Below are 72,089 nucleotides of genomic sequence, written 5' to 3'. Positions count from 1 at the left end.
TAATTATTAATTAACATGAAGCTGCATTCACACATAAATTCCGAGTTAGCTTAAAATCCTTTTTTTCTTTTTGGCAGAAAGATTATAATCCTTTAGTAGCCCTTTTTATTGGCATGAAGTTGCATTCATATATAAACAGATTTCACTTTTTATTAGTATATAAAATCCAAGTCAGAATTTAAAAAAATGCATGAGCTTTGATGCTAAAGGTAACAGCTAAGTGAATTAACAAGCATCAGTTAGGGACTACTAAGCTGGGTATATGAAATCATGAATGAACACTAAAATATCAGTGGGAGTTCAACAACTCACAAGAAACCATCAAAATCATCAATAGAGAGGAAATTCTAAAGGTGGGAAACAAAAGCAGGATGAAGTTTTACCAACAGAGCAAAGGAGGTTCATAGTAATTAATAGGCTAAGAATTAAATTAACATCATAGTAGTGCGGAATGATCAGTCAATCCGGACAAAAAAATTGGCAAAGAGCTTCAATTGCTAGAGATACCTCTGCAAAAACATGTTCCAAGAGAAGAGAACATGGTTGTTAATGAACTATCAAAAGTCAAGAACAGATGGACATGCTACATGAGTACTTAAAATATACTTCCTTTATATTTTTATCTGCACCCTTTCTATTTTCCCAATATGAAAAATGACAAAAACCCATTCAACAATAGAAGTAAGGAATTGAAAGAACAAAGGAATTAGTTCAGAAATAGAAGTTTAGACATAAACATGATAAGCAGCCATAAAAATAACCCAAAAATCTTCAGAGTAAACACATGCCATGAGTTAAAATTTATATCAGGTAGCATATTACTTCCGATCACCATCAGCAACACTCAAATACATCTTAAATTGAAATTGAAAGCAAGATAAGCTTTTCCGATACCTTAAACTGGTAGATATGATGTTACTAATACTGCTAGGCTTCACAGCTTCTTGAGTTCTTAGCACTATAATATGAGCAAACGATTGCACTTGAAGGTCATGTACCTGATATCAAATTGTAGTAAGTCATGAAAGATGTGTAATATGTTGTGAAAGATCTGAAAGTTAAATTGTAGTATGTCGTGAAAGTTATGTAAGTATGTGCAGCTAGTTGCTTGATCAAGTTCTCTGTTCCACCACTATCATTTGACAAATTTAGGAAAAGAAAACAAAGGCGACATTGATATAATGTTCCTACACTTTTCTAGAACTCTATACTAATCATCTGTTTGAGAATACAAATTAAAAAATTGCAAAGAGGCAATACAATGTACTGTACTAACTGTCTGGTCTATAGATTTTACGTGCTCTTAGAATTCCTAAGAAAAATATCTCTTAACCAAGACAATGTCCAAGCCTCAAGAGCAAGCATGTATACTGAAATTTTAAAATCAGCCTAGTTTAGACATCAAGCCACTGCATGGAATACCTGAAAACAACAAATCAGCCAAAAAATATGTCGTTACAGAAAACACCTTCATATAGCTAAACTTACTGATCCAATGCATACAAAATTTTCCATTCACTATTTGTATACCACCATTGGGATCACTTATGAGCTGTTGTTCTATTACATCAAGTCTTTTATAGAGATGAAACTAATGCGTGGAGGAAGGCCATTGTCACCAAAGGATTCAAATTTGGGACAAGAGCGGATATGGAGTATGAACAGCCTGGGAAGAGTGGAACAACATATTGTTTTCAAATTTTGGAAACCCTCTATCTCTAAAAGCTCTAAAGAAGAGGGAAGGTCAGAACGGGTAATGCACTCTACTGTATCAACAGAGCTGCCAACATTTACAAGTATAAGAGATTCAAGGGAAGATAGAATGTGCAATCCCCAGTCTTTTATTGGTTTGTCTATTTTGGTTCCCCAAATTAAAATACTTCTCAGGTTTTTAGGCAAACCTCCTTGTGGGAAGTTGTGGAATTTTGGGCAATCTTTAATTGATGAATTTATAAGCAAGGTTAAATTGCTAAGCAAGGATATGTTTTTCAAATTTTGGAATCCCTTGATATTTAATTCAGACAAGAAAGAGGGAAGAGAAAGATGTGGGCACGGTATACACTCTACTGAGTCTAGCGAGCTGCCTACATTTTTAAGTGTAAGAACCTCAAGTGATTGAAGTAGGTGCAATCCCCACTCTCGTACCGCCTGCTTTACATTTACTTCTTCAATGTAAAGATATTTCAGGCTTTTGGGTAAACCACCTTCTGCTAAGCAATGGATTTTAGGGCATTCTTTAATATAAAATCGTTGGAGGGAGTTAAAATTGTGCAATTGAGCGGGAAGCCTTTCCATATTTCTGCAATCCCACAAGTGAAGATTTTGTGAAGCTGGGAGAAGCAGGTTTTCTTGTAATGATCTTAGACTTGGGCATCTTTCTATTCTCAATTCAGTGAGAAGAGGAAGCTCTAAAGAAACCTTTGTAGGTTGTTCACTCTTTAGGGCTTCCTCTTCGTCATTTCCAGCAGACAGATTTGTAGCTTGTTCATCATAATCTACACATCCTAATTTCTCACAATCATCAATCTCCAACGGTTGTAGAGTCAAGGTAATATGATCAATAAAGACGATAGACTCACATCCTTTAACATAGAGTACTTCAAGATGACATGTTGAGGAAGAAAAATTCTTCAATTCCAAGGATTGTAGTTGCCTGCATTCAATGATTCCCAATTTTCTAAGAGAAGGCAAATGAGGAGGTAGATCGCCTTGCAATGATGGACAATGCTTAATAGAAAGCTTTTCAAGGATGGGGAATGCCCTGTTGTTGTCAACTGGTGGGTGCACCCACTTCTCCCAGGACTTCACACCATAAAAATATAGAGTCTTCAAAGATGGAAAAGGATTCGTGCAATGCCCATAAAATTCAAGACCCACCTCCTTAATACCATTCATTTTTTCAATCCAAAGACTCTTTAATGTGGGTAGCTGCCCCAGTGGAGGCAAGCATTCACATTTTTGACACTTATTCAACTTAATGTCCACCATGTTACAGAAAGAGAGATCTCCCAACCAACTTGGGAATGTCGAGCCCATGTACCCATCTAACTCGCATTTTTTGATGGAAATGTGAGGCTGCAACTTCTCAGCCACATCTCTATTAGTCTTGTCATCAACCCCATCTACATAAGTTCCCCATTTCAGATACAACCCATCAAGACTCTTTTTTTTTATGCAATTGGGCTTCAAGTGCATCCGCAACCTCTGTCACATTTTCCAAACCAGAAACCATTAATCTTTCTCGGAGTCGATTCAACCTCTCCAACTCCCTTACCCTAGACCCACTTCCCGTTGCCAACACAAATTTTTCCAAAGTCTGCATGTTTGTCAATTTCTCAATTCCAAGCAGCATCTCCTTCAAAGAAAATTCACTAATGTACATGTAGCGAAGTTTACTCAGTGATCCAATATATGGAACCCTCTCAAGTTTGTGACAGCCTTTCAAGCATAGTGTTTGGAGATTCCAAAGATTGTTGATTGATTGTGGCAACATTTTCATTCTTTTGAATTCTATACCAAGGTAGCGCTAGTGTTTTAAATCACCAACACAGTCTGGCAGAACTTCAATTTCATCTGAAAATAGACGTAAGGCGCGTATGCAACGCATTCTTTGGATGAACTTCAAATTATCAACTATCAAATAGTAATTGCACAGAAAAGTCCGCAACTGTGGAGCCATTATTAGGTCTGTCAATGTTTTGAACATGCTCAGTGATATATAAATGACGGGTTCTTTTCGGAATATCTTTCTTGCCATCCATTAAATAACAGACGTCACCTGCACTCAACTGAGCCACATCATGGATGAGGTCATGCATGATGTACTTTCCTTCATCAGACGGAATTTTTTCATATAACGACCTTGATACCAAATCATTGAAGAACTTGTGGCCCATATCTTCCATTCTTTCATTTTGGGTTTCTGGTAGAAAGCCCTGAGCCATCCATAGTAAGATAACTTCCATCTCCATGAACTTGTAATCTTTTGGAAGTACCGAACAATAAGAAAAAACACGCTTCAAATAGGATGGCATATGATGGTAACTCAGCCTTAGAACTGGTAAAACACTGCTCTTCTCACCCCAAACACTGCTCTCTAATATCTTTCGGCGTTGGCTCTTGTCTGGGATACTTTTAAGGAGACCTCCTAGAGCTTTTGCGGCCAAAGACAATCCATTGACCTGGTGCTGGAGGGTCTGGTGCTGCATCATGTGTGCTGCTGTCAGGCTCAAATTATGCGTCTGGTCCTGAATGTCTAGCAAGCGCTCAGTAATGTCATCAACCTTGTCTCGAATGTCTTGCTCAACAGGTTTGAGTAAGGTGGAGAGACTATGTGCAGCTTTTGAACTACTTGCATAAATGGTTTGCACCTAATCAATGAATTTAAGAATTTGCATACCATTAGTTATTGAAACCTTATTTTTCCCTCTTTTAACTATAAGCATCATAAACTAAATTTTTTTTTTTAATTGGATTGTTTTATTCTAGTCATTTTCGGATATATCTCATTTATGTTAATTTTGGGTCTGCAAGTTTGCTTATTTATGATAAAACTAGTCTTTTAGCTCGTGCATTTGTACAGGTTTTATTAAGTAAAATCGATTTAAAAATACAATATTATTTTTCAATAATTATATGCGTAGTTTTCATATGAGAAAATGTAGAGTGTTTGGGAGAGAAAAGTTGAACATCATATCACCCCCATTCACAATCACAACAATGAGATTTATCAATATTATTGAAGCAATAAAACTATATTTTAAAAAATGAATAAAGAGGGGATGACATTTTTTTTTTTTTTTTACAATACAAGGGATGACACTTGACCCTTGTGGTTTGAGTTTTTATAGAATAGGTAAATATATACTTCCTCCGTTTCTTTAGTTGCAACACGATTCTAAAGTGAAAATGTCACAATAGTTGCAACACATTATAAAAGGAAGGTTTTTACGATGAAAATTGTACTATGACCTTTATTTTTAGCTTATGGCCTACTTGATTATACACCTAACAACCTCTTAACCTCATTTAAGTGTATTATATCAGGTGAACTCAACTTTTCTTAAACGCCGTGATAAAGTGTACGTTGCAACTATGCAGAAACCGAAGAAGTATGATATAAAACCGTCATTATTTGAAACATTAATTACCAAATTGGAGTGGCTCGGGTCGGACCAAAATCAGGCTAAACAGTTTCAGATAAATTACAGGGTTTGGGTCGAGTAATCGGATATGGGTTAGCTTTACTATGACTACTAATTGTATGTACGTAGCTAGCATTATTATGACAAAGTAACAAAAGTAGGAAGAAGTCCAAAGTTCCAAACCATGTTGTTTAGAATCCCATGGTGTGAGTAATCAATTACTGCATTAACTTCATCTTCTTCGGCTTTGTTCAACTGGTAACCTAGAGCTTCGGTAGCAAAATGATCCAGATATCTTCAATGTCGTAAGCTAAATCTTGGAGGTCATTCAGCCATAACTTAACAGGTTTGCTATGAAATTGCTGCAGTTCAGCATCATCCAAAAGAGCTTCCAAAAGAGTAAGTTGTATCTTCCATTTCTTGATTGTTTTCGGCAAATCAACTCCACCAACCATCTTCAAGAACTGGATCCCTCCGGTTGTCAACAGCTGCTCAAACAACACCTGCAGAAATGCAGATAGAAATGTCTCACCTATGGCCATCCTTGACCGGCTACTATTTTCCAATTTTGAATTTTTTTTTTTTTTAAAGAAATTTATGATTTTTGCAAAAATAAGTGATTTTGATTGAAATTGACTGGTTTATTTTAGTTTGGGGTATAAGGGTAGGAATTGAAGAAGGAAAAAATGATTTATGAATTACTGGTCTGAATTAATGAATGGATAAGTGCACTCACGAAGTCACAACGTTCAATTATGATTTATACTATTTGTATTAGACTGCAATTCTGATCCAATTTGAATGACCGACCTGTGACCCAAAAAGTGATCGATCTGAAATTGTCTCGAAATCTAAAGTGATCCAATTCAAATTTAATTCGGATTGATTGATCCAATGCCCGAACCAACCTGATCTGAAGTAACTCGACATGATTACTTTTCACAGTTAAAATCACATTTCATGAATTGCCATTACTTTAAAATTAATCCTTGCATATGATAATTTCATTGGTAAGAAGCGTTGTCCCAAGTAGGGTGCTAATCGAGCGAGTCGATCACGAGCTAGGGGGTGCTCGATCTCGTGATCGTTACTCGTTAAGCTTGTTAAGTTAGTGCTCGACTCGTGATCGTTTATTTTTTTGGCAGCTCGACTCGAGCTCGAAAATGCTCGTTACTCGTTAAGCTGCAATGGCTCGAATCAGCTCATTAACTCAAAACTCGATTGATCGGCTCGTAACTCGCTAAGCTCGATAGCTCGGCTCGTCAGCAGCTCGTCTAATTTCATTTTTCTCTTTTTTTTTTTTTTTTAATTGTAACTTAACTATTTAATATTTTCAACTAATATAAACTACTTATTTTTACATACATAATTTTTTTTTTTAAAAAAAAAAATACCAAATAAAATCTAACAGAAAAGATGTTTTACAAATTCAAATTCTTACACAACAAACATGTAGAACAACAAACTAAGTACTACGATCATTAACAAATTTATCACATAACCAAACAAAATGAATACAGAGAATCATTTTTTTCTTCAATTTGTCTTTGGTTGCAAATTCTTCCTTCAATCTTCTCCAATATCCTATAAAAAATAATATATTTCAAATCCAAATTAATAAATAATAAACTTATATATAAGATGTAAAACTTATAAATTAAGTCCAGTACCTTAGTATTAGGAAATTGGAAGAATGATTTCTTCTGGTTCTTCTTCTCCAAAGTTATTCTACAATCAAAATAATAGTATTAAGTTAAAATAGTACTTGTAGTAGATACAAATTATAAATTATATATATATAAAAAAGTTACATTCTACAAAAAAAAAAAAAAAAATACATATATATATAAAACTTACTTTGTTTTTTCTTTTCACTCCATGAAGGGCTCGACACCAATCCCCAAAACAAAGCAACATTTGCACAGTTTCCGGAGTTAGTGAAGCTCTATAAGGATCAATAACACGACTCCCTGCACTAAATGTAGCTTCCGATGCTACACTTGTTATGGGAACCGCTAAGATATCAGCGGCTAATCTAGAAAGCACACGATACTTCATTGATTTTTCTTTCCACCATTCCACAGGATCAAAATTTTCATTTCCTTCAATTAATAAATATCTCTCCTCAAGATATTCATCAACTTCAGATTTTTTGAATGAAGTAGCAGCTTGTGTGCTTCTCACAGCTTGCAAAAGTTGATCCAAAGCTGATTCACCATCTAAATTTGTACTATTTCCAGCAATAGATTCCCCACTTTGTTCCATATTAGGAGGGAAATACAAAGTAGCATACTCATTGTAAAGTTCATGCAAAACATCCCTAACCTTAACCAAATTATCTCGAACTTCTTGTGGAGGAAACAGCTTGGGAAATGTAATTTCTACAGCTTGCATTTTTCAAAAGAGGATCCAACACTGATCCTATTGCCATTAGCAAATTACATTCACCCCAATACTTATCAAACCTTTCTTTCATATTTGTTACCATGTCTCTAATAAAATCATCATGTGAATCTGAAGACTCATCTATTAACACTTTAACCCTATAAACCTCACCAAGAAACAAATTGGATGTTGGATATTCTGACCCAGATATATTATTAGTAACATCATTAAACACTTTTAAAACTTCAAGCAATTTCTCAATTTTAACCCAATCATCAACACTAGGACAATAAACATATTCTCTATCCTCTAAAGCAAGTCTAGGAAATACCTCTTTGAACTTGATCGCACAAGCAAGCATTTCATAAGTTGAGTTCCATTTAGTTTTACATTCGAGAACCAATCTTCTATGTGGGAGATTGAATTGTTGAACAAGCTCGGTAAACTTTTGTAACCGTTGGTCATTATCACGGAGATAGTCAACCGTATCATGAATATTCTTGACGATTATTTTCACTTTCTTTAATCCATGTTGAACCATAATGTTCAAAATGTGAGCACAACAACGCACATGAAACAACTTGCCTCCACAAATCAACCTTTTACTCGATGAAAACGTATCCTTCAATATCTCTATGCAAGAATCATTAGCCGTTGCATTGTCCACGGAAATTGTGAAAATCTAAGAAAGGATACAAATATAACAATTAGAATCATGTATAAAAAAAAGCTAACATAAATTAATTACATAAATTAAAGAGAAACACTTACTTTATTTTCAATTTCCCACTCCTTTAAACACTTGAAGATACAATTTGCTATATCTCTACCTTTTCGAGGAGGAGGTATATGAACAAAGCTTATTATTCGCTTTTGAAATTTCCAATGTCGATCAACAAAGTGAGCAATAATAACCATGTACTCAATTTTTTGGGGCCTTGAACGCCACAAATCAGTAGTCAAAGAAATCCTATCAATACTCTTTAACAACTCTTTTAGCTTCTTGTTTTCCACCTCATAAGTTTTGAAAGCATCATTTCTAATAGTATGACGAGAGACACTTTTCCATTGTGGAATTCCTCTCTTCAACATCAAATTAAAACCTTCCTCTTCAACAACTGTAAAAGATTTTTCATGCATGACAATCCCATATGCAATACCCTCCCTCATCTTAAGCATGTCAAATTTACCATCATGAAAAGCACTAACAAAAGTAGAATTTGGTGTTCCGGCACTAGAATCAGATGGTAAAAAATTCAGTTTTGATTGTTTCCGCAAATTACTCTGCCTTGTTGCACATTTTTTTTAAGTGACGACTATAGTGAGTAGTACTACCAGACTTAAGAACTTTAAGTTTTTCAAGACAATGCTTACATTTTACAAACCATTGTTGATTAATTAATAGAGGGTTAGTAAGTTCTTTCCAAACCTCAGATTGTCTTGCTCTCTTAAAAGGGCCGGTAGGAGGAACTGGATCCCGAATATTTTCATTAGTGTTTGATGGTGCAGGATTTCCTCAACATCATTTTCCTCATCTTCTTCAGCATCCTCCTCCATTTCATCATTGATATTGACATAAAATTCCTCAACGATAAGCCTACTAACAGGGTCCATAGAAGATGTAGGAGTAGAGTCTTTGTCGGCGTTACTAGACAAATCTGCATACATTTAAAATAGAATGGACAGAATATCAATATGGTTCATATATATTTCATTATCACTAATTTAGTAGTGTAAAATATACAAGTATTAATTGAGAAATTTAGGACAGAACATTAAAAAAAAAAAAAGAACATATACACATTTTTAGACTAAAAACTAAGTTCTGTTTCAATTGAAATTAAGGAACTGATCTATTAAGAACATATTATTAATACATTAGTAATTGTTTTGTAACTTTGTTTCAATTGAAATTAAGGCTAGTAATAGTCAGCAAAGTAACAAAATCTTAAGCTAACCAAAAGAAGGAATGATTTTATGGCTAGCAAAGTTCTGTTTCAATCATAAAACATAATATACAAACACTAAATCAAACGAACGCCCAATAAATTGTATATTATGGGTAAACGAATTCAATTTCCACACGATATGAAACGCCCAATTAATTGTATATTTTGGCTAAAAGTCGCCCAAATTAATCATCTAATTCTCAAGAACATACAAAATTGTCCAGCTATTTGAATAAATTTATCAATAGTCTAATAAAACTACATGAACAAGAGAGCAACTACAGATCTACAAGAAAAGAGTGCAATAAAACACACCTGTCATTATAAAAGCTTGTTCTTTGTCAAAATTGCCTTTAAGTTGATGTTGCTCTCTTCTTCCTTCCTCGATAATTCATATCCTCTATGAGCTTTACTTAAGATTTGAGAAAAAAAATTGAGAAAAAATTGGAGGAATGAGTGCAGTACAGTATGTAGCAGCTAGAAGAAGAACTGAGGAAGTGGTCTAGGGTTTTTGTTTTCTCTGGAATGAGTAGTAAATGGCTAGTGGAATTGTGGAAACTAGAAAGTAGATTTCTAGAAACTACGGAGGTGAATTACTTTTTATTATTATTATTTTATTTTTATTTTTTTTAATGGAAAGGTGAATATTATTATTTTTTCATTATATATATATATATATATATATATATATATATGACTTTTTTTTAATAATTTTTTTTTATAATTTTTTTAATACTGTGATAAAATTTTATCAAGCTGCTCGCGAGCTTATCGAGTCGAGCAAGACCTTGCTCGACTCATGCTCGTTAAGGTTTCGAGTCGAGTCAACTCGAGTTGAGTTTTGACTGAGCGTTGACCGAGTCGATCTCGAGTTGCTCGCGAGCTGCTCAACTCGATTAGCACCCCTAGTCCCAAGTATGTAGGCAATTATTATTATTATTATTATTATTATTATTATTATTATTATTATTATTATTATTGTTATTGTTATTTTTTTTACACAACCAATACATAGCCCTTATTATACTAGTTTTATGACACTGCGATGCCCGCGTTATTTATTGAATTTTAAGATAAATTTTCAATCGTACTATTTTAAAATGTATCATTGATACAAAATTAGTTAGAAATTAATGTGATTTTGTAACAATTTAAACTATGTAGTAAGCATGTAATGACTAATAATAATACTGGTTAAAATGTTCGATTGAATACATTTAAAAAAATAAATAACAAATTAAGCATGAAATGTTCGAAATTTCTAAAAATTAGCAAAAAAAAATAAATTAAATAATTTTTTAAAGCCTATTGGGTTGACCCGAACCCACAACCTTGGGCTAATGTTAAACATCTCTTGACTCGTAACCTTATCCGAAATGACCCATCACCTAACCCGATTGACAGTTCTACACACAATATTAAAATTATATTAGATACTGAAGTATATATTATTTAATTGATTAGAATACATTTATAAGGAGGGTGTGCTTATCGTAGGTGATCCTTCTCCTTATATGTTCTTTTTGATGAATGAGATGATGTGCTTGTCCTTAATGTCTTTGTAAGCTTCAGCTTCTATCCATTTGGAGAAGTAGTCTGTGATTGCCAAGAAGTAGACCCTTTTCCCTAATGAGGGGGGGGCAACTTTACTATATCCATTCCCCACTTCATAAATGGCCACAACGTCAATGTTGGATGTAACTCTTCTGATGGTTGATGAGTCAAGGGTGCATGTTTCTGGCATGCTAGGCATTTCTTTGAAAATTCCGCAGCATCTTTCCTCATACTGGGCCAGTAGTATCCCATTCTAAGGGCTCTATTAGTTAGGTTCCTTCCTCCTGAATGATTTCCGCATTCTTCGTTGTGTAGTGATTATAAGACTTGTTGTGCTTCCTGCTTCTCTAAGCATCGCAGGAATGGCCCTGCTGCTAACTTCTTGAAGAGTACGTTGCTGATCAGACAATACTTAGATGCTTTTAAGGTAAGTGCGTGAGTGGCTGTCTACCCTATTGGTATTACCTTGTCTGTAAGGAAACTTTGAGAGGTCTTGTCCAACTGTCTTCGATCCTCTTCAGCAGGATCTGCTTGTATTTCATAGACGTTCATGGTTGATTCTTTCTCAATAGCTGGTGATAAAACGTGCACTAGTGGTATAGCTCCGAACTCATCAGGTTTGATATTTAATCCAAGATTTGCTAGAGCGTCAGCCTCGTTGTTCGGTTCCTGGGTACTTGTGCGATCTTGAATTCCTTGAATTCTTTGATGAGTTCCTTGGTTACCTCTAGGTAAGCTACCACCTTTGTATCCTTCGCTGCATACTCCCCGCTGATTTGGTTCATAATGAGTAAGGAATCGGAGATCACTTCTAGGTGTTGTATTTTCATGTCCTTGGCGATAGTCAACCCTGTTATCAGTGCTTCATACTCAGCTTCATTGTTGGTTGCTTTGAAGTTACACCTTACTGCCTGTGTAATTTTGTCTCCCTGAGGGGATGTAAGTACTACCCCCAAGCCTACGCCTTGTATGTTCGCTACTCCGTTTGTATGGAGTATCCATTTCTGTGCGGCTTTAGGTCACTAGTAGAAAAACATTTATTTGCAGCAGTTAAAAATGATTAATTTGCTGCGTTTTTGGAGCTTGATTTGTTGCAATTGGTTATCCGCAGCAAAGCAATTGATTGATTTGCAGCGGTTTTCTCCATTAACCCCTGCTAATAAATAATTTTTTTACAATTAATTAAATTTGTATTCACTGTGTTTTTATTTGTCGAACCTGCTGCCAATCTATTGTTCAACCAAAAAAAAAAGAACTTTTATTTGCACTAGCATAAAAGTGAAAATTGCACCTTAAATAATCACACAAAGCAAAGATTTATATATATCGTAAACTTTGAATGTTTCCATTAATAAAAGAATGTATTTATAAACTTTCGTAAAAAAAAATACAATTGGACATGTCGGGTCTTTCAGCAGCTTAACACAATATAACTATAGCACAACTGCACCATGGTAAGCAACAACAGACAGCAGCAACAGACTTTGAGATATGATGATCAAAGAAGTAATAGAAGGCAGCGGCAACAACATCAACAGTGGCGTCAAGTGATCAGGAAAGCAATGGCGTCAAGTTGGCAGCAATAACAACACTGTCCAGCATGCAGCAGCACGAGCATCATCTGTTAGCCAGCATCACCAGCAGCACGAGCATCGTCTAGAATGTAGCAGCAATCCAAGTAACAATATATTAGAGAAGTACAATAGCTGGCTCTAGTTTTATAGTTCTATCAAATATTAACAAGGTATAGTAATCTTTTCCACCTCCATAAATAGCCAAATAACTAAATTAAAACTTCATCTACTCTACTCTATGATAGAAGTCAGGTGACATTGTAAAGTCACGAGAGAGTATGATATTGTTCTGGCAGCAAGACATTTACACACACAATCATTATTTGGCAAGTGGAGGAGTTGGTAGTGAACCTTAACGATGAGCTGATGATCATCAGTTGATTTCCCATCATAAAAATGATCCTCTACTAACAAAACGTTATTGGACACTAAATATCTATATCCTGCAAACATGGCATGAGCATGACCGTCAAATGTGGCCAATCTAAAGCATAAACAAACCTAACTAGCTACAGCTTCCAAATTGTGTCCAAGCTTTTTCAAAGCATTTGTATAGGCATCGAAAAGTTCCAAATTCCCAATAGCGTTCAACAATGCTCTGCCCTACAAACAAGAGAACAATTACTTAATTTTTATATTTCCATAGACAACATGAGATTTTTTATTTCAATATTTCACGATCAACCAGAAAAGACCAGTAAGAGAACTTGGAGAAATTCCATGAACAAATAATAAGCTTGCTTCATGTTCATCTTCTGGTAATGGTCATAAGTAGCGCTCCACTTGATTATAAGTGAATCTCTTACACTCTGTGCAGCAGCAAAGAAAGCCTTGGGAAAGGAAAACTCATTAGGAGCAAAAAAAGGAGTAAACTCCGCATGGTATTTAATACTTGAGGAAATTGAAGCAGAATCTAGGCTCAAGTTTCTTAATGGGTTCAAATTGCTTGAAGTCCCTGAAACATGAGTATGAAACAAATAAGTAAAACCCGAGAAAGAACTAATCCCTCCTATGCATGCTTCATGTAAGTTGCTACTATCATCATTACTGCCACTAGTACGATAATATTGGAAGCTCATACACTAGTTCATAACAGCATAAATGTTCAGGTCGCATTGCTTGATAATCCAATCAGGTTGGTACACCAGGACATATTAAAATCGGCCAAAAGGGGATAGTAGCAGTCCTCCTTACATTATCCACATTATGATAGCTTTGGACACTCATAACCATTTTCTAAAGTCTTCAAAAAAATTCATTTAGTGTGATCGGTCCTAATACGAGTCCAACTCTCTAAGCAAACTAAAATAAGCTCCTACAGGATGATCCTGGTGATTGTTCACATCATTTTTTGTGACTGAAGCTATTGTAAATGCAAAAGTAACTGAAGCTAATGTAAATGCAAAAGTGACTGAAGCTAAATTTACCCCTACATGGCCAATCATCTACTATCAGACCTGAACACCAACACCAACAGTGGGATTCTTGAACTAAGCATCAAAATAAAGAGTATCACGTTAAAGCACAACACAATCAAACCAAAAATAAATTCAATTAGACAATGAATAATTGTTACCTTGAGTAAGATATCTCTTGCAATATCCTCAGAATTGGCAAAGGTAATTCCTAATTTTATTGAGAAAAATCGTGTCTTTTCTTCCACCACAGTATGAAATTTGATCAATTAAATTCCAATTAAGAGCCAACAGAAATCAATTTTAAATTGGACGAAATTTATCGGCAAAAACCCTAATTTACTTTCTCCCTTATCGTGTAAAGGGTGATGGCGTGATATGCAGCCGTGGAGTCCATGTCCATCCATCTATCTTTCAAATTTTATTAATTAAATTATCTTTTTATGAATCAATATTAGAAGCAATTAACTATAAACAGCCCAATTTTATCCACCAAATCAATTAACCCTAGAACTTCAAACATGTTCAAAAATAGCAAATTGAATCTTTATATAGAAAAATGAGAGATTACTTGGAACGGATCCATGGAGAAAAGTTGGACAAAGTGAAGGTTTGGAGGAGAACGCAATCGCAAAGATCGACAATAATGATGGAGAGAAGGTGAAGCTCCAACGGTGAAGGATTATAGTGAGTGAGAACGAACCTACCTCGCAGCAACGCCGGTGAGGACGACGGTGACTGAGATGTCGAAGTCGCGCTGGTGAGAATGACAAATTTGAGGAAAAAGGGAGATGAAGGTTGAGAGAATGTATGACGGTGGAATGAGTGATGAGTTGAATGAGGGTTTTGGGGATTAAAGGCGAGATGATTGATTTGCAACAGTTTGAAGGTTTTAACCCCTGTTAATTAATTATTTCTATTATAAGAAGTGAAAACACACTTTAATTTGCAGCGAATTGTAAGAAACACAGCAAATAGATATTTTTCTTGTAGTGGGTTCTTGCAGAGCTAACACTTCTTTTTGTGCTTCTTGTTCAAGAGATGGACTGAAATCGGCTACGAAATCTGCCAAGGCTTATGACTTAATTGCGATTTTGGGGTCGTATTGAATGTCGTACCTACTGAGATGTAGTGCCCATTTTTCCATCCTTCCTAACATTTTTGGCTTCCTCATGATAGCTTTAATGGGATAATTTGTGCGTACACGTATCGAATGGCTTTCGAAGTATGAGCGCAGTTTATTGAAGCAGCAACTAAGACTAAGATGATTTTCTCTAAAGAAGCGTACCTGGTTTCCGCACTGAGTAAGGTTTTATTTACGTAGTAAATAGGAAACTGCTCATTTTCTTCTTCTCTGGTGAGGACGGCGTTGATTGTACCTTCTGATACTCCGAGATATAACTGGAGTGGTTTTCCCTCCTTTGGTTTGGAAAGTATTACAGGATTGGCTAAGTGTTCCTTTAGCTTCTGGAATGCCTCCTCATTTTCTTGCTCCCAATTGAATTCTTTGTTTTTCTTCAGTACGTCGTAGAAGACTTTGTTTTTTGTCAGAAGACTTGGAAATGAACCTATTCAGTGCTGCTATTCTTCATGTGAGGCTTTGTATGTCCTTCTTCGACTTTGGCCGTTCCAAGTCTAGGATGGCTTTGACTTGATCTGGGCTAGACTCTATTCCTCGCTATGTTACCATGTATCCTAGAAATTTTCCTGATTGTACTCCAAACGTGCATTTCGTAGGATTTAGCTTCATGTTGTACTGCTTTAGAATGGCGAAAGCTTCTTTGAGATCTTTGACATGATCGGCTGCCTTCTTGGACTTTACTACCATATCATCTATGTATACTTCCATCGTGCTTCCAATTTGTTCTGCGAACATCTTGTCTACTAGCCTTTGATATGTCGCTACTGCATTTTTCAGTCCGAAAGGCATTACCTTATAGCAATAGATTCCTTGATTGGTGATGAAGGCGGTTTTCTCTTGGTCATCCTTGTGCATGAGGATCTGATTGTACCCATTGTACGCGTCCATGAAAAAGAGTAGCTCGTGTCCTGCTGTGGCGTCTACCATGGCATCAATGTGGGGTAGTGGAAACGGGTCTTTTGGGCAAGCCTTATTGATGTCTGTAAAGTCGATGCATATTCTCCATTTCCCATTTTTCTTCTTGACCACTACAACGTTGGCAAGCCATTCAGGATACTTTACTTCTCTGATTTTTCCTATTTTGAGAAGATTATGAACTTCTTCACAAATGACTTTATTCCTTTTTGGTGCGAACTTTCGTCTCTTCTGCTTTACTGGTACACGCTTTGGATCTACATTTAGCTTGTGTGTGATTACTTTTGGAGAGATTCCCTTCATGTCTTCATGTGTCCATGCAAACACATCTTTCTCTGTTTCCAAGAAATCTGAAATTTGTTGTCGGAGATCTATACTTAGTTCTGATCCTATTCAAACTTTCTAATATGGGTGTTTTGGGTTCAGTTGGACCTCTGTTGCTTCTTATTCTTCTGTTATACTGAGTTTTTCCTGGCCCAACTGATCCTCTGGTTACTATACTGATCCTTTCTCTATAGATGTTACTTTTAAGGCTATCTTGTAACATTCTTTGGCTTCTTTTGGATCTCCCTTGATCTCCTGGATTCCCCACTTTATAGGAAACTTGATGACTTGATGATATGTGGAAGGAATGGCTTTCATTTCATGTATCCATGGTCTGCCCAGAATCATGTTGTAGGACGACAGAGTATCGATCACTAGGAACTTGACTTGTATATTAATCCCTTTTGCATAGGTAGCCAAAGTGATTTCTCTTATGGTTTTCTTGGTCTCTTCGCTGAACCCTACCAGCATTGTTGACTTGTTGATGATGCTTTTCTCGTTAATGTTCATATGTTTCACATTATCGAGCATGATGATATTTGCTGAACTTCCGTTGTCAACAAGGATTCTCTTGATCAGGCAATTTCCTAGTGGGAGTGTTATCACTAGACCGTCATGATGACCTTCCACTACATCGCTTTCTTCAATATAATAGGGATGTCTACCTTTACTTGTGCTTTCCTATCAAGTTGATCCATGTTACTCTCCTTCGCATGACGATTTGCTGCTGAATTTGTCAGACCGCACACTTCTGACCCTCCTGATATGAAACAAATGGTCTTGACTATTGGAGGAGGAGGTGGGGGCCACCCTACTTAGATTCCTTTTCTCTTCCTGAGGCTTTGGACCTGTCCGTCAAGTGTTCTTTGAGGTAGCCTTTCTTCAGCAAGTAGGCAACTTCCTTTCTGAGCGTGACACATTCATCGGTTGTGTGGCCAATATCTGAATGGAAATCGCACCACCTTGAAGGATCTTTCTTCTCTCTTGGCCTATCACTCTTTCTGGGCCACTGCACAGTATCTTCCATCTTATTCAAGGTCCTAATCACACCTGCAGGGTTAACATTGAAACAGTATTCATGCAATTTAGGTGGGAGTTCAGGATCTTCCCTCCAATCTGAAAATTCTCCTTCGACAGCATTGACTGATCCTTCATCATAACGGGACCATTGATAGGGTTTGAATTGATGATCCCTTCTGGGAAAGTTGTTGCTCCTTCTTGACAAGCGATTTGGCTCAGGGGTCTTTCGTGCATACACGTCCTCTTCAAATCTGACTTGCGCCATTGCCTTGGCTTAAACATCTTCAAAGGTTGCGCAAGGATAGTTTGTTAACTCCTTGTAGAGCTCACTAAGATCCAGCAAACCCCTTCTGAATGCCTCTATAGTTGTAGGAGCATCGCACTTATGTATCCCGATCTTCTCCCTGTTGAACTTGTTAAGGTAATCCCTCAAGGATTCTCCATGCCTCTGCACAACTCGGTACTGGTCTGAAGATTGCTTCTCGATCTTTCTACTATTGGCGAATTGGATCTTGAATAGGTTTACCATTCCTGCAAAAGATCGAATAGTCCCATTATCTAAATTAATGAACCAAGTTAGGGCTAGACCTGACAGTGTGGCTCCAAAGCCTTTGCACATAATAGCCTCTCTGATATCTCTAGGGATTGAACTGGTCATCATCTTCTGCTTGTAGAGGGACACGTGCTCATCTGGATCTGTTGTTCGCCATACTGGGCGTGCTGAACCCCTTTGGTACTTTTACCATGGAAATCTCTTCTGAGAAGGGCGACTCTATGTAACCATTTACAGCCTTTTCCTCCATGGGTTTCGGCACTCCTGGGATTTTTGCAATCTTGGCCTCGAATGCCTTGAGGTATCCTTTGACTACCTTCTTTATCTTTCCCTCCTCAATTCCCACCTGCTTGCCTTTGTAAAAAGTTCCTGCACCAATAAAACCTTCGTCTAGTGATTCATCCCTATTGTTAGAACCTTTATCCCCATTAACAGGGGTATGAAAAGCTCCAGACATATCAAGTTGCATGGCTATGCTTTCGGTGTTCTTTCTGGTATTAACGGTTTTGGACGCAACCGGCTGTATTTGGCTGTGGAGGGCTTCATTTTTCTTGGTTAGGCTGGTGAATTTGGCCTCAGTTTGGACTTATTGGGCTAGTAGTGTTTCAATCTGGCTTTTCTGTTGTTCTAGGGTTTGATAGAATGCGCTTATTCCCTCATTGATTTTTGGCTATAGTGAAGGGTACTGGCTGTCCTGTCATGGTGGTTGTCTTTTTTGAGGAATGTGGCAGGTTAATTGATTATCATCCTCACGGTGGGCGCCAAATTGTTTAGGCAAATCTTAGTTGGGACGATCTAGGAATTTGCTTAGGGATTAAGGGGTAATAACAATCAAACCTTAAACATCAAACACAATAACCAAGAAAAATAATAAAGCAGTAAACAAATGATTTTAATATAAAAGAGAGAGTTTAGAGATACAATACTGAATAAGAACAGGCTCCTTGATCAGCAAGGACACAATTCCGAGAGAATTAATGAAATATATTGCTTGTATTAATGTATTATTGAGCATCTATCTTTATTACAATGTATAATTCTGCTATTTATACCTGGGAACAACTAGGGTTACAAAGATATCAGAATATATTCAAATGGGGAAGATCTTCTTGATTTCATTCTTCTTTTCTTGTTCAGTAGGTGTATTTTAGGCATGTAATCGCATAATTGATCTCTTGATTCCCTTGCTATACTTGTATCAATCAAGCCATTTGCTTGATTCTTGATGTTCTTTGAATGCTTGGTTGAGCCCTACGGTTAGTGGGCTGCTTAGTAAAATGGGTCCAACACCAACGTCACGACACTAGGCGAAAAGTTGGAACACCAAGTGTCGTTGTCTCTTGACCTATCTAATAGTTTAGCTTTATATATTAGTTATATGATTGTTGTTGTTATTATTATTGTTATTATTATTTTTTTTAAAATTATTATTATTATTATTATTATTATTATTATTATTATTATTATATATCTCAAAAACAAACAAAGTCTGCCCCAATGTAATGAGTCGTCGAGAACTTCTAAACCCGCACAACAACCGCCTTCTTTAATTCCCCAAGTGAAGAAAAGGAAAAAGGAAGAAAACTATATTCAATTGCCTGACAACTAGATTCATACTTGATCCGCTTTCGATGAGCCACGTCAGTCACAACCCGTCCAGGAACAATGTCAGACAAGTCAGATTGTGTCAAAGGAGAAGACCTTGTAAAATCAACACAAACATCGCGAACACGATCCCAATCCATTTACATTAATTTTTTAACTTCTCTCTCACTAAAAATTAAATATATGAATATCTCCACTCATTGGCTGATCCAGGATTTGGGGAATGGGGGTACGAAATTAAATTTAGTAAAAAAAAATTACAAAATACAAAGTAATATGTGGAGCGTAATAATTTTTTTTAACTAAATTTTGAGTTAATAAACCATTTAACTATTGTATTAGTATTTGTGTGTACTATACACCCTACCTTCCGACAACAAGGCTTATAATAGAGAAACGAAATATCTTTTAAAAAAGAGATAGTCTAAAAAACTTGTTATGGTAACAATAGATCTCTTTTATCAAAAGTACAAATCTACCGTGGAAAAATAAACAATATCACCTAAGATACCTGTTATTGTAACAACAGGTCTCTTTGTTCAGAAGTGAAAGGAATGGTGTCCTTCGAACAAGTGTATTATTCTGATAGCGGGTTCAAAATTATTAGAAAGCTAATATATTCAGTAAGGTCAAGTGATCGGAATGCCTCCGTCGAAACCGATCCTCGGAAGTCGAGTCTAAAATGATAAAAGACGAGACACGCAAAATAATAATAAATCGACCATATTCCCGAAAATACCCCTAGCATCGATGTGCCCCGAGCATCCGAATGCTAGGGGCAAGACGAGCTAGCACACCGTGCTAGCAGCCCCGGCCAGCCGCGGCTAGGCACAGCAGCAGCCGCGCCGTGCCACGGCAGCAGCCGCAGCCGCACCAAACCGCAACAGCAGCCGCAGCCGCAGCCGCACCAAACCGCAGCAGCAGCAGCTGGTGCGGGCTGGGCTCGGGTCAGGTGCGGGCTGGGCTCGGGCAAGGTGCGGGCTGGTGCGGGCCGGGCTCGGGCTTGGCTCGTGGCTTGGCTCGGGCCATAGGGCCATGAATAAGGGGAAGCTTGGAATATGGGAGTAAGTGGGAGAGGACATGTGGCACAAGGAGAGTATTGAGTGGGGAGCAAGTATGGTCCCCTACTCTCCATGTGGTCCTCACCAACCCATCTCACATGATAATGCCACTTGTAGATTTATTATTAGTTTGCAATTTTAATTTAATTTAGCTTTAAATTAATTTGTGGAATTTCATGATCCCACATTGATGGGATAGAAATTCCCATTCATACTTTCCTCTATAAATACCAAGCTTGGGATTTGGAGTAAAGTGCTTGAGTGGGAGTTAAAAAGAGCATTCCATAATTTTTGGGAAAACTCTTAAACTCACATAACACTCGGGTTTAGGTCGGACCTTGCTAACCCCAAGGTAGTAGACCTTAAAGTTGTGTTCGCCCATTTGTGGGTGGATACCGTCGGAGGCGCGGCGCTTGACGTGCTAGTAGCTTTCAAGTAAGAGCCCCGGGTTTTGGGCGAAGCTCGCTTCGAGGGTAAGATTCGTTATCTTTTCTTTGTGAATATTTATTTATGCTTTGTGATTTTAATTATTGCGAGTGGTTCCTCGGGAGGGGTTGTTTCCGCGGTGAGTCGGACTCACCAAACCCCAACAGCGGTATCGGAGCCCTGCTCGTTTATTTTTATAATCATGTTTTTCAAGGTTTATTTTTGGCTTATTTTCTGGTTTATGTTGCTAATTAGATTAGTAGCTCGGTTTTATTTATTTAATCCCGTTTTTAATGTCGAATTTGGGCCAGAACCCAGATTTTCGCCCAAGAGTAGTGAATTTTGGGTGGAAAACGTGTTCTGGAATCCCTTTGGGACTGTGATTTTAGCCAAATTCTGACCAGAAATGCCTTTTTCGAGGGGTTTTTCGTTTTTGACGAAAAATTTTAAGTCTTTTCTAACCTTGAAATTAATGGCATAAATTGTTGATTATATGGTTGATTATTTGCATAATTTTCTGCACTTTTATGTCCCCTTAAAGCACACTTACTTGGTAGTATTTGATGCTTAAAGGTTGATTTATTTTCACATAATTGCAAACTAATTGCTTTTTAGTGTGAAAATTTTATTTTTGAGGCTTCCTTAGTGTTAAAGATTCAATCTTTATTTGTGATAAGTGATTGAAACTTTGAAAACCACTAAATTCCATGTTATTTTGAATTGAACCTTGTTGTTTTAATCATTTTGAGTTGATTAGAAACATAAAGTTTCGATTTTTGTGATAGAAATTTGGTTATCTTCATGTTGGAAGATATAATTTTCAAGGATTCACAAATTTTAGATGTTGGAATTTTCATTTGAACATTAAAGTTCATATTTTTCCAACTTCTCTTTACTTTGTCAAATTTTCAAGTTTAATTTAAATTGATTAAATTGAAAGTGAGAAATTGCCTCAATTTTATTTTGCACCAAGCTAAACCAATTTAATTAAAGATGGCTCTTGGAATTATTTTGGTTATTGCACTTTGAAATTTTATTAAGTTATACTTGTTTAAAATTTTATTTTGCTCACTAAATTAGTTCTAAAATTAATTTAGAATTAATTATTTTTGTCTCGCGGAAAAGGGATCAAATCCCAAGGTAGTGGCACGCAAAACGAGGCAATGCACCACCATGGCGAGCCGGGCTGCACAGCAGCCCGCATGTGGGTGCCACGGTGGTTGCGCCGCCTCGATTGTGGGCCACACGTGCGGCAGCAGCCACGCACAGCAGCAGCTCACGTGCGGTAGCAGCAGCCACGCGCGGCTGTGCTGTGGCAGCGGCTCGCGGCCGTGTGCCGTGGGTCATGTGTTCGTGGTCTTGGCATATGCGTATGCTTAGTGCGGTGAGGTGACTAGCCGTAATAGGCTTGATGTTAATTATTTTGCCGTTTATTTATTTTTAATTAATTTTGTTAATTTTAATTAAAATTTTAGGAGGCTAGGCCTCGGTTTATTGAGCGGCATTGGCAAAATTTCATTTTGACAAGTTTGGGTGCTACCGACTTAATTAATTGGATTAATTAAGGAAATGCGAAATTTAGTGGGAACTTCAATTATTAATGACGTAATTTATATAATCGGTTAAACAACTTTGACTAGTTTTAATTAGGCGTGTTAATCGGATTAACCACCTAGATTAGTTACTAGTGCGCGCGTTGTTTGAATGCATTTTACTTGTTGTAAATTTTGTAAATTGCATGGGCCATTCACAAATAGTGAATGGATGAATGGAATATATATATTCTCTCTCTCTCACAAGTTTTATGAAATGGCAACTAGTGGGACCCGACTAGGATAGAAAATACGGACTACGTGCCGTTATGTATTTTTGTAAATCTAAATACGGTCTACGCATCGTTAAGTATTTTTGTACTTTGATATTTAGATTATTCCTAGTTATAGACACTAGTTTTTTTGCATAGTTTGGTTAAGTCTTGAAGACGGCGTATCTTGGAAGACAAAGCCTTGAAATGCAAATGAAGACCTTTTGAAGATATGAAGATTTCAAGGGGTCATGCTAGTTGCCAATATGCATCTATTATTTCGCTTTATATTTTATGGTTATATATATGTGTGTGAAATATTCGTTAGATGCATGTTTAGGTTTTCTTGATGTTGCGATGATTAGTTAAGTTCACTTAAATCAACCAACATAGAAATCCTAGGTCCCTAATAATATTGAGTAAAACTTGCCTTTCCAAAACAACACTTACTAACCGGACGATGGTGATGGTAGGCTACGTCAAAGCGAGGTGCCATCACTCCTCTAAGGGGCATAAGGCACACCGGGTGTGCACGTTGGTTTTGGTTTAACTCATCGGTATGAGTGAGGAGTCCTCACATACCGTGGCAAAAGAGACACATCGTCAAAGATGCATTAGATGCGACGATTGTCTAACCAAGAGTGGCTTAGAGCCATTAGCAAGGCAATGCTTACCGAGAAGATTGAGTGTTTAAGACAAGCCAAAGCATGCTTAACCACTCTTTGTTTCTTCGGATCTTGGAATCGCCTTATTTTTGCCAAATAGGGACAATTTTTAATGCGTAAATAAGACGTTTAATAAGATTGAAGTTTGCATGAATGCTATTAAATTTCAAACTTATTATGTTCTTGATAAATGGTCATACTTTGCACTTATATTTATAGTACTCTAAATCAAATAATATTGTTTCCATGAAAGGTAAAGGAAATCCTTGAGAATAGTTCTCAAAGAAAGGAAAAGCATTTCTAAAATACAATTCTCATAAATGACTTTTATAACTAAGTCCGAAAGGACGGTTGGACATCATGTATTCAAAATACTAGGTAGTTTTGATAGAACATGAGGTATTGAGTTGCAAACTCAAGATTGTCAATGTTTGACAACAAACGTATCTTTTCGCATCATACATAATTGAGTAGGACTCATTGATGTAGTAATTCGAGTAAGAATTAATGGAAAAAATGGAACTTTGTTTTACGGCGCACTAGGTGCTTGATTATGCCTAACAAAGTATAAGAGTCAAGGTACTTAAAGAAATAATTCTTAAAGTAAGATTATGAGATATTGTATGATAAGAAATATAGGAAAGAAGGAACGAAGAAAAGGAATTAGATTTCATTTCAACTCATGAGTTCATGTTATTGTAGTTTACTTAGCAATTCGTTATCTTCACAAGTATCGGATACTGCTTGAGTGTTCCACTATGATAGTGACCTCAAACTATTGAAGTTAAGCTAAGTTATCGACTTACAAGCTTAGAATGAAGCAAGAAGAGCTACATCAGTTGTAAGGTCGTATGTTTTGTTTAAAGACCTTTTTAAGCCAAAGGCTGGAACAAGTAATGGTTATTATGTTCCATAATCAGCAATTGATCCGTTTACACACGGAAAGACTCACATTCAAAGTAATGAGCAATAGTTGCGAGATTTATTTGAATGGGATGGTTATCCAAGCGTTGAGTTAAGAATGCTTGATTATAAACAAACATTTCTCTAACATGATAAACTCACTAAGTTCAAGTCATGGGCTTGATTTGCGTTCCAAACATCTTTAGCAATGTCACATCGACAAGAACGTACTCAAGGCTCTATTAGATAGGCTCTTGATAGTTGCTCGAATTGGAATCGTTCTAAGACAAGAAAGTCTTACTTGTTGAAACCGACAAAGCAGAGAGCTATTGTTCTTGGTATAGACAATTGACTCCGAAGGCTAAAGAGGATTCAATTACTTCAACGTTTCACAAAGAATTTGAAAGGATATGGCTATATTCATCAAATGTGAACAAACTTGACTTGAGTAGCTCAAGAGTTCAGTGAAGTACAGAATCGACTTGGCAAGACATCAAAACGTCTAGATTAGATCGAGCGATGTTTGCTTGAGCCAAGCGTGACTATCTCAAAGTTATGAATGGAAATTTTCATAAATAACTCCACAAAGAACATGGTGTGTCTTCACGGAGACCTCGGTGTCATTTGAAAATGACTCGAACGATGATGGTTCACAACCCTTCCTATAAAGTTCTTAAAGATTTGCACAAATGACTAATGTTACACTAAACAAAATGTCGAAGCTAAGAAATGACGTCATATTTAGTTATGGATAGAATTAACTTCTAAAAGTCTTTTCAAGTATATTTCTAAGGCTCTTAGTCCCAGTGGGAGCTCACTAGCTCAGTGGGAGCAAAGTGGCTCAAGGGGAGCTAGGTGGCTCAGTGGGAGCTGAATGGCTCAATAAAGACTAAGATAGCTCAAGTAGGAGCTAACTGTTTGTTTCACAACGAACTTTTACCCAAAGACAATATACATGTCTCTTTGTAAGCATTCAAGTGAGACTACGGGCATTACCTCCACATCTTAATTGAGAACATTATGGTTGTCACTACAAGAAAAATGTCTTTTCGTAGCGATTGTATATTCGCTACAATATGCAAGCATGTTTGTGAAATAATTAAGGAACTCGTATCATTTTACAATCGCCATGGTTTTCCCATATAAAATTGATACGGAAAACATAATAATACATATCCACACTATTTTTACACATTTATATAATTTTGAGAAATCATATCATTTACAATCGCCACTAAATCCCAAAAATCGATACGAAAAGCCTTTTCAACACTAGATATATAAATATTGTTTGAAATAGAATAGATAAAATATGTCATAGCTTATTGGTGAAACATTTACTATAAGAGTTTGAGGTTGCATGTTCGAATCTTATAAAGATCATATGCATGCTTTATTTTATTTTATTTTTTTAAGAAAATGAGTTCAACATTTATAGCGATTGTAATCGCTACAATAATCACCACGATTGGACGTAGTTTTTCGTATCGATTATTGAGGCCAACCCCAGCGATATTGAAAACCACTACTAAAGGCTAAGGCAACGGGGGATATTGTATCGAATGACCATTCGTTGGGAAAGCTTTTTGTTGCAATTACAATCGATACTAAAGGTTAAAATAATCGCTATGAAAAGGTTATTTTCTTGTAGCGTGTTGCTCTAAATGGTGTCTTTCTGGAAAGTAACACGTTTCCAAAATGACAAGTGGGAGGAAAATGAACTCGATGACCATCGAGCTTAGCAACAAACTAGAACTGAGAATTTCGTAAGACCTTAAAGGACTTCATGAGAATGCTTGATCAAGAATACTCAAAAGGACTTTACAAGTGCCTTAAAAGAGAATTCATTACTCACAAAACATTAAAGATGTTGGAGTAAGATCAACATAACAAAAGGGCTTTGAAAGCGCCTTAAAACTCAGTGTTTGATGCAATTGCCCCGTATAGGTATAGAATTCACCAAAGGCTTGGATTGAATCCTATAAATTTTCTATTAAGTTAGAAATAAACCTAAGACTTACAAGCAAAGGAATAATGTCTTGTAAGATAGCTACGACAAATCCAAATTCCGAATAATGGTTAAAAGCCATGAAAATCCGAAATAGACTCCATGTTTGAAAATCATGTTTTAAACTTGATTAATTTGCATGAAAGGTGAAAGACCCATCGATTGCAAATAAGTTTTCAAGGAGAAAACTAACAAATGTGGAAGTGTATATGCATACATAGCTAGATTGGTTTTAAAGGATATAATTAATTTCAAGGATTTAATTTTAATAAAATCCCATTCACCAATTGGAATGCTCAAGTCTTTTCGTGATTGATTTAGCAAAATTGCGCATATGAAATATGGCAAAATAGATACCAAACCGCCTTCCCAAAATGGAATTTTGGAAGTGACTATGGAATAGTCTAAGGGTTTTGAAAATCTAAATAATGCTAGATTTGAAAGCAAGCACATGGAATCCGTCATGGGATTAAAGAAAGCATTGCATGAAGAAATTGGAACGTGTTTTCTCATAAAGTTAATAAGAGGATTGACTTATGGAGAAACATAGAAATTATGATGAACAAGAAGTTTAGTGGGAGCAAAAGTAATGGTCCAACAAGATGTTTACGAACTCTATTGTGAAACAACTATCAAATGCTAAATGCTTAGATTTGAAAGTATTTTCGACAATGGACCGAGCTAAAGACGATACTTAGTACATGTTGGGAATTAAGTTATATGGTATAGACTTAATTAAAATGTTTAAATGAGTAAAGGAAATTACCATGTTAAACATGAAGGACTTTGAAAGGCTTTCGACCCATATGTATAAAGCTAAGTAAATGTTTGAACTAAGTATAAGCTAGGCTAAGTACTAAATCAAACAAGAAAGACTCTAGTAAGAGACTTTCAATCATATCATATAGCGAACAATTTGGCAAGACTCAGTGTAACTGTATGAGCTAAATGTCACATGGATGGAATAAAATTGAGAATAATTCTAGAATTAAATCCATCATGTAAAGCTATAATATGGAATCGTCAAATGACTTACATGCTTAGAGCATGTGAAGTACGTATATAATATCAATCGACATTAATCTAAGTATTAGATCATTAGATTATAGTCAAGAACATCCAAAGAACGCAGATAAGTAGTTGGATGAGTTCTTGACGCATGGAAACAAATATAATTTGAGTTTTAATGTTGCAAGCACAAACCTTAACAAGGATTAGTTCCTTAGCAAGGAAGCCATTTATAAGCACGAGGCAAGAAGTGTCGTGGCTTGAGAATGGTAACATGGATGTGCATCCATGTATAATGTGCGGGAATTTAAGGAAAATTTCCATGATCACAAGTGATTAGGGTATCCCAAATCGTTGTGAGTCGCTTGGAGTGAAACCCAAGCAAGGCATCATCGGGGAGTCTATTAAAATATATGTTGAGAATATTGTTGCCTTAAAGGCAATTATAAGATAGATGTTAAATGGAAAGGTTCGTTGTTGAACATTAATGATTGTAGGTTGTCAAGTAGAAGGTCTCAAATCATGAAAATGAGTGGGAGCCATTGCTTGGACAATAAATCCTGAATCACATGTAATCCATTAACACTCTCAAAATTTTATCATCTTATTATGGAAATGGTGGATAATGAAGATGCTAAGGTTTGCAAAGTAATTATAACTAAACCTATGCAATAAGTGAACGACAACATTCATAATTGCATGAAAGAAATCAAGCATATCAAATATGAGTGTGATTTCTATGAATGTTTTATGAAGAGTACTACTCTTAAAACATTTGGGAAAAACCATTTATCATAAGATAAAACATTGTGAAGTTTCATAGTGGAATAAAATATTTCTAAATATTCCACAAAACTATTTAATTGTGGTTTAGAATTAAATAATGAGTCCATTCGATTTTAATAAATATTTAAAATAGGGTATCAAGTCAATGGCTTGGATAAAGAAACACCTATTAAGTGAACATTGAATATTTTAATCGAAAATTATCCCTAATCAAGGTCATATTTTGTGGACGAATAATGACCATCAGAGATTAGTGTGTAGTATGATTTGTAGCACCGTTTCTTGTGCTATGAGGATACAAATCATTTGCACAGGTATTGGTTTAGAACCATACTGGATAGACCTATGAGGATACTTTAAGAGATTTAAAAATCGTCATAAGTATTTTCTCATTATTACTATCGGAACTCTTTTCCTTTGACCATGAGTAGTGGGAGATCTCTTGTTTGAGTACTGGTCCGTTTTGGTATCCGCCAAACGTCTGCCGTAATTGGGGATTATAAAGACGGATATCGGGCGGGTGAGTCCTCTTAGTAAGAGAAGCTACATTACAAGACTGGAAATGTCCCCCTACTAACAATAGGGAACATGTCTTGTTGTTTACAAGGCCTCTCGAAGAGCGAGACTGTGAAAAATGCATGGCCGTGCTCAGATGGATTTTAGAAATCATCTGCTTATTGACAGTCAAACTCGGATTTCGAGAAACACTTCTGGACGTAACAGAGATGACTAGTAATCTTACTCTGTAGTTCATGAAGAGACATGAAGAGACATAGGATAAGGGCTATACACTAAATGCACACTTGTCCGGAAGGACAAGTGGGAGATTGAAAGGAATGGTGTCCTTCGAACAAGTGTATTATTCTGATAGCGGGTTCAGAATTATTAGAAAGCTAATATATTCAGTAAGGTCAAGTGATCGGAATGCCTGGGTGGAGGCCGCTTCCGATCAGTAATATTAATATAATTAATATTACAGCGTAATCTTGACTGAACCCTTCGGGTCACACCCAAGCAAATATATGCGAACCAACTCGACGAATTAATTCGGAAGAAATTAATTCGTCGCCTGAGTGTTAAATATTTAGACGTCGGTAATTCGAGCTTAGAGCGTCGAAACCAATCGTCGGAAGTCGAGTCTAAAATGATAAAAGACGAGACACGCAAAATAATAATAAATCAACCATATTCCCGAAAATACCCCTAGCATCGGTGTGCCCCGAGCATCCGAATGCTAGGGGCAAGACGAGCTAGCACACCGTGCTAGCAGCCCCGGCCAGCCGCGGCTAGGCACAGCAGCAGCCGCGCCGTGCCACGGCAGCAGCCGCAGCCGCACCAAACCGCAACAACAGCCGCACCAAACCGCAGCAGCAGCTGGTGCGGGCTGGGGTCGGGTCAGGTGCGGGCTGGGCTCGGGCCAGGTGCGGGCTAGTGCGGGCCGGGCTCGGGCCGAGCTCGGGCTTGGCTCGTGGCTTGGCTCGGGCCATAGGGCCATGAATAAGGGGAAGCTTGGAATATGGGAGTAAGTGGGAGAGGACATGTGGCACAAGGAGAGTATTGAGTGGGGAGCAAGTATGGTCCCCTACTCTCCATGTGGTCCTCACCAACCCATCTCACATGGTAATGCCACTTGTAGATTTATTATTAGTTTACAATTTTAATTTAATTTAGCTTTAAATTAATTTGTGGAATTTCATGATCCCACATTGATGGGATAGAAATTCCCACTCATACTTTCCTCTATAAATACCAAGCTTGGGATTTGGAGTAAAGTGCTTGAGTGGGAGTTAAAAAGAGCATTCCATAATTTTTGGGAAAACTCTTAAACTCACATAACACTCGGGTTTAGGTCGGACCTTGCTAACCCCAAGGTAGTAGACCTTAAAGTTGTGTTCGCCCATTTGTGGGTGGATACCGTCGGAGGCGCGGCGCTTGACGTGCTAGTAGATTTCAAGTAAGAGCCCCGGGTTTTGGGCGAAGCTCGCTTCGAGGGTAAGATTCGTTATCTTTTCTTTGTAAATATTTATTTATGCTTTGTGATTTTAATTATTACGAGTGGTTCCTCGGGATGGGTTGTTTCTGCGGTGAGTCGGACTCACCAAACCCCAACAAGAAGCACTACTGTGGAATATATATAACTCTAGCGGTCTCTTAGAATTTAATACAAAAAAGGTGCGTTGATTAGGTTGTTGTGGCAGACTATTGATAACAGTACCTAAGAGACCGCCTATTAGATACAGAAGGTCTCTTTTTGTATCACTTTTTTTTTCGCGGAATTGGGGTACAGCTGTACCTCTGTGTACCCCCTAGATCCGCCACTGTCCCCACTAACTATATTTTATAGGAAAAATACACTTTAATAATCTCTACTATTGTCAATTTACTTCTAATAATCCCAACTAAGGTTTATTTTTTAATAATTCTAACTATGCCTTGAGTTTGCTTTCAATAGACCCAAAAAACCGATTACCTGCTAAAAGGATAAACTTTTTTTTTTAATGCCACATATCAGCACATGATTGACCTAATATTTAAAAAAAGGAAAGAAAAAAAAAACAAAACAAAAACCAACCCAGCCACTTCACCCACCGTGAAACCCTAATCCAACCCCCAAAACCACCAGCAGTCAACTGGCCACCTCCCTAACCCCCCAAAAATGGCCGGTCGGCCCTTCCAACACCCCAAAAAATAAACAGTCGATCCACCTCAACCCCTTAAACCACTCTCCTCCCTTCGCTCCCCCTTAGCCAGAAAACAAAACAAAAAAAATAATCAGTGCCGGTCCTTCTCCCTTCCTACACCCTTGAAACCGTCCAAGGGGCCGAATTCGGGGGTTGGGGAAGGGAGGAGGTTTGTTATCGATGGCGGGAAGGTTGTTTTCGACGGTCGAATTCGGTGTTTAGGAGTGGGAGTTTTCGATGGTCGAATTCGGTGGTTTAGGAGTGAGAGTTTTCGATGGACGAATTCGATGGTTTGGGGGTGGGAATGGGTCAACTAAGGTGGTTTTTGTGGTTGGGAAGGGCCGGTCGGCCATTTTCAAGGGTTAGGGGAGATGACCGGCCATTTCTTAACGGGCTAAGGGTTGGCCCTAGTATTTTGCGGTGGCGTAAGGAGAGGGGGTGATGGTTGTGAGGGTTTTTTGTTTTTTTTTTTTACTTTTTAATATGGACCAATCACGTGCTAACACGTGTATTGGTTACATGTTCCAGCAAGTCATTGACTTGGTGTTGACAAGATGGGTCTATTAGAGGCAAATTCAAGGCATAATTAGGATTATTAAAAAAAAAAAACCTTAGTTGGGATTATTAGAAATAAATCGGCAATATTTGAGATTATTAAAGTGCATTTTTCCTATTTTATATTAAAGTATTCTTCTTTTAATCCTCACCCTATAATTTTCCTATAACTTTATAGTAACCCTATTATTACGATTATTACGAAACGGGGGAATATTTCCTTAGTATTATTTCCAACAAACATAACCATGTTTTAATGACATAAAAAATGAACAACTCATCACTTTAATGATCATTTTGCCACCTCTACATTCTACAGGACTACAAGGACTACAGCAAGGCATTCCTTTAATCCTTTTGTGGTAATTTTTATTTTATTTTTATTTATTTATTGTTTTTTTTTAGGTGCGGTGGCACTAATTAGAGACGCTAGTTTCCTAAAAAAAAATAGAGGAAATTTTTTAAATTACCAGCTAAAAATGTACCCATTTTCAAAATAATCACCTGTTTAATTATTTTATTTTATTTTAGCACCCCTTAAATTAAAAAAACTACTCAGAATACCACCCATTTCAAAATTCCAGTGAATTTCTGTTATGTGGACCCACCCAACGGCTAGTAACGACTATGTCTAAGCATTACAATCAACCCTTTGTTCACTCCAACTCCTCTTTAAACCAATTTATTGAGTACAAGACAACCTAAAACCAAAAGAAAACAACTAAACAAAATCAAGAGATTGTTGTCTAAATTGCCACTACTACTGATCATTTTCTTCCTTTCACCACTAAGAGTCGTTGGGTGGGGCCCACATAAGAGAAATCCACCGGAATTTTAAAATGGGTGGTAATTTGAATAGTTTTTTAATTTAATGGGTGGTAACATAAAAATAAAAATATTAACGGAAGGTTTTTGAAGTACATTTTTGGGTGGTAATTTAAAAATTCTACTCCCTCCGTTTTTTTTTTTAAATGCATCACTTTGATTTTTGCACTATTCACATACCATGGTTGACTTGATTTTTTCACCTCTATAAAATAAATAAATGTTATTATATAATATATCATTAAATTCATCATAATGTCTAGTTTCATAATATAATTTTATTATAATCTATTAATCTATTAATTATTACTAAAACAGAAAATTGCTGACATCATCCTCTCCCCAAACTGTATATGTGTCACGCTCTCATAAAAAATTTTCCCGCCAAATGCACTTATGATGTCATATATATTTTTGGTGTTTTTTTTTAATAGGAATTTGTTATTTTTTTTTAATTCTTTTTTCATTTCAACCTTTTGACTGTGTCAATCTATATCTTCTATATTATATACTAAAGTAATCCCCCATAATTATTCCCAAAGTACATGTGTCATTACCTCATAAAAAAATTTCCCGCTAATTTTTTTTAGTTTGTTAAGTTTTAGCCTTATATTTAGGGAAGGGAATAATACACCACCATAATAATTTAAATAAAATTAAAAAGTGTAGTAGTAAAGAATACAAAATATTACGTAACACTATATAATACTACTTAATTGAGATAAATTTTTTATGATTTTTTTTTAACTATTTTAATAAACGAATAATGAAAGTATTATCATACTGTAAAATCGTGTATAGCACGGGTTCTAACCTAGTTTTTACTAATTAACAATTAAAGATATCGATGGTGAAAGTTGCGTCTCGACAAAAGAAAACTGAGGGAGTACTAAATTAGAGACGCTAGTTTAAAATTAGACCAGGTGATGAACCCTAACATAAGAGAGTCCCACTAGTCGCATAGTCCCTATATGCAAAAATGCATATAGGAGGGCAAAAGTGGAAAAGCGCTGAGGTTTGACATCCAGAATGGTACTTTTTATGGTTACAGTGGTACATTTTTTGTACTATTATGCATGTATATTGTACCATTAGATCTTAGTACTACTATTATATCTCACAATGGTATAATATTTTGATGTACCATTTACATACTTATTTGTACTATTAGCATAATATTTATACCACTACAACTTTTAATGGTACTATTTACCTATCAAATGGTACTTTATACTCCAACTACAACTTCAACTTTATTACTACATTGCCATCCTATATGCAATGTTTGCATATAGGAGCTATGCGCCAGACCTTCTCCAACATAAGAAGGTTCACATAGTCGGAGCTTACAGAAAAATGGCAACTGAAGGCAAACCAAACGCAAGCAATGGAATTGGTAATGGAAATGGCGGAGGATTCAAAGCTAAACTAAACCACTTCCTTCACAGTGGAGAGAAGAAGCACGTCTTTGTAGGATTGACCATTATTACTGCTGTTTTCGCCGTTCCTTGGTACTACATGACCCGAGGTCAATTCTTTCTCTCTTCTCTTTCATCTTCTGTTTATGCTCTTTCATCTTCTGTTTATGATTCATTTGTGCAATTCTTTGTATTGGGTTTTTATCATTTGGGTTTTTCTTGCATTTATTTTGTTGGGGTTGAATTTGTTAATGGAGAATTATGAATTAGGCTTTTAGATTGATAGTTTTATAGATGTTTGTTTTTAATTGTTTTTCTGCAGGATTATTATGATTATTATTATGATTATTTGAGCTGTTAATGGTTCCAAAGAGATGTGTTGTGTTTCCTTTTGATTCAGTAATGTAGAGGTAGAGGACTTGTAAGGTTGTCAAATGTTAAGAGTAATTGAAAATGAATGATTTTGAGATTGGCGAGCTCTAGTAAGTTGGTCAAGGAATGAGCCTTTTTTAACAAGATTTACGGGTATATCACAGTAATTGAATTGGAATAGCCTCTTTCATGGGCTATGTACGTGCAATCCCTGTTATACTATTCCGTCCTTAGTTTGATCATCTTTAGAGGTGTTTGATAGACGTTGCTGATTGATTTTAATGGAATTGTTTGGATGCAGATGTAATTAAACATCTTTAGAGTATGAGCTAGTTTAGTATTCCTGGTTTCGTGAACTTTTAACCCGAGTTTTCAGTTTGATTCAATTGGCTTTATCACTTAGGCTCACATTTTGGTTTGGACCATCAATTCTAGCACTAGGCCACTGATAATATTAATTACAGTTCTTCACATAATAACAAGCAACTGGTGCATTAACCCAAAGACTAATTATGCATTGATCCCTCTGTCCTTTGCTTAAGAAATTCACAGTTGATCAAATGGGTTTGGGAAGAAGAAGAAGAAGAATGAAAGTGATTGTTCTGTTTTGCTGTATCATTAAATCAAATCCTACATAAATGATTGAGAAATTGTAATTGCTACAAAGGTCTGTACCCTTTATTAGAAGTGATTTTTAGATGGCTTCAAGTGTACCATCTCAGCAAAAGAATCACACTGATGAAGGGTGTCATTTGACGAGAATCTGTAACAAGTACATGATTGCTGGGTTATATCAATAAGAAATCGTACTATTGACAGAAGGAGAAGGGTGTCATTTGATGAGAATATTTTATGTGTAGTAGTCTTTTGTATTATTCTGATTATAGGCTTCAATTTTATCAGTCGTTCTTTTCTGATAACTGCATCAACCATATAGAAAGAATTGATGTATGCATAAGGCCCAACTGATTGTATTCTTGCAATGATGCATATTTATGCTCTAATGGTTTCTGCGCATGTTACAATCTTCTGCTTCAGGTACAATTAGAGTTTCCTTAGGGTCCATATTTTGACTTGTCAACCTCCAGACTTAAACACCATGGACTTGATAAATGAGTTACAAATTATAGGCTGCGTTTGTTGTGGGTTTCAATAACGGGATAAGGAAACTTCTCTCTTACTTCTCTATTGTTTGTTTTTTTTTTTCCTTTTCTCTATAACCAGTGGTCCTGAATCTCCCTGTGATGGCCATAGGGAATGGTTCCGACTTCTCTTCTCACCTTGATTTTTCAAATCATACATCCTCCTCTATTCCATCGTCCTCGCACATCATCTTAAACCATCCATCTCTTCTCCCGCCACTGCATAGCCTCACTGCCACTTAACACCACCTCAACAATCAATATCTCTTCACCATTGTTAGATAGAGTTTAATGTGTTGGGGAGGGTAAAGAGAGGATGACTGAGGGGGTTGCAGAGGTGTTATTTTAGGAAATTGAAGAATTAATATAAGTTCAAAGTAGACTATAGGATGATAAGAGGGTTTTGATTACTTTCCTTTCCTCTCGCTTGAATTAAACAGCCCCGTTATTTACTCGCATTGCTTAGAATGTCAGGCTATCATCCCACTTTTCAGTCGACTTGGGCGTCCTATATATTGTTTGAATTTTCTATTATTCATTCCTATTGACCATCAGAGTGATAATTATTGTTACTTCTTTTTCAACTTGTTGGCTGTCAACATATGCGTTTTTAAACTCTGGTCATATGTTGTTTGATGACCTGATATTCAACGTGTCACTTATATTATATATGCCCGACATCTATATTAATCCATTTGGAATATTAAATTGGTAGAAATTGCATTACCCGGATATTCAACCTTTAGCAACTCTTCTGCAGTATATCAATCAATCAAAACCTTAATCCCATAAAATATTTTTGCAACTTCTCAACCACCATTTTCATGAATGTTTTGGTAGATTTTCTTTTGGATGTGCAATCAAGTTAGCAGACCAACAGTTTTCTCAGTTAGAGTAGATGTATCTTGGGCAATACGTTATGTTGCACTAGTTATGATAAACAAATTAGCATTCTCTTTCCTTCAAAAAAAAAAAAAAAAAAAAAAAAAAAAAAAAAAAAAAAAAAAAAAAATTAGCATTCTCTTGTGTGCTATGGTATCTCAACCTCCATTCTGTGTATCAGAAATTGGCATTATAATGTTGGAGGTAGCTAGCCTTCAAAGTGATGGTATAGACTATAAAGCTAGTGCTTTGCTAATTGTTTATTAGTATGCACCACAATTCCTTGGTTTTGACAGCTTCTCTGCTTCAAATATCTGAATTTGTGTGAGTGCTTCAATGAGTCAGTGACTCATCTTTGTTGCGCTTGGTGGCATTGTTTAAAAACATGTTTTTGAATTTTCATTTTGAATACTTTTTACCGCCAATAATTTTTTTTTTTTTTTTAATAGAAAATGCTTTCCAAATGATCTTGCCAGAAGTGCTAGTTATGATATAATGACTCTGTTATAGCTGGCCTTCCCAGTGTTGCCATGAAAAGATTGATACTATGTTGCTATTTGTACTTAACTGTATTTTCTTTGTTGCTATGTCTGAAACTGTCTCTACCTTTTGTAAAGGATCTAAGCAACAATCTCATCAAGACTACCTGGAAAAGGCGGAAAAGGCTGACAAAGCGAGGAGTGCACGACTCTCTTCATCTGCAGCTAAATGATAGCAATCATTTGTCATAATACCTGATACGCTGATGAATCGCTCTACAGTTTTCTTCATCAGCTGAACTTTAGTGTACCAGCTTTTAAAGGATTGGTTGATTGTTTGCTCCATGAGTGCAGTCTGTTCATTTTCTTTCTTTGTTAACACAAAATTTAATTTACAGGAATAGTAAAGAGGAGGATATATTTTTTGTGCTTGATGAGAGGAAGCCATTCAGTTTCTACTTTTTGTTATGCTCTAATGCTCTTATATGCTTAATGATTCTATTGAAATCAAAATAATTAAGAGCTATAATTTAATAAATATTTTGCAAATTGCTTAATACAAAGTACATTTTATGGCAACCTCAAGTAACTTTTGCTCTTGAACTCCGAAATTTGCGAATTGCTTAATACTCTTTCAAGTCTTTATTGCAACTTTACGCAACTCTGTTATTGCTTATTATAATCATGCTCCTTTTTTATATCTGGGGCCATCAGACTGTTAATGAACTATTAAGCATTGTAGGTCGAGTAAATTGTTGTTTGCTCACTTGCAGTTACTCTATTTTACGTTCCCAGCAATTGTGACGGTTAGTGGTACACAATGTCACTTGATGAGTTAATGGTGAACCAGAAGCATAATACTCGTATGATATAGGAGCTCAGTAAATTAACTTTGAATCGATCTAGTTAGAACCTATTATCGTTAACAAAGCATATTAATGTCAAAGATATGTCAATTACCCTTTTCTTAGAGAACTCGGTACATATTAAAAACATCCTACGGATACCCAATCTTTTCTTTTTGATCATCAGCAATTCAATTTTCTCAAGGACATAGTATCCGTCGTTCATATATACAATGTTAGTTGTGTATTAAGTAGTTTGGGATGAATATTTCCAAATAATTGGCAATGAGCGTCGATGAACACTAATGGTTCACCGTCATGCTTCAATATAATTTCAATTTTCCATTGCTGGAGCTCCCCTTGCCATGATTTATCAGACAGGACTCTCTTTCTGTTCCCAGTAAACCAGAACATAAGTCATCTGATCCCAGTGTGACAGCAAAGTAAAAGTATATTGTGCACAGTAAAACAATAGCTGTTTTTTTTTTTTTTTTTTTTTTTTTTTGAAGCAACAGTGAAACAATAGCTGTTAGAATTATACTTCGTATGCATTACAATATAATACAAGTACAAACTATATTCTCTCCAAATTTCTTTTCCTTGTAAACTTTATAAGCTATCTAGCAAATCCATAACTTTAATATAAAGATATTAAACAGTTACCCAATGTTTTTAATGTGCAAGAGTTATAATATTGCGCTTTCATTGTAATGAAAAAGTGCTAAAAAGAACAAGTTATTGCACACAAAAGTGTGAACTTTTGAGAGAAAATGCAGGATTATGTACAATGATCAGTAGTTAATGGCTGAGGTCGACCTCAACCAGTACTAGATGAGGTCGACGTCAAAATTGAACATTTAGTGTAATAAAAATGAACATTTTCCTACTGAATATATTTTACAATAATTTTGTATTTCTCAATAATCAAATGTTCATTTTCATGCAGTATGATGTTCATTCTTATAAAATAATCATTTTCATGTCTTATGATGTTCATTCTTATAATAAATATTCATTTTATTTTTTAATTAATACAAATTTTTGTGTTTGTTCAATTGTATAAAATGTTCATTTTTATAATAAAGGATGTTCAATGAACATTAGCATTAATAGTGTTAGATATTAGCATTTTGTTCATTTTTATTTACAACTGAAATGTTCAGTTCGCTCACGGCCTTGACAATATTGGTTGAATGCAAGAGGATGCTGAACCTGCCTTTCACTTCTTCTCTCCTCCAGATCTAACTCATGTTTGCACTCAAGAATTAACTCACACCCTTGCCGCAACGCTACTGCAAACTGATGATGATGATGCTACTTTTCATGGGTCTCACCTAGGCCCCCCATTTAAAGCACTAATTTTATTTATTACCAGTGCTTTCCTTTGTTTACTCTTAGCTTAATTAGCTTGTTTGGTTTAGTTTGGTTCCTTCAAGTGGTTTTCATGTTTGCTAATTTTACTTCACTAGCAACATGGCAGAATTTTTTGGGTCACTACTTGAACTTCTATGGTTTCTTTCATAATGTAATATAATGTTTCAGTTCTTTGGTTAAAAAGAAATGTCCAGTTATATATATAATATTAAATGTACAATTTCTCTTTATTTTACTCTTATATTATAAACTAGTTTTGTGCCCCGTGTGATGCCCGGGTATTTTTTTTTTTATTGAATTTTAAGATAAATTTTTAATCTATATGTCAAATTAAAATATATCATTGATACAAAATTAGTTAGGAATTGATGTGCTTTTGTGACGATTTGCTATTTAGTAGGCATGTAATGACTAATAATAATGTTGGTGGAAATGTTCGAATTAATACATTAAAAAAATAAAAAATAATAGCAAAAAATAAATTAATAAAATAAATGTTCAAAGCCCGTTGGGTTGACCCGAACCCAAAACTTTGGGCAAGGGTTGAACATTTCTTGACTCGTAACCTGAAGTGATCCAATCTGAGATGACTCATGACCCGACCCTAATTGACAGGTCTACATAGTAATAAAATTCTATTAGATTGTGAAATATATTATTTTAACCGATTAGTATATATATATATTATAAATGGATGTTTTACGCTTTCAACTATTTCCCTCACTCCAAAAAATATTATGATATAAAAAATAAATTTATATGATAATTTTTTAGAATTATAATCTAATAATTTTTATCAATAAAATTATAATTCAACTTGTACATCTTAAATATTGGTAGTTTATCGAAAATAAAATTCTAAATTAACAATTTTATGCTAAAATTCTATTCAAATAGAAATCTATCCAATAAGGCGTGACACTTGGCGAAAAGTTGAAACGTCAAATGTCGCTGTCTCGTGACTCGACTAAAAGTTTAGCTTTATATGATGTTTATTTTTATATAATGCAATGTTCAGAAATAAATGTTCATTTTTTTTCTAGTAAATGTTCATTGCTGGACACGACTTTAACCAAAAATTTAGGCTAACCAACGATCTTATGGGCTTTGCAACTTTTTTCCCCACTTGCTTTAAGAGGTGATGAAATCTTAAGCAACAGGCTTGAAAGTGGGCCTGTTACTTGTAAACAAACTGAAGGGCCTTGTAATCTAAAGCCCACTTTTAAAGAGGAAGAAAAAAAAGATATAATTTTTTCCCTACACCCAAGACTAGCCACCTCTCCCTACACCCCCCATACACATCACGCAATTCTCCATGTACTCCCCCTTAAATCTATCTTTTTCTTTTTTCTTCTTTTTTTTTTTTTTTTTTTTTTTTGTATATTTCTTTTTTGTTTGCTTTCTTTTCAAGCTATGTATATATATGTAGTAACCCAACTACAATAGTTGGGTAGCCATTATGTATATATATGTAGTACTCTCTTTTCTTAATTATTTTTTTTAGAATTTATTATTGTTCTGTTTTTATTTTGATTATTATGAATTTTATTTATGGTTTAATTGCAATTTCTTCTGGTTGATATTTGTATTTGTGTTTTTAGATTTGATTGCAAATTTTTTATTCGATTGACTTGAAGTGAGTTTTATTTTTCCTATTCGACTGAATTTGTTATATGTGTCGTTATTAACAATGTATTGTTGTTTTTGTATTTTATATGATTGTTATTATGTTCAATATGATTGGTTAGTATTGATTTTTGCGGCAGTCGTGATTATTGCAATAGTTGTGGTCATAGTCGTGATTGTTATTGATCGACAGAGGAGGATGTCTTCCATTATATGAAGCAACATAAGATAAAGGAGATGATACTACTCCATCACGACCACCATGGATCAATCAGAGGAAGCATGACGACTTGAGCTAATTTGAGATGGCAATAGGGCTTAAAATTGAACAAGATAAATTGTTGAAAAACTGTAATACACTGTAATAGAACATATACTATTTTATAAATGAACATATTTTTTTAATGGTTGTAAATAAACATATAATTATTTATAATTGAACATCTAAATATAGAGAGTTAAAATTCACCTATTACGATTAACATGTCATTTGCGAATTAATTAGTTGATCAATAAAACAAAGAAACCTTCAAAAAAATTTATTGAACCTGTATCTAAAAATTAATGACATAAAAGTAATAAAATATGTTATAGAATATTCAATAATATGCTAATAAACTTATTTTTAAAAAAATTACAAATGAACATATATAAGTATGAATATGTATTTTTTTTTAACGTTCATTTTTATATGCGTAAAAGTTTATTATTACATAGAATTTTATATAAAAAAAAATAACTAATTCATGATATAATAGGTGATTTAGTCTCGATAGAGAGAGTGTGTATGAATATCGTACTTCATAATAAATATCTATTAAAATGAAAAATGGACATTTATAAATGAACATATAATTAATTGAAACTGACCATATGCATCTTACAAATTGAACATCTTTTTGTATGAGAAAGAATAAATATTCAAATTTAATTATACATTTTTTAGTATGATGACAATTAAAAGTATTAAATCTTAACAAACATCTTTTCAATTTTACAATGAACAAATATTAATTTAAATTAACATCTTATGTCATCAATATTATTACAATGTACGTTTATTAAAATGAAATGATAATACAAATGGATATTTATTAACATGAAAATGAATATTAAAATATACAATACAATTCCACACATATACTATCAAATATAATAAAACTAACAATCCAAATTCAAAAATTTTAAGCTCGTGTTATTGATTCATATTGCTTGGCGACTCCATGCATTTTTGATTTCCTATTTTTGTCGTCTTCTTTTTTTTCCTCGTTATTGTCTGGCAGCTCACTATATGTATGATTCCTTTATTTAAGTAATAGACAAAAACACATAAATTACGTATTTGTTTTAGATTTGAGGAAGATCAAAATAAGTGTTTAAATTAACAAACCAATTTTCATATGAATATGAACATGGATGAGTATAACAATTGATATGATCAATATGGAAATGAATATCTATCAGTATATAAATGAACATATATTATTGGGGAAATGACCATCTATTATTATGAAAATGAACAACTACTAATATATAAGTGAACTTATTTACATAATTCAATATGAAAATGAACATTTATTAATATACAAATGAGCATATATTAGTTTGAAAATGGTCATGAACGATAACCGTTGATGAACATGAAATATATAATGAACATTAATATGTGAATGTCCATATAGTAATATACAAATGAACATTTATATTAACCATGTAATTTTGTACTAGTTAATATATATATGAACATTTATCAAATTGAAAATGAACATACGTAAAAAAGAATTTTCACTATTATGAACTAAATTTATCTTTCTACAGTCATACAAAATAGATCAAATCATCAGAAAATTGCAAGAATTGAACTTTGTTTTCAATTTATTATCCAACAATATTCTTATCTGATAACACACCAAAAAAATTAATTTGTTGCAATTGCCTCCTATCGACACATATTCAACTGATCGAAAAATTCGTAAATTTTTTTTTAAAAAAAAAAAAAAAAAACTGATCGAACTAATATGAATTTAGCCTGAAAAAGAAAAAAAATGAAAGAGAGAGAATAAGGCTTCTAAAGTCCACTTACTCTTGTGTTCAAAAAAAAAAAAGTCCACTTACTCTTCGTATTTTTGATTTCATGCTAAATTTTTTTATTTCTTTTTTTTTTTAAAACAAAATTTTGATTTCTAATTTAGCCTCTTAAAAAAAAATTATGTGGCTTAACTGGGGTAGGTACTAGGTAGCAGTTGGATCACTTGGGTGTGGGAAAGTGTAGATAAAGCCCATGGGAGGGGGGGGGGGGGTGTAGGTAGATTTCCCTAGACTTGGGTGTAGGGTTTAATAACTAAAAAAAAGAAGGATATAACATCAGAATATATAACATCAGAATTTTATTTAGTATTTTACTTTTTAAAACCATGAAATATATAATGCATCCATAAACTTTCCTTAAAAAAATAAAAATTAAAATAAATATATTGCATCCCTAAGCTGAATAAATGTTGGGTTATAATTTGGTTCTTGAGTCTGGTAATTTGGCTACAATGGTAAGTAATTAGCAGAATGCAAAGATAATATGTTTGCAAGATATTCAGGAGCTAAAACCGGTGTGACTTCGAAACTTACAAGCTTTAATACAGCAGATACATTGGAGTATAAAATTAATAGTGGTATAACTATGTTTTGTACACCAAAAAAGATCCCGTAGCAGTATAATTGGTTGCCAATGCCTTTCCTGCAGAGGTTGGATTAGAGAATGCTAATCGCGAGTGTTCAAGAACATAGTCTGTAGAGAAGCTTTTCCTGCATGACTATTAAACATCAGAATAAAGATAATACTACTCCACTAGAATACAATTAACCAACAAAAGCAAACGAAAAAGACTGAAAGGAAAATTTATGCTGCATTAAATTACATAAATAATCTCCTCAATAACTCCCCTATCATACATTTTATGGTAGTTAGCCTCGCCAGAGTAATTTATGAAGCTGCAAGGTTATCCAGGGAATTGATGAACCTTGAAAGCAATTTAACATCAGAATGATTATGAAACATTTGAGGCAGCCAACGGTCAAAGCTCGATAGAGTAATAGTCACTCAGTTATGAGTTGATTTGAGGAGTTGAAACACAGAGTGCTGCTGTTGCTTACACAATTCTACTAGCAAGAGAAGCCAGGCAGTACAAGACTAAGAGATTATGTCTATAGGTGCTTTACTGCTTTAGTGAGTGGGTGACTGTGGAGTTTGTTCATTACAGAATCTATGGCAATGCTTGTATTGCCATCAAAAAGCATGCGAGACATTATGGCAAGTTAGACAACCGAGTCAAGGATCTTATGGCCATCAATTATTTCAAAAAAGTTGAGACTTTAGGCTCCTAGGAAGCATGCATAGTAAATATGCAATGAGTATTTATAAATGATGTTTGGGGGATCATCAAGAAGAATTCTTACTATGAGAATGTATGAGCTTCTGTCAAATGTTCTATCTAGCTGAATGACTACCAGCATCAAAACAGCTCTAAAGATGTAATTATACCTCACAGGGAAGATGAGAGCATATAAGAAGTGATAATTTGAAGTAGCTAAGTACACGCAGTAGCAAACTTTACAGACTCCATATCACCAACTCAGCAAACCAAACCCTCGTCCTGAGTGCACCCAAAAGGACACAATGATAAGCTACTCTACAAAAATCACGCCAAGCTCATCCTTACAGATACAAATACAAATGCAAAGAGGGTATGCTGAAGACAGTCATATGCTGTACTATTGCCTTACTTTTGCAGCAATTCAATGTCATAACTAAATTCTGTTTGGTGAGCTTTTAAGGAGGGAAAGGGAGGGGGAGGGAAAAATGGGAAGAGAAAGGGAGGTTGAGGTGTGTGTGTTGGGGGTGGGGGTGGGGGGGTGGGTGGGCAATAATAAAGAGATTAGGTTTATTTAAAGGGGAGGAAATGGACCCCTTGTTGGCTCATTCCCTCCAACCTTTCTTTTCTACTTCCTGTTTCTGCTGCAGACAAGGGACAACGAATCCCTGACTTCTACATCACTACCCTTAGTCACAGACTCACAGTCATACCTTCAAAGAGCATGCCAAGGCCGGACAGCAGGGAGGAGAGAGCACAAGGAGTTCAGACTTCTAATTTTGGAAGGTATGTGAGTGCATTGCAAGATTTCTATTAGCCATTATGCAAATCTGACACTTACATGATGCTAAAGTTATGGTTTTATTCTTTTCTTCTAAAATCATAATAGTTAGCATGAGAAAAGACCTACTGCAACTCCAACAACCAAATCACCTATGTTCTGTATGCAATTTGCATTCACTAACACTCTAGATCATCGTTTCACCAAGAAACCTTAATAATCCAACATATAACATCTAGCAGTAAAATGCATATCCAAAATTTCCATCACTGCCATAATGATATTTTTTAGCATCTATTCAAGGTTTAAACTTCAATGGTAAATTCATAACTCACTAACCAGACCATCTGCCTTGATTAATACAGCTCCAAGGTGCCTCATCCAGATTCCATATTCTTGCAGTAATAAGATTATTCTATCCATAGTAGTGAACCTAAGCACCTAAGCACCTAATCCCCCAGGTAATTTGATTCCAGAATCCATATTCACCATTCATGTCCTAAATAAATAGCTCCTGGTTGTCATCTCATAAAGACATATTAGAATACATGGCTTCGTCTTGTTTTCTATGGCATTTTAAACCTCACAAAAGTAAAAAGTATCGTGACTTTGCCAAAAAACTTTACTCAAGCAGAATCATTATCAATGCAATGTGAACGGCTACTGTCTCTACGGATCTAATTTGTATCTCTCTTCTTTTCTGCCTAGCACCCTAGGCATGGGTAAATGGACCAAAACAAGAATCGCTGATATTTAGTCACTATGTGTCCAATACAAGGCAGCACTCTTTTTACATAACTATAATAGGTCATTAGTAACAACTTTCTTGACATTATTCTAATCAGTCATATATTCTCATTCATGGATATCATACACAACCATATGTTAATGTTAAAGTGTTGGAAGAGCTAAGTTACCTCACAGCATCTAGCAAGTGAGTTGCAATATGTTTTCTTCGATTTGATGGACTGACCCAAATAGCTCTAATGCCACAAGAAGCAGGTGTAGCCTCTTCTTCACAGACAATGGATCCAAGTAAGTTAGAATCCATAGCCTCCGAGCTTTTATGGGTTGAGCCTTTCCTGGAAACTTCCCTTTGAAAGCATATCGTACCAAACTGCAATGTCTTTGCTTTAGCTATTACTTCTTTCCCACTAGCACTATCCGATATTTTTTGCACCGAGTCTGAAAGAAGCTTGTGTGCCTTGCTTATTGGCTCCACAATCATACATCCCACAACTCTTTGTGAGGATATAAACAAATACACCTGCAACAACCATTTAGCAAAGGCTATACTCAATAGTCTATCCGTACAGAACAACTACCGAACCACGAAATGAAGTTATAAGTCTGATAACTCTAACATATCAGTACAAACCTGACAAAGCTCATGGAAAATCCACCCATCACCGAGCTCAATCTCCATCATTTTCACAACTTCTTGTACCTAAACATAATAATATACCAACAAAAAGCTATTTTTACTGCACACTCATCTCAATCTTGTCCACAAACCCAAAAAAATTATCAACAAAGAAATAACAGCCACTTTCAGAACAAAATGAAATAAAATCTCAACCTTCTTCCGTTGAGCTGGAGGATCACGATTCGAAACAATTACGATACGATCCCTTTCGAGTTCTGGCAAATCAATCAATCGCTCTTGTCGCCAACCCTGTAAATCAATACAACAATTCAACCAATCCGAAAAAACAGAACTACTATTAAAAATAAAGGGCTAAAATTATGCAAATCTCACCTTAAATGGGATTCCATGAGTAAAATTCTTATGAAATGAATTATGAACCTTCTCATCTGTTTCATCCCCTTTAGTATACTGAATCCCACAAACTTTACAAGTATGAAGAAGAAAATCAGACTGACCCAATTCCAAATGAAATTGGGCATACTTTCTCTTCTTGTTTAAATTCTTCCCCTTCGATTTCTCACTCTTTTCGAAAAATTCTTCCCCAATTAACCCATCACTTGTTGATTCTTCAACCCTAAATTATAGGACCATATTATTAGATTTGGACCAAACTAAAGATGTGGGTATGAATAAAATTTGATTAATTGAAGCTATACATGCATAATTTAGGGAAAAAATTGAAGTACCTGGTGGGTTGACGAGTGTATTTGATTCGAATTTCTGGGTACTTTGGTGCCCTAATTCCGTCGAATAAATCGTCGGAATCAGCAGATGGAGGAGGATTTGATGAGTGTTTGAAGAATGATTCAATCTGTTTCTGCATTTCTTCCGATACTTCAAAAATCGCAATTAATTTCTGGCAGAATTCTGATGGAGTTCGAGTTATTAGCTGAATATGAAAATTACTTTGGAATTTTAGTTCCCTCCATTTTCGTTTATCTCGAATTTGGGGACTTTGGGTAAGAAAATTTTGTTTTCGCGCCAAAATGTTCAATTTTTTGGTATGCACATTTAGAGGTGTCAATTCCGACAAACGGATCGGGTTTGAGTTGGGTTAGTCTGAGTCGGGTTAGCTTGGGTCAGTTAATATTGTAACCTAAATGGGGGTTGCATTCAGCTTGGGTCATGTTTGAGTCGAGTCACGTCGGGTCATACATCTTATCAGGTTTGGGACGGGTTTAAGTCGGATCAATAACAGGTCGGGTTACATTCGGGTCGGGTGAATAATAGGTCGGATTTAATTTAGGTTTTAACGGTTAAAACAAGTTTGGGTCATTCTCGGGTTTGGTCCAAGTCAATAATTTGCGGGTTATAATCAAGTCGAGTCATTTCCAAATCGGGTCATGTTCGGGTTTGAGTTTCAAATATTGGGTTAATTTGGGTCTCGGGTTGATTTCAAGTCGGGTGATATCGGGTTCGAGTATATTTTTCGGGTCGGTTTATTAACAGTTCATGTATTGACGTTTACGCTTAATCATTATCAATTTCTTCATTTATTACATTTTATCGCTTATTTTAGGGTAAATAATTCATATAAGTTCAAATTCGAACTAATGAGATCATGTAAATTTAAGATAAGACATAAAAGTTCATATTAATCTTGATAAGATATGTTCAGACCCTGTTCTGATCTATTTTTCAATGGTTCCACTCATTTTAGGAACACAATTTCAGATTAGTTTTTATTCAAGTTAATAAGTTCAAATAAGTTTAGATAAGATATTAAGGTCATATTAATTAAGCAAGATAGGTTTAGTTTAGATTATTTTTAGAATATAAGTTTGGAAAATGTGTCATATAATGTTCGAATTTGGGTCTCAAATACTCAGGTTAACTCGGGTCTAGCTAGGATTAGTTTCAAGTCGGGTCATATCGGAATCGGGTCACCATAATTAGGTTCGGGTAAATTTTTCAGTTCGGGTCAGCTTTTAACAACTCTAGTAATAGGTCGTGTTATATTCGGGTCAGGTTAGTAACAGGTCGAGTTAAATTCTGTTTTGACGAGTTAAAACGGGTTTGGGTCAATCTTGATTCAGGTCGGGTCATCTCCAGGTTGATTCATTTTTGGGTTTGGGTCTCAAATACTCGAGTTAACTCGGGTCTAGGCTAGGTTTCAGGTCGGATTTCGGTCACCATTTTTTCGGGTTCAAACAGGTCGGTTAATAATCGGGTTGGTGTAAATTTTTCGGGTTCGGTTAGCTTTTGACAGCTCTATGTATATTCATGTAGATAGTAGTTTATACTCGTTCCGTTTTTAAATACTCGCGGAGTCTTAGAAGAAATTGGAGAAAATAATAAAATATGGAGGTAGTGGAGTAGGTGGAAGAATAAAAAATAGTAAAAAGCAAAAGTAGTTGAGAGAATTGGAAGAGAGAGAATATGAAATTAAGAACACCCTTATTCAGGAAAAAAAAATACTTTCTCTCTCAAATACATAAACCAAACAAATAATTTCTAACCCACTTGCAACCCAATCAAATACCCCACCACAGCCCACCCACAAAATCTCCAATTGTTGAACCTCGCTATTCAAATTCTTCCGTAATAAAATTCAACTGAACACAAATTTTACAAACAAATTAAAGTCATATTTCAAAAAAAAAAAAAAAGCAAATTAAATTCAATTTTTGTTAGATCAGTAAATGTGAGGACGAAATTATAGCAACATTGAAAGTAATAGGAAGAGTAGAATGAGTGGAGATTGGAAATTGGATATGGGTGAATGAGGGTGGTGGTGGTGTTGGTGATTGGGTGGTGATGGTTGTTGAAGGGGTGAGGATTGAGTGAAAGTGGCTTTTTTTTTAAAAGAAAAAAATCAATTTTTGAAAAAAAGTAAATAAATAAATAAATAAATAAATAAAAAACTATCGATTACGCTGCAACATGTGTCACAAAGGTTACCAACCAGTAACGTTCTATTTTGGGCAGATGTAAGTCAAAGGTCGTTTTATTTTGGAATAATAAAAAAGTCGTTTTATTTTTGAAAAATCGTCGAAAGGTCATTTTGTTCTTGACAATTTTTCCGAAATAAAATACATACATAATTAACAATATATTAGTCTCATGTGATATGTAATTGATTCTTAGCTTATACCGTTACTATTACTGTAATTAGTTACTCTTTAGTATTAGGAAATTACGATTAACGTTATTTGGTGCAAATTAACTAAAATTATCGTAATCAGTGTTGTTAATTGTTTACAATTAGCATAATTAGCGTTATTAATTAATTCGTTAGATTTTTTTTTGTACGAATTAATTTGTTAGTTTAAATGCGAAAAACAATTTTTTTAGGGTTTTTCTAAGCTATGCCCCCAAGTTCTTCGGTTTCTAAGTTGTACCCATGCATTTTCAAAGTTATAAGTTGTGCCCTCCACCTCACGATATTTTATCAACAATACCCTTTGACAGTCATATCCGTTAACGAAAGTTAAGTTATTTTTATCAACAATGATGTCGCGGCGTTATTAATTTGACACGTGTCTCGTTCTAATTGGTTTAACACTTTTAAAAAAATCAATAAATCAATAAATAAAATAATAAAAAAAGGTTATTGTTAACGTCAAAGGTTATTGTTAATAAAAATTAGTGAGGTTGAGGGCACAGCTTAGACGTTTGAAAAGGCATGGGCACAGTTTAGAAATTGAAGAAGTTTGGGGGCACAACTTAGAAAAACCCTTTTTTTTATTAGTTACAAATTAAAAAAAAAAAAAAAAACAACCAAGTGCATTACACATAACACATACTTAACCGTTAACAGAATTGAAATCTAATTGTATTGTTCTCGTAACGCCTAAATTTCTTCCAAATGTGCTTAACCAAATCATGGTTTAATTGCAAGTGAGCTTGTTGATCTTCAATCTCCGTTCTTCATTGCAAGTATATGTTGATGTCTACCACACGCTCATTACGATCTCGTAAGCGTCCTCGTTTGAACCACTTTGGTTGTCAATAAAGTGAAACGTGTCAGAGTTGTTCAAATACGTATCTCGCCTATCTTCAACGATCATGTTGTACAATATAATGCACGATAACATAATCTTGTGAAGTATTTGAACATCTTAAGCAAGAGACAGTTTTCGAATTATAGCGAATCGAGATTGTAGAACTCCAAAAGCTCGCTCAACATATTTCCTCGTTGCTTCTTGATGTTGTGCAAACAATTTATGTTTCCGAGTCTGCGGACTAGTGATACACTTCACAAAAGTAGCTCACTTAGTGTAAATATTGTCAGTCAGTTAATATCCCTTGTTGTATTGATGACCATTAACAACAAAGCTTACAGGAGGAGTACGCCCCTCCAACAGTCCAACACATCCTCAAACACAGGATCGAAGATCGGTGTAGCACATTTAAATTATTGTAAGAACTCGACATCCCGAAGAAGAATGCCAAATCCACAAGTCTCGATCAACAACAACCATTAGTATAAGAGTGGCTACCCCTTTTCTGCCTTGATATTGTCTTTTATCATGCCGTCGAACAAATTTTCCACTTCCAGTGCATACAATCTATGCTTACGATCATGCCTAGAAATCCACGCTCCTCTCAGATGATAGGAATGGTGTCCTTTGAACAAGTGTATTATTCCGATAGAGGGTTTGGAATTATTAGAAAGCTAATTATTCAATGAGGTCAAGTGATCGGAATGCCTAGGTGGAGGCCGCTTCCGATCAGTAATATTAATGAGTAATTAATATTACAGCTTAATCTTAACTGAACCCTTCGGGTCACACCCAAGCAACTAATGATCCGACACGACGAATTAATCCGAAAGGAATTAATAAGTCACTCGAGTATTGTGAACAAAGATGTCGGATTCCGAGCTTAGAGCGTCGAAACCGAATCTTAAAAGTCGAGCCAAAATTTAGGAATTGGCGAGACGGAAAAATGCTTCAAGTAACAAGTAAAAACCCTAGCCACGCGAAGGCTAGGGAAGCACGCCACGTGGCAGCGCACATGGCAGCACGCCATGTGGCAGCACACGTGGCAGTGCGCCACGTTGGCAATGCCATGTGGCAACGGCCGTGGACCCGGGTGACGGGTCATGGACGCGGGCCAAAAAGTGGCGGCCCAACCGAACCCAACTTGGGGCTCAAGGTTGGGTGGCACATGGTTGGCTCATAATGCACATGAGTTGCCTTGGGGAGCAAGTGAGGAAGTGATCCTCACCTAACCATGTGACACTTGTTACTTTGTTATTCCTTGGTTTATTTAGCTAAGGATTGAATTCAACATTCTTTCTATGTGGGATCTTTTTGTGAAAAAGTCCCACATTGAAAGATGAGTGGAATTCACAAGGAAGCACTCTTTATAAATAGCCAAGGCATACTTGGGATTGTTCACTGAGTAAGGTGTTAGAAAAGGCATCTCCATTGAGAAAACCTTTAAACACATATAATTACTCGAGTATTAGGTCGGGCTTAGCTAACCTCTAAGCATTGGACCTTGTCGGGGTCGAGTTGCGGGTGGATTTCCGTAGGAGGTCTTCACGTGAGCGAGACTAAAAGCTTTCCCAAGTAAGAGCTCGGGTTACGAGTGAAGCACGCTTCAAAGGTAATTAATCTTTCCTTAATTCTTGTTGTTTAAGTTAATAATGTCTTGTGGTTATATAAATTGTGAGTGTGATCTTGGCTCGGGTTTTCTTCCGCGATGAGTCGGACTCATCGAAACCCAACATCAGATTCGTAGCAACCTTTCCATATCAATATTATTTGGTCGTCTCAAGTACTGATCACCAAATTGATTGATGACACCTTCGGTAAACTTTTCTAATGCCAACTTTGCAATACTTTCGCTTATTCTTATGTACTCGTCACAAGTGTCGGGGGCTAAACCGTAAGACAATTGCCTAATTAATGTAGTGCACTTTTGTAGTGGAGACAAACCTAGACGCTTAGTATCGTCTTTCCTTTGTTGGAACCATGCATCATTTTCTATTTGCATACATAACACGTTCTAACATATGCTTGTGCATTCGAAATTTATGTCAGAACATGTCACTTGGGTAGACTAGAACTTCTACAAAGTAATCATTGTGTAACCGCACATGACCTTCTTCATGCCGTCTATCACCGCGAGGAACAGATTTGCGTGAGCGCTGTGTTGGAGGGGTTGCCATCGAGGCTAGAATTGGGAAGTAAGTGGAGGTGGTGACTGGGTTAATCATGCAATGTATTTCCCTCTCTTCTCGAGCTAGCGCTACCCTTCTATCCTCATCCGAGCTATCAGTGGAGCTTATTTCGGGGTTTTCTGTGTCCCTCGGGAGAGTTACATCACCAAGACTGGATTTTGACGCCTGTACTTGCAAAACAACAGAGACTCCAGGTGGTTGGAGTTCCGCCTCCAACGATCAAGTTAGAAAGTGTTCGGAGAATGTAATAAGGTGCAGAAGATGTATAGTGAGATATTCTCGGATTTCGAGATCAGGTGTTTTCTCTATTGTGAGAGAATTGATTGTCTTGCAATAAATGAACGTGCCCCCAAAATGAGGAGAATCTCCCTATTTATAGGGTCATTGGAAAAGATGCCCTTACCTAGGTAATTATGACCTAGACTGATTGGGCTGCACCGTCATTGCGTCTTTCTAGGGAATTGGGCCCTTTTGAGCCATTATTCTTTGATGAATATCCTAGTGCCACGTGTCTTAACTAGGTGAGCCCAAGTGGACTTCTCCAGGGCGGACACATGTCGCTATCCTATTGGCCCACGTGGTGGGGGTAAAAATCCCAAATTAGAGCTTATAATTTTGTAGGAATCCATTTTCATAGTTTGTTATTTGAAAGAGTAAAAAGTTGTTTGTTTTAGAATAAGATTATAGTTTTGATGGAGAATTCCTCATCCTCTACTAAGTTAAGTCCAATTGGACTCAACTAAGGGGTTTAAAAAAAAAGGAAAATAAAATCCTCCAAAAATTCGATAAAGTAAATGGAGTGGGGGACCAAGGGGTGAGACTAAATTAAAAGCATCCAAAAAAATCGAAAAAGAAAATGGAGTGAGGGGACCTCTAACTAATCCCTCTTTCATCCTAAATTATTGAATGGAGAAAGAGCCAATTCTCGAATTCATGGCGGGGAAAATCCCCAAATTTCCCCCCCCAATTTTTCCCTCCCATTTTTTGCACCCAAAAATAATGGAATTAGTAAGGTATTCCCCAAAGTTTTTCCTAAAAAATAATCGAAGAGGACCCAATTATTGATATTTGAAGGTGGACAAAGCAAATGAAGTAATTCTAAAATTTAGAGACGCACTACTACAAAAATGCTCAAAGAGACCTCAAGTAAGAGACCATTTAATTAAATGTTGGGTTTCTTTGTTTCAAGAGACCAAGTATTTCAAATAAGTGGTCCTAGGTAATATTTTAGGGAGACAGAAATGTACTAGAGGCCATTTATTACAAATAAGTGGTCTCTTGTATTTTTTTTATTTGATTAAAAAAATAGGAGAGACCATTTCTCTCAAATAAATGGTCTCTCTTTTTTAATTTATTTAATTAAAGAAAGAGAGAGACCACTTCTCTTAAATAAATGATTTCTTTTTTCTTTTATTAATTATTTTTTTTAAAAAAAGACCACTTCTCTCTATATATGGTCTCTCTTTTTAAAATCTGATCTACTAGTACTACACAGATTGCCAAGGTGTCAAAAACTAAATATCAAACTTAAACCTATCTTATTCTTCCACTTCCATCAAACCCTAAAATTAAAACAATCCCCCTCCTCTCTCTCTCCTTTTTATTCCGCCTCCCCTAGCCTCTCTCCTCTCTATTCTCTATCTTTTTCCAATTATGTTCTTGTGGTTATCACCCCCTCATGTGATTTTTTTTCTTCATTTTTATATGGTTTGTTAATTTTTTTTTTGTTTTGTTTTCCATTTCAATTTATATGCGATTTTTTTTAGTGATTTTAGTAGTTAGTGTGGGTGGTTTGTGGTTGTGTGTAGATCGGGATTTGGTGTTGGGTCGTGGGCATAGATCAGGGTTTGGTGTTGGGTCGTGGGTCGTCGGCGTGGGCGTGGGTGTGTATTGGTGGTGTGGGTTCGGTCGTGCTTGCACAAACCACCACAAAATATATAGTGAGGATATACTTCGGAATCTTAGGGAGATGAAGAAGCGAAGCGGGCTCGGCGGGTTCAAGTTTATGCCGACACCACCACATAGGTATTGTCGAAATTTGAGTTATTGAGTTGGGGAAGCATTTGAGTGAAGAACAGATCAAGAGATGTGAAGAATTGGGGATATTGATTGATAAGGTTGATAAGGACAAGTAGCATTTCTACTACTCATACTCATCTTGGTTTTTTTTTTTAATTTTTGTTTACTTAATTTGATTATCTTTGATTAATGTTTTTATGAATATTGTTTTTTGTTTTTTTTCAGGATAAATAGCGCAATTGAAGAAGATTATTGATTGGCGTGAGATTGCTGCACAAGATATGCTTAGAAGGCCTTTATTGTAGCTTTAATGAGTTTTTTTAGTTGAGTTTTGTGTCATTTTTGAAAGAATATTGACTATTAATGAGTTTTTAGTATTGGTTTTTGTATAATTTATTGTAAGTATTAACTACGTGTATAAATTTAAGTATAAATGAATTGGTATTTTTATTTAATTGAAAGTATATACACTAAAATACGAATAAAATTTTATTTTTTTAAAAAACAAAAAGAAAGAAAGAGACCATATATTTGGAATGCGTGGTCACAGTTTTTGAAAAATTGAGACCATTTATTTGAAATAGGTGGTCTTAGTTTTGGAAAAATTGAGATCATTTATTTGAAATAGGTGGTCTTAGTTTTTCAAAAACTGAGACCATCTATTCTAAATAAGTGGTCTCTCTTTTCACAATAAGAGACCACTTTTGATGAAATGGTCTCTTAGGCCATAGAGACCTGCGAGCTAGAGACCACCCCTAAGGTAGTCTCTTTGACTATTTTGATATGGTCTCTTTGGCCAATTTTGTAGTAGTGACGAGTTTGGCTAGCTGAATTTGGTGGACTATTGAAGAAGACCCATAAATCAACTACTGCAGCTGAAAGGGATGAGTTTTTTGGACTATTGAAGACGAGCTGAGCTAAATTTAGTGGACTATTGTAGATGAGCTGAGCTGAGTATTTTGCGAAAATTGAATACGGAGCTTATGTGAACAGAGAAAGTGAAATTATTGAGGTTAGTTATTATTTGTTCAGAATTTGGTCATTGCTGAAATTGTTAATTGTAGCTGAAATTGTTAAATGAAGATGAATTATTTAATTAAGCTATAAAAGGCACTTGAAATTGGAAAAGCCAGGAACAACATGCAATTGTTTTGGATTTGTCGATCTGTTTATGATTTGTGGATTTATTTGTGCTTAATTGTTTTGATTTTTGGACAATTGAATTTTGTGCATCTAATGAAATGATTGTTGTCTAAATTGTGCTGATGTTCATGTTGTGGTATTATGAAATTTGTCGTCTACATTTGTTGATGCACGAGTTGTGGTGTTATGAAATTGTTTTGTAAATTTGGTGGTTCTAATTGAACGACTGTAGTGGGATTTTGATTTATTGTTGCTTGTTGTGTTGTTGGTGGTTCATTTTGGTTCATGCCTGGTTTAATTGAATGATTCTACCGGAAATTATCTTGATTGCTGCTCCTTTGGTTTTTGTTAGTTGGTGTTGTGAGAATTCCCTCTCCCTAAATGTTGTTGTTTTGTTCCCATTAGCAAAATGATTATGAGTACCAGGTCATGGAGGAAGAGTCTGATTGTAGCTTAGATAGCTCAAACAGTGATGAAATTTCCTAAACTATTTTGAATGATGATGGTTGGGGGGGGGGGCTTTGACTTGATTAAGGAACCTCCATCTGAGGGTTTTCACAAAGTTATCGTGTAGGGTGGCATTACTAGGGACAATGAGTTTATTGATTTGAATGAAGATTGTAGTGTGGGTTGTCATATTGTAGCCGGGACAGGTACTTTATTACCTCAACCAGAAGTGGGAATGGTGTTTGGCACCTGGAATGAAATGAATAAGTTTTATCGTGGTTATGGTAGGCAAGAAGGATTTGGTGTTGTGTGTATAGGTGGTAGAAAGCCGTCCTCTAAAAAATGCGGGAAAGTCAAATTCATATCGCACTTATGTTTGGAAGTGCGATCGAGTGCTATGGGAAGACAACATACAGAAGGAGGTTTAATGGTAAGAGGGTTGTGGTTAAGGAAGAACTAGTAGTGAAGAAGAAAACTAAAAAATGCAGTTGTCTAGTTATGATTTACGGGCAAGGTAATGATGAAGGTGATTGGATGATAAAGAAGGCTGTGAATGAGCACAATTAGGGGTGTCAATCCGGATGATCGGATCGGGTCTGATATGGTCGGGTCGGGTCGGGTAAATTTTTAAAGTTAAGTCATACGAAATTGTTTTGTCCACGAGAGTCCAAATCTGAATCAGATATTTTTTGGATCGGTTTCGAATCGGGTCGGGTCAGGTGTGCTTTTGACACCTCTAAGCACAATCATGCAGTGAGTCCTGAGATGTCCAAACACATAGCTATGTATAGGAAGGAAAATATTACAAAGCATTTAAAGCATAGGATTGAAAATGACCATGGTTCCGGTGCTTCGATAGGGCAGATATACAACAATATGGCAAGCCAAAGAAATGGTGTTGGAAATATAGGATTCACTTAAAAAGATATGCACAATTTGGTGAATAGAAAGAGGAGGTTGAAGTTAAAAAATGGTAATGCCTAGGCTATGTTGGACTATTTTGATAGAATGAGTGCCGATAATCATTTTTTTTTTCACGTGCATCGCCTTGATGAGAAGGGGAGGTTGAAAGACATCATGTGGGTTGATGCTCGGAGTAGGGAGGCATATAAGTGTTTTGGGGGTGTAGTATGTTTTATTTCCACGTACCTAAAAAAATCAGTACGAACTTCCGTTTTCGAACTTTGTAGGGTCAATCACCACGGTCAGACTATCCTTCTTGGGTGTGCGTTGGTTTCTCATGCAAATGCGGAAACCTTTGAGTGGTTATTCAAGAATTGGATGTCATGCATGAGAGGCAAGGCCCTGGCAGCGATCATGACATATTTGGATGTGGCGATGAGGAAGGCGATTAGAGCTGCTTTCCCATGCCTCAAACACGCCATCGGTGGTGTATGTGGCATATTATGAAGAAGTTTGGGCAGAAACTTGGTACTTTGTCTAACTATTAGGATGTGAAAGAGGAGTTGCGGCATGTGACCTACAATAGCATTACCCCGAAGGAGTTTGTTGAGTCTTGGTGGGAAGTTGTGAAAATGTTTAAACTTGAAGAATTTGAATGCTATGATTGGCTGGAAGGTCAGTGTACTAAATTGTCTTAATCAATGTTATTGTCCATGGTATTTTGTGTTATTGGGTCTGATTATTTGGTTATGTTTTTATGCTTCTGTTTCCATGATTTATTGTGTCTGTTTGGTTCTATTTAGTTGGTTCTGATGAGTTGGTTCTGTTTTGTTTTTCTATATATTGGGCAATACCAACATGGGCTTGGATGGTACTTATTTAATACTGTTGTGTAGTAAACGAGTACCATCCAAGCCCATGTTGGGATTGCCAAATATATAGCAGAATCTAATTTGTAGTGGACACTTTCCAATATGATTTTGCAATTGTATTGATACTCATTTGACTTGGTAATTCATGCTTGTAATCCCCCATATTTTTAACTTATTATAATATAGTTGTTTATTAATTATAAAAATATTTTTATGTCGATTTCATTAAATAAATTATTTTTATGAAAAGATTTAAGTAAACTAATAAGTTTTTGACTAATTTAAAAATAAACTTTAACTTAGTAGCCCAAACCATAAGTTTACTCCTAATCAAATTAAGAAACCAAGGCCCAAATAAAACCCCAAAAACACTCACACCCTTTCTCTCTTCTCACGTAAATTTCAATTCCTCACTTGCTCTTCCTCCTTTTCACGGATTCACAAAAAAAAAAAAAAGAAAAACATAAATAAAAAAAAAAACTGCTTACTAGTTATTGCGCTGCTGCCCCGACGCAGCACCACCACCCAAGCCACTTGCTACCGCCACGCCACCCTGCACCATCGAACAGCAGCAGTTTGCTCTCCCCTCTTCTTTCTCCTTCTTGTTTTTCTCCTTCTTTTGTTAATTTAATTCAAGTTTTAATCTTTATCAAATCTTTGTTCTTAAATTGTTAATATTATGGTTGATTATGTATATGAGTTATAAAAGATTATGAATTTATGTAGAATAGTATGTTTTATTTATAATATAAAATTTCAGATTTATGTATGTATAAAATTTAGGGTTTAGATGTGATTTTTTTCATGGTTTTAGGGTTTAAACGTGTTAACTAAGTTATCTAATTATATTATGTCTAAATTATGTTAAAGCATAATTATTTTGATTATATATAAAATTTCAAATTATTAAAGTTTCAATTTTTATGTTCAAATTGTGTTAGTTTCATATTTTTATGCTTCTAGTTAATATCATAAAACAATGATTCTGGGTATTTTATGAGTATAAAGCTTTGAACTTTAAAATCTAATCTCAAGAATGAATTTTTAAATTTTATAATTATTATTTTGAAGCCTCTAACTACATTGAATTGGTGTATTTTTGGGTTTTAAACATACTAACCTACTATATAATAATTATTTCAAGTATACATGTGTAGGGAATAATTCAAGCATCCCACACTTGAGCCCCACTGTGATCATACACTTAAGCATGGTGGCGTCCAAAGGGAAGGAAGCTAGAGCAAAAGAGTCGCCAACAAGTTTTAGGAACTTGTAAACCGTTCACTGGGTGAAGGTTATACCCCTTCACGATCCATTAGATTGCTAACTCCATAGTGGTCTGGAACCATGACTGGATATTCGGTGATGAAGGTACAAATCCAACCTAAAAGAGATTGAACCTGCCCTAAAAATAGGCCTCTACTTTATTCTTCTCGTATTCATGTACGCTTTTGGACTAACATACAACCAATATGTTAACCCTAAACCTGTTTAATCTATGTTGGTTGAATTAATGCACAAACAAATCTATTATTGGCGATCACTTGAATTATAATCATACTAGCCTAAACAAGATTATTAATTATCTTATTAAGCGTGATTACAAATACAAATTCCTTTAAACCTGCAAGAGAGGGTGTGATCAAGCAATAACAACAATATATCAAGCAACATAAAAATAATCATCATCTTAATAATCTCAATAAAGCTTAATAATAATAGCAAGATCCTAGGCATGATACTAACAAGATTAATAACAAACCCTAGCATGTCACTAAACAATAAAGATCAAAAAGCTTTAGCCCTAACATGATACTAACATGGTATTAGAAAAGAAAATAGGAAGCATCCTAAACATACATAATATTAGAAATATTAGTTATTACCCTAAACATGATACTAGGAATTAAAATAATTAAAGCATGATTTCTATATTAAAATAATAACAATTTAAACTACTTACTTCGATGCCTCGTATCCTTTCTAATAACAAAATACACGCGTTAGTAATTTCAAGGAAAATATTAAATAAAAACAATTAAATTAAATAATTGAAATAGAGATTTGGGACTAAACCCTCAGAAATTATAAACCTTTCACGTCTAGGGCAAAGACAATTTCAAACTTGGCTAGGTGTATCTAGAACTTGTGAATGCGGAATTTTGTAAGAGGGAAAGGTTTAGAAAAAGAAGAGAGAGAGAAAGCTTCTAGCTTTAGAGAAAGAATAGAGATGATTGGTGATTGTGATCTGTTGATGATGGAAAATGGGGAGATACGACCCCTATTTATAGAAAAATAGTCCGAAAACACATCAAGTCCTAATCGGAATAAAACCGGCATCTGTCACCAGGCCCAATTTAGTATTTTGACCATAACTTCCTCATTATTCATCGGAATTGGGCTTATAATATATCGTTGGAAAGCTCTTTACGAGCCCAATCCAACTACACTATCATTGGACCCTTATCATGGACCAAAATAAATTAGATTGGCTATTTTCATAAATAGAGTAAGAAAAGAAATGTTTTCAAAAACAGAAAGAGAGAGATATTTTAATAAAAACATCCACATCACTAGACTTTCCACACTTTCACTTCGTTCGATAATCAAATGACATGAAAGAAATTCATCACTGGGTTTGGTTTTGGGGAGACACATTTGGGTGTCTACAACATGTTTATGAGGTTGTTTTATAATCTTAAACTAAATTTTCAGATTATGTTCTTCACTTTAAAGTTGCTGGAATTTTATGTTATAAGCTATATTTTCATGATTTTAAAATATAAACTTATAGTTGAATTATTATATTATTAACTTTGACTAATGGGAACAATTTAAAGGCATTATTTCGATGGCTTAAGAGGTTTTAAAATAGTTTGGTATTGCTGTAAATTTATTTGCTTGGGTGTTGATTTAGTTCTTGTTGTTTGGTTTAGGAGAGGACTTCGTAGAAGGCGACTTCTGGTTTCTAAAATGGCCAACCAACTCGTTTATTCAAGGTACGTACGAGTTATGAAACCTTGCCTTTAGATGCATGTTTAGGGACGTATCGAGAACTTACTATCATGTATAGAGAAGACTGGGCTCAATTGTTTGGTTATACATTGTGATTTTCGTATGTTGTGTATTAATTTACTTTATATGTATTGTTTATGCGTTATTTTTGCAAGATGCGCTTAGAGGCAAAGGTATGTGAGTATGTGGAATGAATTATTTTTATTACTCATTCATGATTATTAAAATGGAATGAGTAAAGGAAGAATTAAAGTCTTAAAAGACGAGGTTAAGGTTTTGGATGCTTTATGCACTTAAGGTGTTTATGCATCGAGGTAGTAAAAGGAATCAATAATAAATATTGTTTGTCACTAATAAATCAAGAATTGAATTGGAAATTTGGATTTCTTGGATGATGTGATATTTGATTGATTATATTGTTTTGCATATGAGTCGTCACCAATTCTAAACTTGTAAATCACGTAAAGTGCAAGATGGATGAGCAATAAAACTCTAGATTTGTGCACATTTAGAGTATTGACAATCAGGGGTTGGGGTTCACGGGGTATTAGTCGTGTGCTTTTTAGAGGCCGTCTGATCTACGAGTCTCTTGTTTTCAAATGGTTTTAAAAATTATAAGGAGCTAGATGAGATCTCATACTAGCTATGGTCACGGAGTCGCGCCCGTGGCCATTGGATGTTTATTGATGTTTTCGAAAGGAGGAATGGGATTTTTCTTTTATTGATGTTCCAAATGGAGCATGGAAGGACAATCTTGTCTATTGCTTAATCCAATGATTATAATGAAATTAATAAATTATCAGTAAATAGAGAAGTCTTAGTAGTGTTTGAGTCGTTAATTAAATTGTATGTCGTGAATGATTGTTAGTAGCATGCTAGGGATACCTTCTTTTCATATTCCGTAGCTTGTATATACTCAGCGTTGCTGATTGCCTGCTTTTGTGTGCTTTCTTTGGTCATGGCCTTCGCCTTTCAATGACCCGGTTATGATCCAATTTTTACAGTTGTAATATTGGGGAGCAGATTAATCACAGGTATTTGCATAAAGTGGGACTTGCATCAAGTGATGGGTAATTGAGTGGAGAGTTGGTTCTACTTATGATTTATTTCTCGCAAAACATTAAACTTTCTCAAACTCTACTTTGATTTATATACTACTTTGTTAATTGGGTTTTGAATAAGGGCCTTAATGGTTCCAACTTGTAAGATTTAATTTGGGTTTTAGTTATTGGTTTGAAACTTTAATTTAATTGAACTAGTTTTTCGCTGCAAAATTCTAAAATAGCCTTAACATTTGAACACGTGGCGATAGTACGTCAGTAATTCTCTTGGATTTTGTTCAAGGTATTTACAGGTTTTAAGAGAGAATTATTGGGGAGTTACAATGCTTGTGTACTGGTATTATACTGTGAGAAGTAAATTACTAAAATTCATCCCTATGTTTTGTACTTGTGTTGTTTGTGTTTGGTGGTAAGGCTGTTCGAGGAGAGAGATATGTGGATTCCCGCGTACATTAAAGATGTGTTTTGGGCAGGAATGCAGACAACTCAATGGGTCGAGAGCATCAATAGCTTTGTTGATGGGTATATTAACAAGCACACTAGCCTAGCTGAGTTTGCTCATAATTATTGTAAGGCGATTAAAAGCCGTGCAAATGATGAGAAGGATGCGGATGCGAACTCAACGCGTTATGTAAGGCCTTTATTATCAGAATTTCGATTAGAGCATAAATTTCAAAAAGCGTACATGAATGCAAAGTTTGTTGAAGTACAAAATCAGTGTAACCGTGTGGCATATATGACCCCTGTCAGGCCAAAAAAGATGGTGTCACATAATGAGGAAGAGCATGTCTTCTCATATCGTGTATGGATGTATTGCAAGAAAAAGAGGAGAGAAGTTCTGCTACAAATTAGGTTGATGGAGTACAAAGTTTTGTATAACACGGAGAAAAAAGAGGCGTACTGTGATTGTCGCCACTTTGAATGTCATGGGATTGTTTGTAGACACATAACAAAGGTATTGGACATGAATGGTGTTACAAAGGTCCCTCCCATGTAGATTCTAGATAAGTGGAGAAAGGATATTAGTAGGAAACATACCCTTACCAAAGTTGCTTATCACGATGCGTCCAAAATGGAAGAAGTGATGAGATATGATAAGTTGATGCGCTGTTGAACCTGTTGTTTGGCGTGCTTCATCATCAGAAGAAGCTGTTGAAGTATTGATAGATATGATTCAGTTAATGAGCATCAAAGTAGATGAACTACAAGTGTTGGCTCAAGGTTCAGGCCAAGGTTCTGGTGGTGATGAAAGGCCTAGTTGTGATCTTGAGGTGGTGAAACAAGCTAATCTTCCAACTCCAAAACCCCTAGCTTAGTTAACAAAGGTAGCATTACACATCCAGAAGACACTCCCAATTCATGTGTGAAAGACCCTGAACCCCGGGGTAATAATAAAAAAGGCAGACCAAGAGGATCTCTGTTCGTATCCCCGGCAGAAAAAAGGGGTTCGAATAAATAGGCTAAGGTTGCCAATATAGTTGCTAAGAAGAAACAGAAATAGGTTACGGGGCATCAGACTGATGTGGGTAATGACATTGGGACTGGACATCCCTTTAGTATACAGAACTAGGTAAATGTAGTGTGTTAACTGTGTTGAATGTATACTGTCGTCAAGGGTGTTTCTTAGTTACGAAAGCTATTTGAATATTTGCAGGTACCTTTTCCTAATATGTTGGTTGCTCAACAAATGGCCTTATATTTTCAGCAAGGGTACTAGCAGGTACTAATATATGCAGCAAAGTAATTGTTTTTTTTTTTTCCTTGCCTTACCAAGAAACTAATACATGCATATGTTGGTACCAGGTAGCATGTAATCCCCCATATTTTCAACTTAATTATAATATATTTATTATTCATACAAATATTTTTATGCCGATTTCATTAAATAAATTACTTTTTATGAAAAGATTTAAGTAAACTAATATGTTTTAACTAATTTAAAAACAATTTTAACTTAATAGTCTAAAACCTCAAGTTTTACACCTAATCTAATTAGGAAACCCAAGGCCCAAATAAAACCCCAAAAGCCCTCACACTCCTTCCTCTCTCACGTTAAAAAAAAAAAGAGAGAAAACTTCCTCACTTCTCCTCTTTCACGTACTCTCAATAGAAAAAAAAAACTTCGAACTGCTACTCGCTGCTGCCTTCATCGCCCAGCCACTGCAGGACCACCGTCTGCCACCTGTCGCGCCGCTGCCCAGCCGGCAGCCACCACTGCCGTTCGCATCACTTCTTCCTCCCTTTTCTTTACTTCTTTTTATTTTATTAAATTGATTTAAAGTTTCAATCTTTGTTTAATTTTGATTCTAAATTAATTGTGGTTTGATATTATATATGGGTTATAAAAGATTATGAATTTATGAGTTTTGACATGTTTAATTTATGATACAAAATTTCAGATTTTATATTATGTATAATTTAGGGTTTAAATGTTGATTTTTCATGTTGTAGGGCTTGAAAACGTGATTAAGCAAGTTAATTATCAATACTATGATTTCATAATGACAAAACCCACAATTTTATACTTAAAATTAATTTTTAGATTATATATTTTGTGAAATTGGAGTTTTATGTTGTTTATTTGAAGGATTTTAAGGTTTTAATGTGTAATACACTATTCTAACTATTGAATTATGAATGTAGATCTTTAAAAGTTTGAAATTTATAATTTAAATTATTTTTCAGATTTTATATAATCTGATTTTTATTAGTTTTGAGCCAAAAATAAAGGTTTAGAATGCTTGTATATGTTTTAAACAACTATTTATGCAATATGATAAGTATAGATTATTTGAATTGTAAAAACTATTAATAAAACAAATTTTCAGCATATGTTAGTGAGTTAAACTTGCTATAATTTTGTATTATATGCTATATTTTCATGATTTTAGCATATAAACTTATAGTTGGAATATTATATTATTAACTTTGACTAATGGGAATAATTTAAAGGCATTATTTTGATGGTTTAAGAGGTTTTAAAATAGTTTGGTATTGCTGTAAATTTATTTGTTTGGGTGTTGATTTAATTCTTGTTGTTTGGTTTAGGAGAGGACTTATTAGAAGGCGATTTCTAGTTTCTAAATTGGCCAACCGAATCGTTTATACAAGGTACGTACGAGTTATGAAACCTTGCCTTTAGATGCATGTTTAGGGATATATCGAGAACTTAGTATCATGTATAGAGAAGACTGGGCTAAATTGTTTGGTTATACATTGTGATTTCCATATGTTGTGCACTATTCTACATTGCAAGTATTATTTATGCATTAATTATGCAAGATGCGCTTAGAGGAAAACGAATGTGATTGGCGAAATGATTTATTTATTACTCATTCATGATTATTGAGATAGAATGAGTAAATGAAGAATTTAAGTCTTATAAGACGAGGTTAAGATTGTGGGATGCTCTATGCACTCAAGGTGTTTATACACCGAGGTAATTAAAGGAATCAATAATAAATATTGCTTGTCACTAATAAATCAAGAATTGAAATTGGAAACTTGCTTTACTTGATTGAATTGATATTGGATTGATTGTATTGTTTTGTATACAAGTCATCACCAAGTCTAAACTTGTAAATCACGTAAAGTGCAAGATGGATGAGCAATAAAACTCGGGACTTGTGCACATCTGGAGTAATGACAATCAGGGGTTGGGGTACACGGGGTATTAGCCGTGCACTTTTCTAGAGGCCGTCTGATATACGAGTCTCTTATTTTAAATACTTTTCAAAAACTAGGAGTTAGGGCCTGTTCTCATACGTTTATTTTCAGTTCAGTTTAGCTCTAATCAGTTCAGTTCAGTTCAGTTCAGCTGAGTTCAGTCAATGAGAACAGGCTCTTAGATGAGATCTCATACTAGCTACGGTCACAGAGTCGCGCCCGTGGTCGTTGGATGTTTTATTGATGTTTCCGAAAGGAGGCATGGGGTTTTTCTTTTATTGATGTTCCAAATGGAGCATGGGATGGACAACCTTGTCTGTTGTTTAATCCAATGAATAAATGAAATGATTTAACTACTGTTAACTAGTGAAGTCTTAGTAAAACTGATAGTTGAGTCGTGTGTTGAGTCTATAATTTAATTGTGTGCGATGATTGAATGTTAGTAGCATGCTAGGGATTTCTTATTATATTTCGCAGCTTGTATGTACTTAGCTTTGCTGATTGCGTGCTTTATGTGTCTTTCTTCGGTCATGGCCTTCCCCTTTCAATGACCCTGTGACGATCTAAGTTTTACACTTGTAATATTGGGGAAAAGATTAACCACAAGTTCTTACACATGCAGCATTCGCATCTAGGTTGTGGGATTTTGAGTGGAGTGTTGGTTGCTTTTCTCAATTTATTTGCTACTTACTTTTGAAGTTATTTAAACTCGATTTCATTTACATACTACTTTTACTGATTTGAGTTTTGAATAAGGGTCTTAATGGTTCCAAGTTGTAAGACTTAAATTGGTTTTGTTTATTGGTTTTTAAACTTATTTATAACTGAATTAGTTTTTCTGCTGCTAATTTCTGATATAGCCTTAACGTTTGAACACATGGCGGTAGCACGTCAGTAATTATCTTGGATATTGTTCAGGAAACTCACAGGTTTAAAGAGAGAAGTATTGGGGTGTTACATAGCAAGCAACGGGAGTGATCCCTCAGCGTTTAACGGAACGATTTTAGCTGGTGGAATTCACATGAATGAGCTCAGTGATGCAGTTAGGTACTTCACCAAGGCCCTGTTCTTTTGAGCTTCTGGGCAGAGCAGAGCAGATTAAATTTCAGCAGAGCAGAGCAGATTTTAGGATAGTAGAGCAGAGCAAATTTCAACATTATTATTAATACTATTATTATTATTATTATTATTATTATTATTATTATTATTATTATTATTATTATTATTATTAAGTGCATATACCATTGATTTAGGTGAGTGAAAACATAAATAAATGTGTACCATATTTAACATATGTTAATAGTAGAAAGATAAAAGACAACAGTTTACTTATATTTATTTCACAGAAATTTTAAATAAAAATGATTTAATGAGTAATAATGGTTTTACTTATAAATTTGTCTTAATCATATATTTTTAACCCTCAAAATAATAATGATATACAAAGTACTACTTGAAAATAACCTCTTTTTTTAATTCTTAAATTGTATGAAATTGAAAAATAATTCAACTCAATGAACTAACAATCAATACCCACATAAAATGTTTCTACACATTGTGATTCTAATATCAAATGTTTATAAAAAGAAATTGTTACTAATTGTGATTCTTGTTATTTATTTTTTTGAAAGAATTGTTATAATTATTAGAAATTATTAATTAATAATATTATTAAATATTAATTCTTAATAGTTTGAATTATTAAATATTATTATAGATAATTATTATTATTAATTATTATTATGATTAATAAATATTAATTATTATTAATATTAATAATTATTAAAATTATTTTTAATATTAATAATTATTATAATTATTCAAAATAATAAATTATTATCATCAATACAATATTAATTATTATTATTGAATATTAATTATTATTATTGTTATTATTAATTATTATTTGAAAATAGAGCGGAGCAGAGGAGAGCAGATTTCTTTTGAGCAGAGCAGAGCAAATTTGATTTGAGCAGAGCAGGGCTCCGCAGAGCAGAGTAGAGCAGAACAGCTCTAAAGAACGGTGCCCAACAATGTGTACCACGGTCAATTGCATTTCAGTTAACCAGGCCATGTATTTAATAACGGCTTTCCGATGAACTCGTCCATACATCATTTGCAACAGGATTTTAATCATTCAATAATAAATTAATTTGTAGAAAATAAGTCAGGTGTAGTATAATTTTCTAATGGGTTACAGTTGTTGTAATTGTTCAAAGTAGGATGGTATTTCATTCAATACCAACTTGTTTACAATGGTATCCTGTTGGCATATTAATTTGGTCAGAATGGTATCATATTTGCATACCAGTAAGAGTTAGAATGATATCATATTTGCATACCAATAAGAGTTAGAATGGTATCTGTTGGCATATTAATTTGGTTAGAATGGTATCATATTTGCATACCAATAAGAGTTAGAATGGTACCCTATTTTCATACCAATAAGAGTTATATTGGTACCATTGTTGGAAAGGTATCTTCATTACCATACCTGTAAGATGTAATGCTATCATTGTAAAGTACGTATAACTAGTAGCAAATTGCAAGATCATGTGGCATGTGGTTGTTTTTATTATTGTGCATATGCAATCTAAAAAGATTGTACTATGGATAATGTAATCCATAAAGATTTTCTTGACATATCCACAAAGATAGCATATATATATGTGATACATATACATTATGGACTTTATTCAAACACAGATTTTATTTGTAAAAAATGAATAAAAAATGTCGCACCAAATGTGAAAGAATAGACTTCATGCTTGATGGTGGCATTCATACAGGTGAAGTGACTGAAATATATGGTGAAGCTGGGGTGGGAAAAACCCATATGTCTGTTGTTGTTGTTGACGTGCTTGTTGATACCGCGAGATGGTGGGCTTTATGGATCATCCATATACATACAAGCATGTCCAGTTTTCTCGGCTTAGTGACTAAACCAGCTAAGTGTACATTTGTGTCCCTCTCAATCAGTTGATGAAAACCCACTTAGCTTTATACATGTAAAAAAAAATGACAATGTGTAGGAGATTTTCTTAGTTTTGAACCAAATTGAGCTAATGGTGGTAAACTCCCACGAAGGATGCAGACACATGAGGGTTGCTATTTTTGATTCAATAGCGTATCTGTTTAGGCATGAGCACGACAACACTTCTAAAGGGGATTTGGAGCGCACACGAATGTTAGTGGCTGTAGCGAGAAAAATGAAAGACATAGCAAGTAAGTACTCCCTCCGTGTTTTTTTAAGAGTTCCAGTTTGACCGGCACATAGTTTTAGGCAATTTAATTGACTTAAATAAAATAAGAGGTAAGTGGGGTAGTTGGAGTATTAAAAAATTGTAAAAGAAAGATAGTGGGATTAATAGTTTATTGAAAAGTAATGAATGTGAGAGGAGATATATAATAAAAAAGTAGTAGTGGGTTTGGGTGGGGACCATGAGAGGAGAGAGATATAATATTTTAATGTAGCTTTTTTCCAATAAAAGAAGTGTAACATTTATTAAAACACGGCCGGATTTGGTAAGTGTAACAGTTAAAAAAACACGGAGGGAGTATAATATTGCGTTCATTGTGGTTAACGAGGTTACCATGTTTTTGACAACACAACCGGAGCGAGTAGAAGCACATACAGTTTGGGCCGAGAAGTGAAGGCCTCATTAGGCACTGCTTGGGACAGTTTGATTTCGAACAAGATATTCATTTCGAACCAGTACGACCCAAATACTGAAGCATGGTATCGAGACTGGTCGGTGGTGAAGAGCACAAATATCTCGATGCAAGGGCGGCATTGTTCATTTCGTATCACAACTGCGGGTTTGGAAACTTGAAGGCCCTTCTTCATCCTATTATGTTATTCTATATTGCATGTGTAGTACATACCAACGTAATATTGGTTGGTATTTAGAAGCTATGTAATATACTAATATAGTTGTTAATGGGATAAGCTATGTAATTTGCTAACATAGTTGTAGTTGTTAATGAGATAAGCTACTATTGTAACATATTATGTTATTTTAATATACTACTGTTGCTAGATTCAGTGACGGATATCTGAAATTAAACCATTGTAACATAAAAACCTTAAAGGAGATTACCTTAATTAGTACATAACTACTGCATAACAAGCCTAAAATGACTTCAAAGATACCAACATAATTACGCTAGGCCTGAAATATAGTAGAAAACTATGGCTGAATTACTTCACAACACAATATACCCCAAAATATAATTTAAACGGAAATTTTACCAAATGCCCTAGAGTTATTTTTTTATTCACCATATACCCATAACAATTTTTAAATTCACCAGTATAGTTTCACAAATTTGTCATCAAATGCCCTTAATGACTAACGGCAGTTAACTCCGTCAGTCATTAAGGTTAATTATGCCACGTGGCGGCTTCCAATTGGTTCATTTTTAATATTATTTTATTTAACAAAAAAAAAATAATAATAAAAAACCAGACCCCTAGCCAGTCTCCCCACCATACCACCACCCCCACGCCAGCTAGCCCTTTGCCCCAACCTCACCGGCGACCAATGTCCTCTTCTGCGTCGCCGACCACCCTCCCTCCCTTTATTCAATGCTGTCGCCGCCCTCTCTTGCCCAGAACCACCTTCCACCCACCCTAAACCCCTCCTTCCACACTCGAAAAACACCTCGTTTGGAACACCCTAGAAATTCCTTTCTTTAAAAATACCTATTTTGCTCTGTTTAAAACTCGAAATAGGAATCTAAGACATTACCGCCACCGTGAAAACGGCTAAGGTATCTATCAAAGACACACAGCGGAAGACTCTCTTTAAAAATATTTAAAACGACTCAACTTAAAAAGTCAACCAACGAAAGTAAAGTCAAACCAAAGTAAAACAAAGTCAACCTACAACTTGGAACCATTGTAGGCCCTTAACAAAACCGAACCAAATTAAAATCTTTGCGTTAGTCTCATAAACATAATATCATAAAATAATTGAAGCAATAAACATATCATAAACTTATGGAAACTAGCATGATTCACTCTTCACTCATGCCCATCATGAATATGCTTCACCACCTGAACAACTTTTCTCTACTTGTTGCCACTACTCTCCATTAAAAATGGGTCATCATATGGCCAAGGTAAAGACAAGGCCAACAAACACACAAACACACAGTCAGCAAAGCTTAGTACATAAGCGTAGTTAAACACACTAACATGCTTTCACTTATCAACACACAACTTACCTCGTTGCACCTGTTTACAAGCACACAACACACAACAAGACTTCTCAACTAAGTAACTAATTAATTTATTTAGTATTGATTACGTATCGAACGGGTTTCCCTCTAACCTGCCCAAATAAAGGGGTACTAACACGGGAGCTAACCATGCCAGTATAAAAGAACCACTCGTAAGTGGCGGAATCCTGCGCATAATAATAAAAGGAAAATACAGTGTCCTATACTCCCAGTAGAAGTTATGGTCAAATATAAAGTCGCATAACTCCCCCCATATGTTCATACTCAAGGTATATACGTTCTAAGAGTTTTGGTGCGTAATCTCTTTCACTTTACGTTATTTGCATATTAATAGACTTGGTGATGACTCTCAAACCATAATCATTCAATCATAATAATTATTCAAACAATCAAAATACCAATTTAATTCTTGAATAATTAGTGACCACATAATATTTAATGTTGAACCTTTTTTAAATCTACCTCGGTGTCAAAGACACCTTAAATGCATAATGCACCACAAAACCTATCCCTCGGTGTTGAAAACACCTTAAGTGCACTAAAGCACCAAAATATAATTTATTCCTCTCACATAGACACTTACATAGCTCCTTTCTCATACTTATAGCATCAATAAAAATTATATGAACCATAATAAAATTCCCTTTTAATATTCCAAACCAAATTAAACATGTAATTTAATTGAACATGCTTTCTATTATGCCATAAATAAAAGTGTGGTTCATATATAACATGCCAAAATAATTATCCGTTCAATAATCCATCTCAAATAAATCATGCTTCATAATTCAATCACCAATATAAACCAATTCACAATTTCCAATCATAATCTAGTATGATACTACTTGGGATTAAATAATCAACCTTAGCATGTTACCACATCATCAAAAATGTGCTAAGTACGCGAACGTACCTTGAATACGATCTTAAAATCGCCACGACTAATAGTAATCACTCACTTCAAAGTCTCCTACAAACCAAAATCATAACATGGCATTAAAATCTACTCCAAACAAATTTCCAGCAATATATACTCTTATTAAACCACTCAGAATTTAATTAAAACAAGCTGAAAATTAATTTAAAACCCCATACTTTAATCCCAATTAATGGGTAGTTAAAATTCCTTCAAGAAACTTAATTTTTAGCATACTAACAAAAATCCAAGCAATATTAATTAATGAAAACTTGCTGTAATTATACTTTAAAACCCTTAAATTAATGGTTTAAATCACCCTAAATCATATTCCTTCAATAATCAATTATTTATAAATCTAGGGTTTCAAAATTGGGGCTTTTTAATTAGAATTAAAATTTGAAAATTAATTTACGCCATACTTAAAATCAATCATTATAAAATCATCACAAAACTCATAATTTATAATTAGATCTAGGATTAAACAAAAGAAAAATAAAAAAAGAATATTTTTTTTTTAAAAGAGAGGCCGAATAGCAGCCACGGCACCACAGCCGGCTGCTGCTGGTGGCGCTGTCGTTGCTGCTGGTGGTGGCCGGCGGTGGTGAGTGCCAATAAAGGGGAAGGGGAAAAAGAAAGAAAAAGGAAAAAGAAAA

At 35.1% G+C, this 72,089-nt stretch overlaps 2 protein-coding genes, 1 long non-coding RNA gene and 1 pseudogene across 6 annotated transcripts; 1 reads left to right on the top strand and 3 right to left on the bottom strand.

The window, feature by feature from the left end:
• Positions 1 to 1,530: 1,530 nt before the first annotated feature.
• Positions 1,531 to 5,725, bottom strand: LOC145577872 (putative disease resistance RPP13-like protein 1; annotated as a pseudogene).
• A 733-nt stretch (positions 5,726 to 6,458) lies between these two features.
• LOC145579048 (uncharacterized) lies at positions 6,459 to 9,953 on the bottom strand. Of its 3 annotated transcripts, XR_014098983.1 has the most exons (6): positions 9,794 to 9,953; positions 8,959 to 9,187; positions 8,301 to 8,647; positions 7,002 to 8,211; positions 6,815 to 6,872; positions 6,459 to 6,728 (listed from the first exon to the last, which is right to left on the bottom strand). XR_014098983.1 is itself a non-coding variant. In XM_081636326.1 (4 exons), exons 1-4 carry the CDS (start codon positions 9,798 to 9,800, stop codon positions 6,711 to 6,713), a joined length of 312 nt encoding a protein of 103 aa, XP_081492452.1. In that variant the 5' UTR covers positions 9,801 to 9,953; the 3' UTR covers positions 6,459 to 6,710. The 3 variants fall into 3 exon arrangements, 1 of the variants encoding a protein (XP_081492452.1); XR_014098982.1 differs by having other exon boundaries at positions 8,301 to 9,187; XM_081636326.1 differs by lacking the exons at positions 7,002 to 8,211; positions 8,301 to 8,647.
• A 23,646-nt stretch (positions 9,954 to 33,599) lies between these two features.
• Positions 33,600 to 37,041, top strand: LOC145579047 (uncharacterized). The gene is made up of 2 exons (XR_014098981.1): positions 33,600 to 33,829; positions 36,733 to 37,041. It is a non-coding gene; the product is annotated as an uncharacterized LOC145579047 (long non-coding RNA).
• A 5,718-nt stretch (positions 37,042 to 42,759) lies between these two features.
• Positions 42,760 to 46,863, bottom strand: LOC145579045 (protein CHROMOSOME TRANSMISSION FIDELITY 7-like). 2 transcript variants are annotated; one of them, XM_081636324.1, is made up of 6 exons: positions 46,701 to 46,861; positions 46,345 to 46,588; positions 46,165 to 46,260; positions 45,964 to 46,032; positions 45,503 to 45,852; positions 42,760 to 43,238 (listed from the first exon to the last, which is right to left on the bottom strand). In XM_081636324.1, the coding sequence occupies exons 1-6, from the start codon at positions 46,835 to 46,837 to the stop codon at positions 43,112 to 43,114; spliced, it is 1,023 nt and encodes a 340-aa protein (XP_081492450.1). In that variant the 5' UTR covers positions 46,838 to 46,861; the 3' UTR covers positions 42,760 to 43,111. The 2 variants fall into 2 exon arrangements, with proteins under 2 accessions (XP_081492450.1, XP_081492451.1); XM_081636325.1 differs by having other exon boundaries at positions 43,118 to 43,246; positions 46,701 to 46,863.
• Positions 46,864 to 72,089: the final 25,226 nt, after the last annotated feature.

The sequence above is a fragment of the Chenopodium album genome, chromosome 14 (assembly GCF_948465745.1).
Source record: "Chenopodium album chromosome 14, dcCheAlbu1.1, whole genome shotgun sequence".
NCBI classification, from domain to species: Eukaryota; Viridiplantae; Streptophyta; class Magnoliopsida; order Caryophyllales; family Amaranthaceae; genus Chenopodium; species Chenopodium album.
This window is presented reverse-complemented; position numbering and strand designations above follow the sequence as displayed.

Excerpts from the sequence above, each read along its gene's own strand:
- LOC145579045 (XM_081636324.1), bottom strand. The coding sequence starts at position 46,837 with ATGCAGAAACAGATTGAATCATTCTTCAAACACTCATCAAATCCTCCT. Across the intron at positions 46,589-46,700 it reads TACACTCGTCAACCCACCAG|GGTTGAAGAATCAACAAGTG; the intron begins GTACTTCAATTT and ends CCTATAATTTAG. Across the intron at positions 46,261-46,344 it reads CTCATGGAATCCCATTTAAG|GGTTGGCGACAAGAGCGATT; the intron begins GTGAGATTTGCA and ends ATTGATTTACAG.
- LOC145579048 (XM_081636326.1), bottom strand. Across the intron at positions 6,873-8,958 it reads AGAGAGCAAGACAATCTGAG|AATAACTTTGGAGAAGAAGA; the intron begins GTTTGGAAAGAA and ends TTTTGATTGTAG.